Source organism: Pan troglodytes, chromosome 1, assembly GCF_028858775.2.
Source record: "Pan troglodytes isolate AG18354 chromosome 1, NHGRI_mPanTro3-v2.0_pri, whole genome shotgun sequence".
Lineage (NCBI taxonomy): Eukaryota > Metazoa > Chordata > Mammalia > Primates > Hominidae > Pan > Pan troglodytes.
In genome coordinates, this window is record NC_072398.2 from 191275347 (window position 1) to 191331459 (window position 56113).

Sequence of the window (56113 nt, forward strand, 5' to 3'; positions counted from 1 at the left end):
CAAACTTCTGACCTCAGGTGATCCACCTGCCTCGGCCTCCCAAAGTGCTGGGATTACAGGCGCGAGGCACTGCTCCCAGCCTGGCATGTTTTTAGTAGAGATAGGGTTTTACCATGTTGGCTAGGCTAGTCTCAAACTCCTGACCTCAGGTGATCCACCTGTCTTGGCTTCCCAAAGTGCTGGGATTACAGGCATGAGCCACCGCTCCCGGCCAATACTAATTTTATTATCCCTATTTTACAGATAAAGAGACAGAGACACAGAGAGGTAAAGTAATGTGCCTGTAGTCACACAGCTGGTAAGTGACAACTGTGGGATGCAAACCTAGGCAACCTGGCTGTAAGTCTGTGCACTTAACCCATTATACATATGGCTTCTCCAATAGAATAAGAGGGAATAGATTCAGGACAGGCAAAACCACAAGGTCCCCTGCAGTTATCATGCAAGGAGTTATAGGGAACTTCCACTCTCTCTGTAGTTGTTGTCTTTTTTCTTCTTTCTTCCTTCTTTTCTTTCTCTTCTCTTCTCTTCTCCTTCTTCTTTTCCTTCTCCTTCTTCCAAATAATAGAGAGACTTCTTAAAAAAAATCGTGCTTAGCCAATAGCATAAAAGGAAGGAACCCAACTCTGGTGATCTCACTCTCTCCCAGCCACAAAGAAGACGGTGAACTATCTAAGACCTAGGGGAATTCCAGCTGTCACGAGGCTGCACTAGCCAAGGCAGAGAAAACCCAGGGAATCAGGAAGGCACTATCCATCATAAAGGCACTGTTCAGGACCAAGGAGGAGTGGAATGCTAGCACTTAGATGAAACAACTTGAAGTGGCCACTGTCTGCAGACCTCTGTCCTCACCCAAACCCTGCTGGGCTCACTCCCCTCTGTGCCCCTTTGTGGGGCCTCCTGCACAGCCACCCTGTCCTTCAGTGCAGCTTGATTTTGCCTCCTCATTCTGCAGAGCCTGCTCCTTCAACAATGTGGAACAGGTGTTTGCCAAGACTCCAAGCCTGAGAACAGTAAGGCCATGACAAAGGCCCAAAACTTAAGCCACATTCCTCTGGCTCATAATAGTGGAAATCCCAACTCAATTCTGGATGCTACCCCTTCTCAGGAACACAAGTCAGCCAGTGGTTAAGAGTGTGGGCTCTGAAGTCAGACCTAGGTGGGAATCCCAGTTCTTTGACTAATGAGCTGTGTTACAATGGACAAGTTGTCTAACCTTTCTGAGGCTCCATCCTGTGCCATGAAATGAAGTAATGAAACAAGGGCTGAAATTCAGTCCCTATGCACTGTACAGCTAAACTGGTTATTAAAACATAAAAGTACTTCCAAATTGATTGGTAAACAGCCATAGCCTTTGACTCCTTACTATGCTTGCTTCTCCCTGCCTGCCTCACTGATCCAATAACCTAAGTGTTAACTCTTGGCAGAACAGAGAGCTACTAAGACCTTGATCTAGCACTAAGGCCAGTATCCGTTCTGATTGATAACGCTTATGCCTGAATGGAGTGTTAGATATTTTTAATATCATCCCTAGTAGTGGTCATCTTCTGGATTAAGTAAGATGATGCAGATAAAGGACTTGGCAGATAGTCTGGTAGACAGTGAGGCAATTCAGTCAATGTCAGCTGTTATTGCTTTAAACATCAAACTGAAGGGAACAGAGGCAGGGTCCAATATCAGGGCCTCAAAGTTGAGTATGATGAACAGGTGAAGCTGGGTTATGACTGGCAGTTCAGGAATAGTCACATGGCCCCAAGATGATTCATGGGTGAGGCTGCATAGGTAGTCATGCCTGGAGGATAGGATGGCCAGGAGAAGCCACACTCTGGCCCCCTTGCAGTTCAGGAGGGCTGCTTCTTTGTGTGTGTGTGTGTGTGTGTGTGTGTGTGTGTGTGTGTGTGTATCACTCTGTTGCCCAGGCTGGAGTGCAGTGGCGTGATCTCAGCTCACCGCAACCTCTGCTTCCTGGGTTCAAGCGATTCTCCTGCCTCAGCCTCCTTATTTTTGTATTTTTGTATTTTGTATTTTTAGTGGAGGCAGGGTTTTGCCATGTTGGCCAGGCTGGTCTCAAACTCCTGACCTCAAGTGATCCACCCGCCTCAGCCTCCCAAAGTGCTAGGATTACAGGCATAAATCCTGGGTGTGAGCCATCACACCCAGCCCAGGAGGGCTTCTTGTTTTCACTACTTCTAGTTTACTGTACTGCTGGAATCCCATATCTTGTTCACCTGAGACAGAAGGGCTGCCCAGGAGGCTGGATTTTGCCTTTCTAATACCTTGGGGAATCAGAAACAAATATTCCAATCTAAGGTCCTTACCCTTAAGGACTTGAAGGACCATAAGAAGAGGCAGTATTGTGTACTGATTAGAAGTGTGGGCTCTGAGGCTAGACTGCTGGGGTTCAAATCCCAGCACTGGAGCTCTCTTTACTAGCAATGTGAACTTGGGTCAGTCACTTAACCGCTCTGTGCCTCGATTTCCTCATCTGTTAAGTAGGAGTAATAATAGAACCTGCCTCACAGAGCTCTTATGGGGAATAAATTGAGTAACTTATTCCCAATTTATATTATATGGTAACATATAATATGCTAGAATAGCACATGACACAAAGTAAGCTCTCGATACACATTAGCTATTGTTAAGGGGCTCAGGACTCTTAAGTGGAGCAGTCAGATTCATGTCCACATACTTCTGTCCAAGGGACAGTCTTTCTTCACCCACCTGGTTGAAAATTTCCCCCTGCTCCTCTGGACCTCTTGAGCCAGCTCCCACATTTCACAGACTGGGAGGCCCAGAATGAGAAGGGTTTTGCCCATGGTCGTAAATGGAATCATTGGCAAAAATGAGACTCAATGTTAGCAATATGAACTTGGGTCAGTCAATGTTAGGGTTTCAGATACCACTTCTAGTAACCTGTGCTGCCTCTCCCCACTTCTTCACGCCTTGGATTATGGTTAACTGTGAGCAAGGGGGGTTCTCGCTCATCTCTGGGTCCCCAAGACCCAGAGCTGAGAAGGTATCAGAGAAGTGAAAGAGTTAGAGCTTCAAACACCTGTCTTTCATGAGTCACCAACCCATAGTGCCAAGGACGCGCCTTCTCCTACAGCTGCAGGTTCCTTGGAGCCCTCAGCCCCCTGCTAAGGCCGCAGAGAGAAGGCATAGCCCGCAGCCGCGAGAATGGTAGAGCAAAACCGTTTCAAGGGGCAACGGGACAGGTCCTAAAGAAAAGGGACGTCCACGGGTTCCTCCCCCAGCGAGCCTGGCCCAGGCATTTCTGGGACCAGCTCCAGAAGCCTCGCCCCCACTCGCGGCAGGTCTGACCCCATCCTCCAACGCCCCGCCCAGCCCACCTCTACCTTCGCCGCGCGGGCAGAAGCCCCGCCTCTCACCGCTGCTCTTCAGCGTCCGCGCTCCGATTAGGCCAATCCCCAGCCGTCCGCCCCGACTTTCGACAGATCCTTAGAAGTCCCTGCCCCGCACGTGGCCCAGCCCTGGGATGTCTTGCTCCCCTTTTGCCCCCAGTTTGGCTTAAAAGGGTTCCTTCCCACAGCCTTGTGTCAGGAGCTCTCAGACGCCAGTGCAGCCCAGGCGGCCGGCCCGGGCTGTGGGGAGACCCCCAAGTGCGGGGAGGAGGTGTTGCCGGGGCCCTGAAAGCTTCCAGACCCGCTCAGTGTAAACCGCCTCGGGTTTGTGTCAACATCCGAGGCCGGAGACTGGCGGCGGCTGGGGACCGGCTCCGTCTACGGGACGGGAAAACGGGAGGGTGGGGAATGGAGGATCCATGGCTAGGCATAGGGGTCCTTCGGGGGAGAACGCGAGAGGCCTCTTGGGGGTCCATGAGAAAGGAGGAGGGCCCGTCTGGGGAGGGACCGGAATGAAGGGCCAGAGGGGTGGCTGGAGGGAACCCACGACTAGCGCGGGGCTAGGTAGAGGCTGGGACTTCGCCACCCATACCGCGCTCTCCGCGCGCAACCAGCACCCTCCTCTCTGCCCCACGGCGTGAGGGGAGTGGATGCGTGGGGAGGGGGGACGCAGAGATGTGGACTGCTGACCAGCCACCTCCTTCCTCTCCCACCCAGCTCCTCCCCAGCTCCTCTTTGGCCCCTCCCAATTTCGGGTGGGATATGGGTGTGTGTGGGGGGGTCTCATCTTGTGACTCATCCCCTCTTCCGCCCCCACCCATGCTGGGGCCCAGGAAAGGAAGCTTAGAGATTCGGCTGTGGTTCTCCCGTTTCCATAGCAACGGTGAGGTTGTTTTTGAGAATCCACTTTCATCGTCGACCCTTTCCACCCCAGACTTGTAAGCCGGGGGCTGAGCCTCAGGGCAGGGGTGCAGATGGGGGTGCAGCCCTCCCGCTTCCCGGCGACTCCGGGAAGGTCAGCGCGGGCAGGCGGGGCGCGCTCCTGCTGCCGGGCCTCTCCGGCCACCCGGTCCCCACCTGAAACCCCGCCTGCCACTCCGCTCCAGAGGAGCCAATAGCCGTGCAACCTGCCCGGGATGGGGCGGGGCTTATGCAAATAGTGTCGCCTTCGGGAGGCACATAGTGATACAAGAGCTGGAAGGCGGCTCCGGCGCAGACCTCGGAGAGCACAGCTGCCGGCCCGCGAGCCAGCCTCGGTTCCCGCGGCCCGCCGAGGCTCGGAGCCATCCAGCGACCCGGCGACCGGCCTCAGGTAATGCGAGTGGGACCGGGTCCTCAAGGCAACAAACCCACCGGGCGGAGGCCCTGGCCCCCTCCCCCTCCACTCTCCCTTCCCATCCTCATGTCCTGCCCTGATTCACCTCCCTGACCCGTGGTTCCGCCTTAGGCGGCAGCAACTGAAGAGCCCACCCCTGGGCAGGAGACCCCCACCTCAGTCCAGGCCCATGGGTGCAGAGAAGGAGGCAGAGCCGCCTACTTATCCCCAGCTCAGGTGAGAACAACCATTGCTATGGCCCCCAACATACACGCGCGCACACACACATACACACACAGATGCACACACACACATCTGGGGGTGTGGTGGCGCTGGTGCTAGCTGGAGGCGCTGGTCACCCTCCCTCCTGTTTGGATATGGGTTGTCTGCCCAGCACCATGGCAAACTCCCACCTCCACGGATAGCCCCTAGCCACTTCTCATCAGGGAGCCCCTGCCCCCAAAGACAGCCTCCCCCTCCACAGAGCGCTCCCTCCTCGTTGTCCCCAGACGTTGTCCCCAGACACTGTCCCCACATCCCACCCCTCAAGCTGACAGAGCCCACAGCATACCTGAGGGGGGGACAATCCCCCTTCCCCAGTTTTTCTCCTCACAGTCTCGACAGCCCTCCCCAGTGGTCCCCAGTGCTAGGCAGAGGCCCCATATTTGGCATCTCTCATCCTGGCGGGAGGATGAACCAAAGACACCACCCCCAGCAGACCACCCATACCGTCAGTCCAGTTGCTGCCAAGGCCCCAACCTCCATACCTCCTCCCTCCCCCCTCACAGCCAGGCACCAAATCCTCTCATTCTGCCTGTCAAATGTCTTTCTAATTTGTATGACTATTTGCTCCCTCTCTCCCACCTTCCTGCTGCTCCGTGGGGACCTTGCCAAAGTGCCATGTGGGCTGTATTGCTCTTGGCCCTAAAGTGAACTATACCTGGAGGGCAGATGAGCTGGGTTCAAATCTTGTACAGCCAAAGTTTGACTTTGGCAAAGTCACTCCCCTCTCTGATCCTTCATGAAAATGGGGAGAGGTATAACAGAGAGGGTAGACTGGGTGAGATGAACTTGAACAGCCTTCTGGCACTGAGACACTCTGGTTCTATGGCTGATTATGGAAAAACAGGATCCTGAACCAAGAGGACATTAAAGAGAGGAGACCTGAGGGGGGCGGGGTTGGTTTAGAACTCACTGAAGACACATTCCTTCTTAACCAGCCTAGGTACAGGCTACCTCCTCCCACACATTCTCTAGGCCCCTTCTATTAGGAGTCCCTCCTAGACCACCAGCCCATCCTGACATGGACAGCTCCAAATTGTAGGTGGCCAGCTGGGATTACTCTTTGTTTGTCATCCCCTGCCTCTCATTAAGAAGGAGAGGGAAAAGACCTGGTTGCTGCTGCTATTGCTGCTGCTTGGGGAAGAGCAAAGGGAGGAGAGGAAAGAGAGAAAATCTCCTGACCAGGGAGCTATTGTCACCATGGCAACCACCTCAGCACCAGCTCCTCTGAAGCTGGGTGAGGGTGTGGGATTATTGCCTCCTTCAGTCCCTCCCATTCAAAGCCTCAGCCACCTCTCCATTCAAAGCCCACAGCCCTTAGCCCTCTTGAAGAAACCTCTGGGCACACTGGGACAATGGTTTTGTGTATGGGACAGTCCCAGCTCCTTCATAGCTGGAGGACAGCCCTCAAGAGGTAAGCAGAGGAGCCTGCCCATGTTCAGCAGGGCCACAGCTCCAGCAGAGCATGTCCCCAGCTGGGTTCTGGCCTTCACTTTGCTGCTGATGGGCTATAGTTGACCTGGGGTGAACCCTTCCTTCCCCTAGGTCTGGGTTCCATTGTCTCTGAAGTGGGTGTGATAGCAGGAGAACACAGATAAACAAAACAGCCTGACACAGATCCAGGGAGGAAGAAGGGGGTTCTGCTCCTCTTACGTAATCCACCAAGAGACATTCATTGAACATCACTGTGTCCTAGGCATTGCCACTGCGTCTCCACAGGGCAGTTCTGTGCAGGCACAGAAGGCAGGGTGGGAACCAGGGTAGGGGAGCTATAAGAGAGAAAAACCCCTGCTCTTATGGGTCCCAGACTCAGTGAGGACTAAGCACTCACTGGGAGAAGTGAGTGCATAGGGAAAAGCACTTTTATTTTCCCCATGGGAAAAATAAACTTTTCTCACGCTTCAACCTGCTCAAAAGTGGACTGGGGCATATTGGAGGGGATCAACTCCTTGCCATTGAGCAAAAAGGTCTGGAGGATTTTTTTTCTGACTCAGGCAGGGGTTTAATGCAAAGACCTGTCTCAAATCAGACTGCATCCTGGAATTCTACAGCACCAGGTGAGGGTCAGAGGGCTATGAAGTCTACACGCCTGTGGGGGACTGACTCATGCCCAAAGTGCTGAGCTTGGGCTGCTGACTCTCCACTGTCCAGACTGGAAAAGGCTGATCATAAGGAAGCAGGCTTCAACCAGGCCCTGAAGACTGATTATAGTCCAGGAGAGAAGAAAGGATATTAGGGGAGAGGAAAATAGCTTAGCAAAGAGGTGAGGCGTGTCTGGCTGTGAGAAGGCTGGCTTGAGAGGAGTATGCGGTGGTGAGTGAGCAATGAGAGCTGAGGCGAGATAGGTGGGCACTTTGAGACCAGATTCTAGAGGATTCTAGAGTTTCAGGGGGCCCATGGGCATGGCTACTTCTAGTCTATATTGTAACTTTCGGGGGGAAAAAGCCATTCCCTCCTAACAGAGGAATCAAAAGAAAGGCACTTCCTGCCAGGCAGGGAAGCCCCATGGGCATGAGCATAGCTTGATTTCAGCCCCCTCGGCTGTGTCCCTGGCTATGGACATAATGAAGGTACCAAGAGCATTTCAAAATAAGAGACAACAGGACTTGATGGCAAGTTAGACCTAGGGCAAAGGGAAGGGAAAAAATGAAGGTAACTAAGATTGTGTTCCCCACACCCCGGGGATGAGGGAGAGAAGGAAGGGGCAACAGAGACAGTCTGACCATCTCTGGTTGGGAGCGAGTCTGGCTGTAGACTTGCTGTCTCAGAGGTGCTGGTGGACACCCCTAGGGTGGCTATCTCCTGGGTGTCAGAGATTGTGGCCCCAGATGGTTCCACTGCGGCCAAAAGGGAGATCAGAGCTCTGATTTTCCCAGAGGGCAGATGTGGGTGGAGAAGGTCTGTGCTGAACAAGAGTAGCCATGATTTGGAGACGGTGGCCCAGGCAGGTAGCACGGATTCAGCCTGAGTGCTCATCTGGGCCCTCCCACTGACCTGCTGTGTAACCCTGAGCCAGTTTTCTCCTATCTCTCAATTTCCATTTTCACTGAAATAAGGGGATGATCTTAAAGGGCACGGCCAGTTTTGACCTTCTTTTCTTAATTTTTTATTTACTTTTTTTTTTTTGAGACAGGGTCTTGCTCTGTTGCCCAGGCTTGAGTGCAGTGGCTCAATCACGGCTCACTGCAGCCTCAACCTCCTGGGCTCAAGTGATCCTCCCACCTCAGCCTCTGAGCAGCTGGGACTACAGGCACATGCTACCATGTCTGGCTAATTTTTAAATTTTATATAGAAACAGGGTTTCATTATCTTGCCCAGGCTCAGCTTTGACCTTCTGATGATCTAGAGGGAATGAGGAGAAATAAAGGAGGAGGCATAGTCTGGGTCTGAGACCCAATAAAAGCAGGGAACAGGAAGGACCCTAGGAGACAGAGAATTGTGGAGAAGGCAGCACAGAGCAGGGAGGAGAAAAGGGGTATAAGGTGAGAGCCACACAGACACTGTGACACACACAGAGAGACGTGTGCACTCTGACAGATTTGCAGCCTCAGACATTGACATGCTCCCACACACAGACCCAGCCCCTCATGCTGACTCTCAGGCACATCCTACGGAAGACAGCTGGAGAGGCTGTGCCTCCCCCCATCAGACATCTCTGCCTGACTTCTCCAGCTTCCTTGACTATACCCTGAGGCTTGAGAGTCCTTTGGATTTGGGAGAGGGGTGAGGCCTGCCTCCTTTTGCCTATGGGTGTTCCAGAGGCATCCTTGCTCTGGCCTCAGTGTAGCCATTTTCCGCCCAGCCTCAGGTTCCTGAAGATGGCATGCTCCCCCTCCCTGGCTTTTCCTGAGGGCATACAATTCCTCATCCTCTGGGAGTGGGGAAGGATGTTGCTACCTGCACTGCTCCTTGGTCTTCCTTATGGCCCAGTGGAGGAATCTGAGGCCCAGAGAGGATATGTAACTAGCCTGAGGTCAGCCCAGCAAAGGGGAGTGGGAAGGAATGGACCAACCTCAGATTTGCTGTTTAGTGTTTTCCCAGTTGTAAGAATTAGAAGCCCACTGGCAGACATCGGGCTATGGGAGTGGAATTCCTTCTGCCAGCCCAAGGGCTTCCTTTTCCAGAGTATCTTGAGGACAGGCTACCTGGGGTGGGAGCCTGACCCTCTTCCAAAGAGACTCTAGGCAGGTCAGAGGCACCTCCCAAGCCATGTCCTGGGAAACCCAGACTCTGCAGGGACATTCCTCCCAGGGAGGTCAGAGAGGAGGGTCCACTCTGCCTTCAAGGTCTGGCCACACTTCCTGAGGAGGGCCTGTACCTCTTCAAACACTTCCCCTGGCACAGCCCACTTACGGCCTCACATTCCCACTGGGGAATAACTCTTGATCCTTCCCAAACCTGCTTCTCAGCAACAACACTTCTATCCACTGAGGCTCAAATCTGAGCCTCTGCCTCAACTCCTCTGTTCCTCTTACTCCCACATCCAATCAACTGCAAAGTCCTGCCAGTGCCCTTCTTAACGTCTCAGCCCATCCACGTCTCTCCACGACCCTTACTCTGGCAGCATTGTCTCTCACCTGAACTGTGTAGCAGGCCCCTCCCTGCTCTACCTACCTGCCCCCACCAAAGGTCATCTTGCATGCTGTGGCCAAAGGAAAAATTCTTTTTTTTCTTTTTTGAGACAGGGCCTTTCTTTATCGCCCAGGCTGTAGTACAGTGGTGCCATCTCAGCTCACTGCAACCCCTGCCTCCCAGGCTCAAGTGATCCTCCCATCTTAGCCTCCCAAGTAGCTGGGACTACAGGCATGCACCACCACACTCAGTGAATTTTTTTTTTTTTTTTTTTTTTTTTGAGACGGAGTCTCACTCTGTCGCCCAGGCTGGAGTGCAGTGGCGCGATCTCGGCTCACCGCAAGCTCCGCCTCTGGGGTTGATGCCATTCTCCTGCCTCAGCCTCCCAAGTAGCTGGGACTACTGGCGCCCCCCACCATGCCTGGCTAATTTTTTGTATTTTTAGTAGAGATGGGGTTTCACTGTGTTAGCCAGGATGGTCTTGATCTCCTGACCTCGTGATCCACCTGCCTCAGCCTCTCAAAGTGCTGGGATTACAGGCGTGAGCCACTGCGCCTGGCCAATATTTTTTTTTTTTTTTTGAGGTGGAGTCTCACTGTGTCACCCAGGTTGGAGTGCAGTGGCGCGATCTCAGCTCACTGCATGCTCTGCCTCCTGGGTTGACGCCATTCTCCTGCCTCAGCCTCCCGAGTAGCTGGGACTACAGGCACCTGCCACGACGCCCAGCTAATTTTTTTGTATTTGTAGTACAGACAGGGTTTCACCGTGTTAGCCAGGATGGTCTTGATCACCTGACTTCGTGATCCACCCACCTTGGCCTCCCAAAGTGCTGGGATTACAGGTGTGAGCCACCGTGCCCGGCCGCGCCCAGCCAAATTTTTAAATTTTTTGTAGAGACTAGGTGTCACTGTATTGCCTAGGCTGGTCTCAAACTCCTGGCCTCAAGCTGTCCTCTCATCTCAGCCTCCCAAGGTACTGGGATTATAGGCATGAAATACGGTGCCCAGCCTGGAAAAATTTTAAAACACGTACCTTTTCTTGGGTCCCCAGTGACTCGTTCAAGACTGGGTATATCATAAGCATTCTGTAAATATTGTGGAATGAATGCAATCTTCCCAGCCCTTGTTTTAAAAAATCCCAGGAGCGTCTGTTCCCTCCAATTTCTTGGCATGGATTGGAGGCCCTTTGTAACCAACCATCTGCCTCTTTGACCCAGTTACAAGTTATTGAAGGTTGGCTCATGTCTGCTTCATCTCCATCACTGGCACAGGGCCTAGCACACAGTCAGTCTCAATAAATGCTCAGGGAATGAATGGATTAATGAAAAGCCAAATGTCAGTAGAGGATTTCTATTTGTACGGAGGAAAGAGGGAGAGAAGCTCCCTGCTGGGGTGGCCCAAGAAAGCCTTGAGGAAGAAATTGGGAGACAGTGCCAAGGGGACACACAAGGAACCTACCTTGGGTCCCTTCTCAGGACAGAAGTCTGCCAAGGAGGGTGGGGGCTGACTTCAGAAAGCCCTAAATGGCAAGGAGAGGAGTCAAGGCCTTAGTCTGTGGGCACGGGAGCCATGAAAGGTGTGAGCAGGAGGGGAGAGGATGAAGACTGTGGAGTGCTGCACGGTCAGTGAGGAGGAGAGCTGAGACCTGGAAGGCGGGAGACCCCCGGGGCTAGGAGAAGAAACCTACCTGAATGCAGGTGTTGTGAGGGGAGAGGAGGCCCCATTATGGGGGAGTGTCATGAGGGGAAGGAACCTGCAACCCCACCCTGTGTGTGGCAGGGGAGGGGGCAGCTGTGGCTGAGGCAGGGCCTTTCCCCGGACCCAGTCGGAAGAATCCCTCTGTCCCACAGGCCCCGCCATGGGGAAGACCAACAGCAAGCTGGCCCCCGAGGTGCTGGAGGACCTTGTTCAGAACACTGAGTTCAGCGAGCAGGAGCTGAAGCAGTGGTACAAGGGCTTCCTGAAGGACTGCCCCAGCGGCATCCTCAACCTGGAGGAGTTTCAGCAGCTCTACATCAAGGTGGGCGGCCGGCACCTGGTGTGAGGGAGCCAAGTACCCGGGTTGGGGGAGGTGAGGAACCGGGGGTGAGGGAGGCAGGGCACCCTGGGATGAGAAGAGGCGAGGCACCCGGGGTGGGAGGGGAGGCGAGGCACCCGGGGTGCGGGGGAGGTGAGGCACCCGGGGTGGCGGAGGCAAGGCACCCGGGGTGGGAGGAGGCGAGGCACCCGGGGTGCAGGGGAGGTTCCCTGAGATGGGGGCGGGCTGGGCGGGGCTGTCGCTGCGCCCCAACCCACCGCACCCCCCTCAGTTCTTCCCCTACGGCGACGCCTCCAAGTTCGCGCAGCACGCTTTCCGCACCTTCGACAAGAACGGCGACGGCACCATCGACTTCCGGGAGTTCATCTGCGCCCTGTCGGTCACCTCCCGCGGCAGCTTCGAGCAGAAGCTCAACTGGGCCTTTGAGATGTACGACCTGGACGGCGACGGGCGCATCACGCGCCTGGAGATGCTGGAGATCATCGAGGTGCGGGGCCGCGCGGGCGCTGCTGTTCCCGAGGCCAGCGCTTCGCCATCCCCGCCCCTGCCTCCGCGCTGCTCTCGGGCTTCGGGGCCTCCCCGCTGCTCCCCAGCCTGAGATCCCGCCTCCTACCACCCCGCTACAGGCCCAGGCTAAATGCTTTACCCGACACTCGACGGGGCGGAGGGGGTGGTTACTGTCCCAAACCCCATTTGGCAGAGGAGGAAACGGCCGGGTTCCTGATTCCAATCCAGGGAGTCTGACCTCATAGCTGATGTTTTCAACTCATTCTGTCAACAGGCAGGGATTGAGCGCCTGCCAGTTCTTGCTTTCATGGGGCATTCCTTCTAGTGAGAAATTTTTTAAAAAAATTAATGAATGAAGACATGCGGGGTCAGGCCGTAGGTGCTATGAGGAAGATACACTAAGCAAGTGCAGGGAGAGCGCGTGATGGAGAAGTTACTTTATATAAGATGGAAAGTTAGCAGCAGCCTGAATGGGGTGAGGCCTTTACTGCAAGATGCCTGGGGGAAAGCGTTCCATGCTGAGGGGCAATTAAGGCAGGTCGGCCTTTCTCTGCAGAGTTCAAGGAGGGGCCAGGAGGCCCGGTGGTGGGAGAGCCATGAGAGGGAGAGAGTGATAGGAAGGTGGTCATACGGGGAGCCAGGAGCCCCATCAGTAAGGTCTCCACGGAGTTGGGCTTCTGGCATGTTTCATCCACATAAATATTATTTAGTCTAAATAAAAAATTAGTTGAGGGCTGGGCGTGGTGGCTCACGCCTGTAATCCTAGCACTTTGGGAGGCTGAGGCCGGTGGATTACCTGAGGTAATGAGTTCGAGACCAACCCGGTCAACATGGTGAAACCCCGTCTCTACTAAAAATACAAAAATTAGCGGGACGTGTTGGTGCATGCCTGTAATCCCAGCTACTCAGGAGGCTGAAGCAGGAAAATCACTTGAACCCAGGAGGCAGAGGTTGCAGTAAGCCGAGATCGCGCCATTGCACTCCAGCCTGGGCAACAAGATCGAAACTCTGTTTCAAAAAAAAAAAGAGTTGCTCATTAAATATCCAGTCTTAATGACCACATATACCTTCCAGTATCCTCACCAACCCCCAGTGTTCTCCCTGCCAGATCCCTTTCCTTCACCCGCTGCTTCTCGGGGCCCCTTGTGGGTGTTCACACCTCCCTCCTTCTCAGGGCCCCTTGTGGGTGTTCACACCTCCCTCCTCCTTCCCTCACCAGGCAATCTACAAGATGGTGGGCACCGTGATCATGATGCGCATGAACCAGGACGGGCTCACGCCCCAGCAGCGTGTGGACAAGATCTTCAAGAAGATGGACCAGGATAAGGACGACCAGATTACATTGGAGGAGTTCAAGGAGGCAGCCAAGAGTGACCCATCCATTGTGTTGCTGCTGCAGTGTGACATGCAGAAGTAGAAGCTGGTGAGGGGCAGGGTCCCTGGCCAGAAGGGGCATGGCCACCTCCCAACCTGATGACCTCTCTGGCTGGCCTCCCAGGAGGAGGGACACTCCAGCCCCCCTCTCTGGCCCACCCAGTCCTCTGCCCAAGCCCTTCCTCCCCTCCATCAAGATCTTTGAGGGACCACCTCACCCTGCAAAAGAGACAGGTCCTCCAGTACCCTGTCTTCTAGCCCCACCTCCCACTTGGCACAGAACCAATGTCCATTGGGCATAGGGGAGTTGGCTTTTGCCCCAGGAGGTGAGGTTAAGGAGTTGGGGGCCTGGGGTTCTGGTTCGGAATTCTCTTGATCCTGGGATTATGCTTTATAGGATGTGGTCCCACAGGCCTGTCACAGGGCCAAATTGGGTCTGTCCATTCCTGAGGCTCCAGATCCCATAAAGGTGGTCTCTTCCCCATCCCTTCTACTCTACCTGGCCCTTCCAGCCCCAGCCTTTGGAGCGTTCATTCAGTCCTTTCTTCAGCTAATGATTACTGAGCACCTGTTTGGTGCTAAGGATATGGTCATTTACAAGACACATCTTGTGCCCTCTGGAAGCTCATAGGGTTGTGAGGCAAACTTCCAGCCGTCAGGGTCTCAGCTAAGCAGAAGGTGCTGGAAGGCTGGTTAGTCTGGGAGGAGCTATTTCATCTTCCAGCTCAGCTCCACACAAAGCTGCAGAAGGACGAAATGAAAAGCATTTGGAAGTTTAGGAGCCAGGTGAGTGAAAGTTTTAAGAAAAATGAAATTTATGTAATACTTATTTTTTTAGTACCCTTTAAAGGAGCTACAGTCATTTTATTATTTCAGGAGGTTAAAATATACTCTATATTACTTGGTTTCTTATAAAATGATTAAATGAATAGAGAAAATATTAATTTTCAAGGGGAAAAAACCTGAGAAAAATGGGAGAAAAGACCATGAAATTTACCAGATAACACTTTTTAAGACTAAGTCCTGAGCTGCCACTCTCAGCAGTTTTTGCTGCTTCAGCTCTTCCTTTTTATTACCTTTTTCAATTCAACAAGCAACTTTCTGCTACATACTTACTCCGGTTGGGTGCTGACTTCAGGGACAGGAAAAAACAAGGTTTGCAAAGAGTGAAACTAGTGTATATTCCGTATCTTGGTAGTTCGTTTCTGGATTGGGTTTAGTTTCAGAACTGGACTTGTTCCTTCACTGCCACAGAATCAGAAAGAGCTAGAAGAAAAGGCTCACCTGGCCACTGTTTAGGCACCCAGACATAATTTATGGACGAAATGCCTAAAAATGTGCCAGGCATGCTCTGTTTGAAAGGCTTTTTCTAACCCCAAATCTTAGATCTGCCAGGTAGTTCATCATCTTCCAAGTGTGCTGGTTCTGCTTTCCAATGCCTGCTTCCCAATTTTGGATCCATGAGCTATACAGCTGCATGCTTTGACTGCCGGAAAAATTAATCTTGCTTCTTCATCAGGTCTTTCTCCTGTACTTGTGATCAGAAATTACCTTTGACATGCAGTGACAGTTGATTTCCTCTTGAACTGCCGGTGAAAACAGTCTAGTACACAGGTGCTGTCAGCCCAGGGTGGGAGCAGGAAATGATTGCTGAGCCCGGGGCAGGGGAATTGCACCTGCAGGAAAGAGATGCAGCATGCTCCTCACTCCTGAGTGCCCACCTGTCCTGCTTCTCTGCAGGTGAAAACTCTGGGGGATGCTGATCAATAGAGCTTGGTCCCAAGCTCTACTGGGCCCTTGGAGGTAGCAAGGCCACTGGGTTGCTATCCTCTTGCTGGGGATAGCAACCACTGGTTTGCAACCACTGGGTTGCTATCCTTTTGCTATCCTCTTGCTCATGACCAGCCATATGGTGAGGCTGGGGAGTTCACATCCTCAGGCAGGAACTAGCAGTTGTTTATCCAGCAATGCCTCAAGGATGTTGCATTGCTCCCAGGAGCTGGCTATTAGGTATGTCTTGTGCGGTCAGTCAGCATCACAGACACATAGATGCTCACCAGCCTGGCTTAGCTGGGACCTAAATCTTCTGGTGAAAAGCTTTTCACTAAGTGAGGTTCCTTCCCTGCAAATGCTGAATCTAGCCTAATTCTCAACCACACAGAATTTCATGGCTTTCAAAGGCTTGCCACGTGCCCCATCTCATTCTATACTCACATCCCATGGAGGTGAGGATTTTCATTTCTTTTCTCTAGACTTGGAAGCTGAGATTCAGAGAGAAAGCGTCCCTTGTGCAAGATCACATAGTCAGGAGGTGACACAGGGCTAAGACTTGAACCAAGGCTCTAAGAGGATTTCTTCTTTTCAGAGTCTCTTCCCTGTCCATTTCTGTGACTAAGCTGTGCAGAGGTTGACAGCAGGGCAAGTTACATTGATATTCATCCTTTATAGGCTTCCTGCTAAAAAGCTTCTGAGATTGTGGTCTTCCAAAAAAAATAGGAGCTTGGTTGAAGTCCCCACATTTTCAAGCACTCAGTGTTCTGCCTCTGGCAGCTGTGCTAACAGCTCAGTGCTGTCCTGGGAGGCCTCTGACTCAGAACCCTCGAAGCATCCTGCATTGTCTTTACCCACCATCATCTTCACTAAGAGAAACATGCCTACCCATGAAGGTGTGTTTGATTACTCCAGGCTTCTGGACACACATACCCATGGGTGATTTTTGCTCCTCAGGCCCAATATTCTCAGACAGCCCAGCAGTGTGAACACACAATGCCAGGCCAGGAACTGGGACCACCATCTTGCTGATGGAAGGAACAACAGGTGGCCCAGGACGTGCTCCTGCATACTCCTGGGTGTCCCAGGGACTGTGTGCTCAGGAGCACTGTGGTGGAGCACTGGCCCTGCCTTGAGAAGAGACACAGGTCTCCCGTCCCTGCACCAGCTGAGAGAGACTTGCCACAAAGCACAAGGCTGGCAGAGATTTATGTATGACTTGCACAGACACAAAAATATACAGACAATCAAAACATTGATATATTCAAACTCTCCTTTGAAATTCCAATCTTATTGCAACAACTCTGTGAATTGCAAGGTCCCAGAATCTGCCTTCTCACATACTCTACCCTCATTCATCCTTTTGGGCTAATTGATGAGCATCTTATTTCTTATCTCTAAAAATTATCAGCAAAGGCTACTTCAGATGGCCACTTTAGTCCTTTCAGCTGTAGTCAGGATTATTTAACTTACCTGTATATCAAAAGTGAAGAAAAAGTTAGTTCATAAGTAAAGGCACTAAATCCTTTCCTGACAATGGCAGAGTCTCTAGAGGTAGAAATTTGCCTTGCTGCAGAGAGAGAAGGAATGGCGTGGGATGGGGGAAAGAAAAGAAAGAGAAGAAGAGAAGAAGCGGGGGTCTCCAGGCAGGGTAGTAAGCTGACACTGTAAATATTTTTTACACAAAAATGTATTGAAGCAACAAATATTTCCTGAAGATCCACCCTGGGTGAGGCTTTGAGCTGACTTTAGAGATCACTGTGGGGTCAAGAATGTCTTACATGTTTTATTCATCATTCTTGAAAAAAGAAATAATTCAAACCTTGGAATTAAAAAGTCTCAGAAAAATATGGGATTTTCTTTCTGGAATTTTCGAGGTTTTCTTTTTACCTTTGCCAGAGTGTGGGGGCAGGACTGGGCCTGCCAGGGTGTATAGCCCTTCCTGCTTGGTGGAGGCCAGTCAGGCCCAGGGCCTTCTAAGCAGCAGTAGAAAGGAGGCTTGGGAAAGAGGGGGTCTGGGTAGCAGGGGAAGGAGGCCAGTTCCAGTGTAGCCCCCTATCCCCTCCAGATGTGCTGCTTCTGGCTGTGCACTCAGTGACTGCCCTCACTGCTCAACCCTGTGCTGTGTGGTGTGTTTCTTTCCCCACTGACAGTGAATAAAAGGTGCAACTGTGCTGAGGGCTCCTGCTCTTCCCTACACTGGGACAGGATTGGGGTGAGGAGAAAGGGACAGAAGAGGCCTGGGGAGGCTCACTCAGTGAAGGGCCAAGGTCCTTGTTCTAGCAAGGACTCTGGGAACATGGCATGAGACTCACTTGAGCTAGTTCAAAGAAATGGGGGAGCAGATTATAAGGGACTCTGAAGATGGAAAATCAAGAATGACTGAACCTCAGGCCGGGCGCAGTGGCTCACACCTGTAATCCCAGTACTTTGGGAGGCCAAGGCAGGCAGATCACAAGGTCGAGATCGAGACCATCCTGGCCAACATACTAATAATACAAAAATTAGCTGAGCACGGTGGTGCATGCCTATAGTCCCAGCTATTCGGGAGGCTGAGGCAGGAAAATTGCTTGAACCCAGGAGGCTGAGGTTGCAGTGAGCAGCGGAGGTTGCAGTGAGCCGAGATCGCACCACTGCACTCTAGCCTGGTGACAGAGCAAGACTCCATCTCAAAAAAAATAAAAAAATAAAAATAAAAATAAAATAAAAACTGGCTGAACCTCAAGAGAACTGGAACTGGCAACTGGGCCTCTTCCTTACCATCTCTGGGTCTTGCAGGCTCTTGTTCCCTGGGCAGTATTTGCATCCATGCTCTTTTCCTGGGCTTCTCTTCAGACTTCTTTGGTTTTGTTGCACACAGTGGCTGAATCTCCAACTCGGTATCAAGACTCACCAGTGACTGACAACTCCCCTCTGTGCCTCTTAGTTTCAATTCACAAGCAAAAGGATCTGATTGGTTTGGCTTAGCTTTTGGCGGGATCCCTTAGGTCAGGTGTCCTCCCTTGGCCCAACCATCTGTAGCCTGACTGGACACTGATATGTGGGACCTGTGAGCAATTCCCTCAGAAGGAAGCTAATGGCAGCAGACGTTGGGACTTAGTTTCCCCCTCTGCCCAGTGAAAGGCCTCTTAAGAGCCCAAATGAGAGGACAGTGGCCAGCGGAAAGAAAGGCCAAGAGCCAGGGTTACAATTCGTCCATATGGCGCCCTTTGTATGACTTAGGAAAAGGCACCCCTCTGAGTGGAAGCAGCCCCATAAGTACGCAGCTGGGCAGTGGATAGCGCCTTTGGGCTAATTAGGAAAATATCTCCCTTCCTCCAGGTGAATACAGCCCTGTCATATTAGGGTGCACAGCTTCACAAGAGGAGCACAGGCTGCATTTCAGCCTGCCTCTCCTGCTGGTCACGGGTCATTGCATAGTGCGTAACCTGTTCCACCTTGACCTGAAATATGGTCAAGGGTTGGGGTGGGAGTTGGTGGTGAAGTGTTCCTCTCAGAACGTCCCCTGACAGTCCAAGAAGCACTGTTCCCTGCAGAGAGTTGGGGACAGTGGTGGCTGGAGCTGCCTGCCTTCTCCTGAAATGCTCAATTGCTTCTACAAGGGTTGCGTCAAGGACACTTGGAGGTGGCCAGCTCCCTTGGCAGGAAGTAATTAGGACAGAGGAAGGAGGCTGACCTGGCCTCGGGGCAACCATGAACCTAACTAAGGAGGTGACTCAGAAGCCTGAGAACTTGGGGCTGCTATTCCCAGCTGAGGCCACGCTGGGGGATGGGAAGTCCTGTCCCCTGTCTACTTTGGGCACACAGGTCCTGGGTTGCCTTCTCCCAAAAACTACCCACTCAGGCCCTCATAATCTCTAACCCAGCCAAATTAGTCCACCTCCTACTTTCAGCCTTGCCCTCTGCCCCATCTAGCTGCCACTAAGAAGCCACAGTGACCTTCCTAAAGCACAAATCTAACCATGTCAGCTCTTCAAAGGCTCCCCTTGCCCCTCTGTATGATTTGCTCCTTAAATATCCCTCCAGGTCCTGCATGATCGGGCACCAGCCGATCTCAGAAGGTTTTTTTCTTCCTCTCACTTTTCATGCTGCACCCTGCACTAAGCCATCCTGAATGGCCCCCATTTCCTAAGGGGTCTCTTATGCTTTTGTGTTGTGCACAAGCCATTGCTCCTCCCTGGGTCACCCATTCCCCTGTCTCAATTATCTCCTCCTCTATGAAACCCTCCCAACTCTCCAACGATTGGCCCTTCACGTGTACACAGTCCCTCACAATCAACAAACACTTCCCATGTGATCTGCTGTTGGCTGAGCCAAGCACACATTTAAGTATTTTTTTTCTTTTTATTTTTCTTTCCTTTTTTTTTTTTTTTTTTTTTTGAGACAGAGTTTCGCTCTTGTTGCCCAGGCTGGAGTGCAGTGGCATGATCTCAGCCCACCTCAACCTCCGCCTCCCGGGTTCAAGCAATTCTCCTGCCTCAGCCTCCCGAGTAGCTGGGATTACAGGCATGCGCCACCATGCCCGGCTAATTTTGTATTTTTAGTAGAGATGGGGTTTCTCCATGTTGGTCAGGCTGGTCGCGAACTGCCGACCTGAGGTGATCCACCCGCCTCGGTCTCCCAAAATTCTGGGATTACAGGCGTGAGCCACCGTGCCCGGCCATGTCATTTTTTTTTTTTTTTTTAAAGACAAGGAAACAAAGGCCCAGAAAATGGTAAAGCTGGGACTTGATTTCAGGTCTCCTAACATCAAGGCCACTGCTTGTTGTGCCTTCTCAGCCACGGGAGTGAATCCAAGTCAGAATGTGAAAAGAGATTAAAAAAAAAACCGGATGGGCACGGTGGGTCACACCTGTAATCCCAGCACTTTGGGAGGCCGAGGCGGGTGGATCATGAGGTCAGGAGATCGAGACCATCCTGGCTAATACGGTGAAACCCCATCTCTACTAAAAATACAAAAAAATTAGCCAGGCATGGTGGCGGGCACCTGTAGTCCCAGCTACTCGGGAGGCTGAGGCAGGAGAATGGCGTGAACCTGGGAGGCAGAGCTTGCAGTGAGCCGAGATCGTGCCACTGCACTCCAGCCTGGGCAACAGTGCAAGACTCTGTCTCAAAACAAAAACAAAAACAAAAACAAAAAACCCATGAGCTCTGAGCTTCAGAGGAGGAAGCGTCTTACCTGATTGGGGAGAGGTGAGGAATAGGTAAAGAGCAAAGGGCAGCTATGGCTTCATGGAGGAGGTGGCATCTGCCCCAGGTCTTACTAAACATTAGCCAACAGGGCCAGGCATGCTGGAGCAGGGCTCTCCAAGGGAAAAGCCAGGTGTGGGGCTCCTGGAGTCATGCCCTACAGGGTCTGTTCCCAGCTTATTCATCTGAAGAAGTGCTGGACCTGGAGGCAAAGTCCTGGCTGGAGTCCAGAAACCCTGAGCCAGGGAAGCCCTGCACCCAGCCAGCTATTAGCAAGTGACAGGCAAGCCAGAGAGCATGGCCAGAAGCCTGGAAGGGTGGAAAGAACAGTTAAGGATCAAGTTCTCTAATCCTTCCAAAGAAGGATCTGGGGGAAGTTCTTTTTTTTTTTTTTTTTTTTTTTTAAGACAGAGTCTCGCTCTGTCACCCAGGCTGGCACGCAGTGGCACGATGATCTCGGCTCACTGCAACCTCTGCCTCCCGGGTTCAGGCAATTCTCCTGCCTCAGCCTCCTGAGTAGCTGGGATTACAGGCGCACCCCACCACACCCAGTTTTAATTTTTGTATTTTTAGTAGAGATGGAGTTTCACCATGTTGGTCAGGCTGGTCTTGAACTCCTGACCTCGTGATCCACCCACCTTGGCCTCCCAAAGTGCTGGGATTACAGGCGTGAGCCACCGCACCCGGCCCGGGGAAAGTTCTTAAAGGGACTGAACCAGGAGTCTGGGCAGGATTCCTTGATGGCAAGGAACAGTGCCTACTCATGGCAGGGTGAGTAAAGGGGAATGGATTAGTTGGGACTTTTGGTTGCAAGTGAACGAAATCCAACTCACACAAGCTTAAGCAAAAAGGGAGGCTTATTGGCTCATGTAATTGGGAAGTTCAGGCATGGCTGGGTCCAGAAACTCAGTTGCATCCTCTCTCCCTCCCTCCTTCTGCTTCTCTCTCTGTGGCACCATTGTCCTTCCAGATGTGCTTCTTCCATGTTCTTTCACCTGCCAAATGGGTTCCCAGCTCACATTGCCCCAAATTAACTACCTCAGAGAAAAAGAGCCAAATCTCCCAGAAGCCCTAAATAAGAGTGAAGAGTGTCTCAGCTGGGGTCACATGCTCATCCTTGTGTCCAGGGACACAGGGCTCCACCATTGGTCAGGTCTCAGTTACAGGTCTCTGTACCAGGTCTGGTACTTCTTGACCAGAAAACCAGGGAGGCAGGGCTTTTTATTAGAAAGAGAGGCCAGGAAAAGTGGCCACTCAAGCAAAACCACAATCCACCAAATTTCCTTTTGGGGGCGTTTGTTGAAACAATGTGGAGAATCTCATGAAAGTGTAGAGATGGGCACCAGAGCCAGGCCTTAGCTAGAACTTGGGAAACTGTCAGGAGCAGAGGTGGCTCCATCTCAGGGCAGCATGGTTTCTCTCATGTGCTGCTCTCTGCACATCCTTTCCCATCTTGATCTGCTGCTCATCTCATTCTGCTCAGAGAGTCTCCACCTGCACTGAGCTTTACTTTGCATATAACTGCAGTCTGCTGAGGCTCACCCAGGTCTCTTCGGAGCCAACTGTATTTCACAGCATCCTCAGCTTCTATTCCAATGGTTGACTGCCCAGCCCATTTCCCAATTCCAAATTCCTGAGAAAGACAAATCTGCTTGGCCCAGGTCATCTTTTCAAGCCAATCACACAGATTAAAGGCCGCTGGACAGCATGGGGGTGGCTCACTTTTGTGTGAAGTGCCCACCTCCATCCAAGTAACCACTCTATATATTCTTCCTGAGTTACTTCATCATTCTTCTCCATGAGGCACCTGAGAATAACTGACCTCATTCCTAGAGTTTCAATTATTTATTGCAGTGTAACAAGCTACCCCAAAACTTGGTGCCTGAAACAACAATTTATTATTTTTGATGATTCTGTGAGTTGGCTGGGCTCAGCTGGAAGGTTTTACTGCTTCAGGTTGTGTTGGCTGGCGTCACCCACATAGCTGCACTCCACTGGGAGCTGAGCTGGGGCTGGGACAGCCAGGATGGCCTCATTCACATGTCTGTCAATTGTGCCTATAGTCACCTGGGCTGTCGCTAGCTTCTTATCCTCCAGGTCCTATCTGTCTCACTACGTGGCCTTTCCAGCAGGATAGTCCAGACTTATTTACATAGTAGCTGGCTCCCAAGAGGGCAAAAATGGAATCTGCAAGGCCTCTTAAGACGTAAGCTTGGAAACCACAGAGCACCACTTCTACTCCATTCAATTGGTCAAAGCAAGTCACAGGGCCAGCTCAGACTGGACTCCACCTCTGAATGGGAGGAATGTCAAAGTCACATTGCCAAAGGACAGGCAGGATGGAAGAGGTTTTTGGGCCATCTCTGGAAACAATCTTCTAGAAGTAAGTCTAAACACACTTCCCCCAATCCTAACATTTTATTATGATTTTTCCCTTCCTCCCACACAAGGGTTGGTTTATTCCTCCCAGGACCTGGTGGAGGCTGAGGGGATCACTCCATTCTGTAGCCCCCTCACCTCCCCAGTCAGAGGCCCTCCTAGCTAAGCCAGTGTTTTCTCCTGCTTCTCCCACCCACCCATGCACACCTCTGAGAGAGGCTACTTGTCTGCTTCCTGGCCTGTACCTTGGGATGGGTGACATTTGTGTCTGCACCCTGAGACTAGTACAGAGCTCTGCATCAAGAGGGACAACACCCTGGAATTCCAGGATGGTAGTTCCGAGGCCCCTCTTCTGCCCTCCCTCTATCCAGCCCCTTCATGGCCTATAACAAATCACCCCAAGCTGGGCAGGTGGGGGCCTGGGAATGCGCGCCCCCTGCTGACCACCAAAGGGCCAGCAAGAATTCGGGTTCAGAGTCCCTGGGAGTCTCTCTGGCCTGGGTCCCCACCCCAGGCCAAGGTCTCGACCTGAGACCACCCGAGCCTGGTCTCAGCATGGACTTCAAGGGCCCCTCCTAGGTGGTGTGGAGGAGCTGCCGGGTTGGGCCCTTCACTGAGCTCCCGCTGGGAGCAGGCTTCTGCTAGTGATAGGAGCCATCCATGCATCACCTCCTGCCCGTCTGCCGGATGGACTGGCTTCGGAGGGAAGGGGACATCGTCAGGATCCCAGGGTCCTAGCTCCTAAAGGAAAGATGGGCAGCTAGCTTTTGGGAGGGGAGCGGCTAGCTTTTCATTTTCTCCTTTGGGGATCACTATCCTGGGGAAAAAAAAAAAAAAAGTTGTCAGGCCTCTCCTGTCTCCGCGCCCTGCAGCGCCTGCGAAGAACATCATTTTCGCAATCCCCAATCCGCTGCAGCCCACAAACCCAGAGAGCCAGAGAGCCCCCCTCACCACCCAACCGGCTGCTGGCGTGGGTCGGTCGGGGAAGGAGAGCCCAGCTATCCCTCATACCGTACAGCAGTAGCAGCAGCAGCGGCAGCGACACACGGGCGACCGAGAGTGCCAGTGTGACCTCCCCCCGCCCGGCGGGCGGGGAGCCCAGCTCACACGCACAGCCTCCTCGCCGCTGCCCGCCCCCTTCCCTCGCCGGGACTCGCCTCCCTCCTGCAGCCCAGCCCCAGCCAGCTCCGCGTCTACGCCGCCGCCTGCTCTGGCCGGGCCGGGTCAGAGCCGGAGCATGGAACCCGGGCAGCCCCGGGAGCCCCAGGAGCCCCGCGAGCCCGGGCCAGGAGCGGAGACCGCTGCGGCCCCGGTCTGGGAGGAAGCCAAGATTTTCTACGACAACCTCGCGCCCAAGAAGAAACCCAAATCGGTAAAAGCAATGCACGGGTATGCGGGGGACGGGGGAAGGGTTACCCCGGAGGAGGGGTCATAAGTCTCTTGGGAAGGGACCCGTGGCGCCCCTCTGGGAGGGGACGCAGCTCCTCAGCCCCGGAATGCGCCCTGCAGCTGGCGCGGGCTCGGGTTTATTTTGGGAGCTCTGCTCTGGTGTATTTTTTTTTACCGGGACTCGGGTTCCACGCCAGGCTCCCCCTCCCCCATGCTGTCATCAGGGCCCAGCTAGAGGCCCGCAGCCCCAGCCCCTCCCCACTCGGGCCGCCGGGGAGCGCGGATTGCACTTGTTGGCGAAGCCGGTCCGCAGCGCTTCCAGAAGCGCCCCAGGCGCGGGTAACCAGACTTTGGGAACCCGGTTCCTGGCTGTGCGCTCCGGTCTCCGCCATCTGGGCATCGGGCTCCGGACCTGAGACTCTGCGTTTGGGGTCTGGCTCTGGGTCCTGGGCCCTGGGCTGGGGGCAGTGCGCTCCCCGCGTCCTAAGGAAAGGGAGCTGCTCTCTCCAGGCACTGGGATCCACACTCTGCGCTGGGGGGCGATCGGCGCCCCTGGCCGCAGGCTCCCAGCGCTGGACTCTGCCCCCCAGCTCGGGTTCTGCTCCCCTTGCAGTGGGCATTAACATCCCCACGACCCTGTGGTGGTGTCAACCGTCTGGGACCTCACAGAGGAGCTCTCTCCTCTCTGCCATCAAACAAGTTGATGATGCCCTGGTCTGCCCCTGGACCTTGCTGTCTCCAACTTCCCAGATCTCAGAGCTTGAGGAGAAAACCGAGAATAGAGGTTGGCCCACAGCGGTCCTCCAAAGAGCTCCAGCTTGATCTTAAAGCAACTTGCTGCTTCCCTCCAAGAACCCTTCCCCAACAGGTCCACCCTATCAGCAATCATTCAATTAGCACCTCCAAGCTCTGCTCAAGAGTGGGGATTGAAGAATTAAATAACCTGAGTCCCTGCCTCAGGAGCTCACTGCACAATGATGGAGGCTCCAGAGATGAGAGCCTAGGGGAGTTGGGGGGGAGTAGAGTAGTGACATCACACTGGGGAAAGCTTTGTAGAAGTGGCACGTATCCTAATCTTAAAGCCTGAGTAGGTGGAGTTTCCCAGAGAGAGGGAAACAGGACAGGCAAAAGTCATGCAGATGTCTCTGAAGCTCAGGACTGTGTTCCTGAATAAGTACTGAATGAAGAATGCAGGATTGTTGGAAGAAGAGCTGGAGGGATGTGGAAGAGCCCACAGAGGGCCTTGGGGATCATGTTAAGGAGTCTGGACCTTACTCAAGGGGGTCAGGGATTTCCAAACTAGCTTCCCCAAGCCCCATGTTTCAGGGAGTCTGCACACATGTGAATCCAATTTATTTTCTTTCTTCTTCGGACTATGTTTTAAACAATTAAAAATGTGTAATAAAACCCAACTGACTCTAATGTATTAGGTGGACATTTTAGCAGCTTGAAGGCCACTAGCTTGTGCTGCAGATTTTTTTAAAGCAAACCTCAGAATAAGGCTTCCCCTGTGATCTGTTCCATCAAAGAGCGTCTTGAGATTGTAAGGCCTGTAGTTTAAAACAAAACAAAACAAAAAACCTTTTAGCATTTCCAACCACTTATTGGTCTGAATCAGCACTTTCTCAATACTGTACAAATACAAACACAGCAACAACTTGGCTGGATGCTGAAGCTTAAGTCTGCACTGGCATTCTAGCCGCTAGTTTCAAATTTGTTGTCATGCAAACAACTGTGTTTTCATTGGTTGACTTTATAATAAATAAATAAATAAATAAACATAATGCATTTGAATCTGTAAAATAAATATACACCAATTATATATGTTATATCTGGTACCATATGGTATGAGATATATGGTAATATCTGGCTTACATATTGAATTCAAAGTTTATTTGAATTCATTTAAATAAAAGGTCAACCTACATTTAAGCAAACATATGAATACCATTATGGAGCTATTACAGGATTTTTCATCAGGGGATTAACTGGGTCCCATTTTTATTTTAGAAAGATCACTCTGGGATGGATTGGAAAGGGTGAGTCCGGCAGCAAACCCACCAGTGAGAAGGCTGGTGCCTCTCTGAAGAGGAAGCTGGATGAATGTCAATGCTGTGGCCTGAGTGATGCAGAAGAAGGGATGGAGACTGGGGACTGGGGCAGTGAAAGCATCAGTGCTCAAAATCCATTTCCTCCCCAGGCACCAAGGAACCGGAGAGCTCAGGCCCAGTTGTCAGTCATGACCCCTGGATCAGCCCCTGACTCTCATGGTTCTCTGGGAGGCAAGAAGCCTGGAGGCTTCCCAGCTCCTATTCCTTCCTGCAGAAGCCCCTCTTCCCACAGGCTATTTTGGGGGCTCTAGGCCTCATGGGCCCCATCATGGCCTGGCCTGGGCTAATTCTCATTCCCAGGGGCCTGAGTAAAATATTTAACGCCTGAAGGCCTGTTGGAGGCCCTCACCTCATGGGGTCAGAGCACTTCTTCAATCCAAAACTCTCCTGTCCCTCTCTCTTTCAGCAGCCCTTCCCTCTCTAAGTCCTACTAGGAATAACAGCTTTTTGCCTATGTTTCTATCTTGGACCCAATAGGCAGAATTACGTTAGCCTAAATGGGAGCTCCTCAGGCAGTCCAGGTGGGGGTGGGCTGCACTCTGTTATTCTTCCATTCCCATCCCATAGCCGGAGCCATCAGCCTGACCCTGAAAGGCAGAGAGAGCTGCCAGCACCCTGGTTTCCTGGAGCTCCGAGCTCCCAGAGTGAGCCCTTGAGTCACTCTGACCCAATTCCCAGTCTGAGATCAGGGCTTCTTTCTGCTCTCTGGAGGAACTGTTCCTAGATGCCCCTGCCAACACATGGCCACCTCTGCGGCCAGGCCCAGGAGGGTCTCTGTGTCCACAACTTGTCCCTATCTCTGGCCAGCCCATTTCCCCTGCTCCTTCAGCTCCACCTGGAGCCTGGACAGGTCATTCATCAGTCCCAGCTGGGATCCATATTTCTTACACAGCCATGGCCTCTGGGATCTTAGACTCCACCTCACTCGTACTGTGTCACAGCAGTCTAAGTGGGGATGCAGAGTCCTGCCCTTGGGACCCCCATTCTGATGGGAAACAGAGACCTGCCGTTAGAAACCTCAGTTTGTGGGCACGCCCTGATCATTTCTCCCAAATCTGGAAAGTGAAGGCTGGGGGAGATGTTTCCAGGGAAGGCGGAAGTAGCAAGGGATAGAATCTTCTGGGAACTGTTGAGGAGAGGAATAGCAAGGGGACTGCAGTGTGGATAGAGGCCAGGCTAGAGGCCGGAGACTTGAGATGTCATCTTGCTCTGCCTTGACCTAGAGTAATACTCTGCCCCTTTCTGGGCCTGTTTCCCTATCTGGAAAAGAGAGAAGCAGAGGACTCTTGGGGCCAATGCAACCAGGACGTTTTTCTTGCAACAACCAGGGGCGGGATGGATTGGGGTCTGTCTGGGTAGCTCAGCCAGAGGGAGCCCAGGACTTGGCAGTCTGGCAGGGACTGTGGGACAGAAAGTGAGGAGCGAGACCTTAGCTGGCTGCCAGGGTTGGAGTGGCAGGCTTGGGAACCTGCCTAATGGGGCTGGGAGGGCAGCTGACTCTCTGTCCTTAGAAGGGTGATGGCCCTGTCCCTGGGGCAGTAAGCCCAGTGGGTGGAGCAAGCTCAGCTCCTGTTCCAAAGGCCTCCAGGCTTCCAGGGTTTATGAGAGCGGGTCTCCCCACTCCACCACCAACCCCACCCTTAGGACACACATGGTGGTAGTCAGCAACTGAGAAAGGTATTTGGGTTGAACCTCCAAGAAGAAGCACCTGTCCTGCCACTGCCTTATGCAGACCTTGCTGGCCACATACTCCGTCTTGGTTGGGGTTAAAAGTCAAATGCAAACTGAGGTCTACCACATGACCTTGGGAAACTCTTTTGTCTTCCACTCCTATTATAAGGTTCTAAAGCTGCATTAACCACTAGCTACGTATAGCTGTTTAAGTTCATTTAAATGAAGTAAAATCTAAAATTCAGCTCCTCAGTCTCATTAGTCACATTTCAAATTGTTCCACAGCCACAGGGAGAGCACAGATTATGGAATATTTCCATTATCATAGAAAGTTCCATTGGACAGTGCTCTTTTAAAAGATGGCATTGGCCTCTGTCTTGGGGTTGGATCATGAGCTCCATGGGGACAGGGATCACACTTGTGTTGTTTCCTGCCATGTCCACCATGGTGTCTCTCAGATGGTAACCACTCAATGTTGTCAACTGATTGGAGCCCAGGACTGACCCCAGGAAAAAGAAATGGGGTTGAGTACATGACCCACGGGTGATCAGGAGAGGCGAGAATGCAAGGTGCATTTATGAGCCTTGACCTCAATTTGAGCCCCTAATTTTTAATTTGTAAAGTGGGAATCATGACCCCAGGACTGCCCAGGACACAGAGATGTGGTGGGATTCTCTGGGTATCTGTAAATCCCTTGGGCACTCATATTCTGATCCTCCCTAGGGACTATAAAGGTCCAGCTGCTGTCTGGGGTGGCGGGTACCTATAGTCCCAGCTACTTGGGAGGCTGAGGCAGGACAATTGCTCGAACCTGAGAGGTGGTGGTTGCAGTGAGCCGAGATCACACCACTGCACTCCAGCCTGGGCAACAAGAGTGAAACTCCATCTCAGAAAAAAAAAAAAAAAAAGAGGGGGAAAGTATGCCCTGATGTGAGAAAGCCCAGATGGGGCAAAGCTGGGGGATTGGAAGAGGGGAATGGAAAGAGAAGTAGGGGTCTGTTGTGAAGGGCTTTCTATTTCCACACTAGAGGCTGCCAGCCATATTCTGAGAATAGTGTGCACCACTAAAGAGGGGGGCTGTGGTCAGATCTGAACTTTAGAAAAATCCCCTGACAGCAGCATGAATGACAGATTAGAGAATGTGACAGATGATGATGGCCTGAACGAAAGAAGTGGGTGGATTCTAGTAGAGTTGACTCATTTCGGTAATCGATTGATGAGGAAGGGAGTTGAGGCTGACTTCCCAGCTTCTGCTTCAGTAATGAGTGGATAGTGGTTCTAAGCCTTGCTATGAGTTACAGGGAGAAAGGATCAGGTTTGGGAGGGGAGAAGGTGATGGGAATTCAGTCTTGGGAATGTTAACTTTGAGAGGCTGTTAGTCAACTGGGGCAGTTAGATGGATGTATGAATCTGGAGCTCAGGAGACAGATCTGGGTTGGAGATACATTTTTTATATAAATTGTCATATTTATGGGCATCATTTCTTCCTAAGGGCATGCAGCTCTTATTTTACAATGGAAACCAACTGAGATCATCTCCAGCATCAGTCACACGTTGGCCACATACATTGGCTTCATTTTTTTCTTGTGTCCAGATGCCTGACTAGATTGCAAACTCCCAAGGGCATGGCCCTCCCTCCATCAGATCGTGCTTCCAGCAAGGGAGCCAGCACCTCTCTCAACCCCCATCTGGGTCCGTCATAGATGGGGTCCTGACCTAAGTCCACATCTGCTCAAGGCTGGGCCTCTTTAGGTAGAGACTGGGTCTGGGTCTTCTCCATGTCCTCACTACCCAGGGAGATTCACACATGTGAGCCTGCCTCAGGGGCAGTCATCTGAGTGACAACCCCTTCTCCCATACCTCTGCAGCCCAAGCCTCAGAATGCAGTCACCATCGCTGTGTCCTCCCGAGCCTTGTTTCGCATGGACGAGGAGCAGCGGATCTACACGGAGCAGGGCGTGGAGGAGTACGTGCGCTACCAGCTGGAACATGAGAACGAACCCTTCAGTCCCGGGCCAGCCTTCCCTTTCGTGAAGGTGAGGGAGCAGTTCCACCACTAGCTCATATAGCGCCTTCGTGGGGATTAGAAAAAAGCACTCCCATGAGTATCTAAGTAAGGAAAAAGGGCCCCTCTGGGCAGATGTAACCACACAGGTACACAGCTTGGCTAGGTGACAGAGTCTTTTGGGAAGAAAATTCATCCACCCTCTGGACAAATGCAGCCCCACGCCTGGTAACCAGCTTGGTGAGTGGAATGCGGGCTGGATTTCAGCCCCGACTCTCTCTAGCGAGGTACCCCTGTGCGGTAAGCAACTTGCATTAGGAGAAGGTAGTTCATGCGCACTTACCTCATCCCAAGCATGGCTCCTCACCTCCCCTCATTGGATCCTTGGCCACCAACTTCAGGTATCAATCCTTGGGGGTCTAAGCTGGGGGGTGCCCTCTGCTTTCCAGGCTCTGGAGGCCGTGAACAGGCGGCTGCGGGAGCTGTACCCTGATAGTGAGGACGTCTTCGACATCGTCCTCATGACTAACAACCATGCTCAAGTGGGTGTCCGCCTCATCAACAGTATCAACCACTACGGTGAGCATGAGCATGAGGATGGGGGGTTTGCCCTGGGACACCCCTACCAGACCCCCCAGGGATGGGGCCACACCTCTGCAGGATGGAGTTGTACTGACCAGAACCCCAAGCCCAGTGTGTGCTGGTAAATTTGCTCTTTAAACAAACAAACAAAACCCTGACTTGTAGTGTTGCTAGTTTTCAGGGTGTAAATATTTCCACCAGGACTGGTTTCAAGCTGTCAGTGGTTGAACAACACAAATGGCTCACAAAATTTCTGAATGTTTAACTGTGGGCTCTTGCAAGCCAGTCCAAGCCAGCTCCAGCACACCCCACTCTCCGTGTGATTAGATGAGACAGTTACTGCCTCCCTGCCTCAGTTTCTCTAACTGTGATGGGGCTAACAGGCCTCACAAGGCTGCTGGGAGAATCAGGTGCAGCTGTCAGAGTGAAAGCGCTTTGTGTCTTATTCTAAACTCAAGGTTAAAAATAATAGCCCCTCCAGAGCTAGCTTAAGCCCAGGAGAATTTCTTATTAGGTTACAGGGGTGTCTTTCAGAGGGCAGGAAATAAAATTGGGCCTACAAAGACCTGAATCCAAGTACTAGAAATCTCTCCTGGCTCTTCTTTTCTTCAGGCCACATGAACTTTTATTTGTGCTTCTCTAGCAAGTTTGCTCTTTTTTTTTCCTCTCTCCCCTGAAATTGGATTTCTCTGCTTTTCCTAAATAAAAACCGTATTCAAGATAAGTGGGCCAGGCACGGTGGCTCACTCCTGTAATCCCAGCACTTTGGGAGGCCAGGGTGGGTGGAACACTTGAGGTCAGGAGTTCAAAACCAGCCTAACATGGTAAAACCCTGTCTCTACTAAAAATACAAAAATTCGCCTGGTGTGGTGGTGCACACCTGTAATCCCAGCTATTCGGGAGGCTGAGGTATGAGAATCACTTGAACCTGGGAGGCAGAGGTTGCAATGAGCCGAGATCACCCCACTGCACTCCAGCCTGGTGACAGAGTGAGATGGAAAGGAGAGGAGAGGAGAGGGGTGGGGAGGGGAAGGGGAGAGGGAAGGGGAAGGGGGAGGGGAGGGGAAGGGGAGGGGGAGGGGAGGGGGAGGGGAGGGGGAGGGGAGGGGGAGGGGAGGGGGGAGGGGGAGGGGAGGGGGAGGGGGAGGGGAGGGGGAAGGGGGAGGGGAGGAGAGGAGAGGAGAGGAGAGGAGAGGAGAGGAGAGGAGAGGAGAGGAAAGAGAAATCCACTCTGGGGAGAGAGAGAGACAGAAAAATAATACACCTGGCCAGGCACGGTGGCTCACGCCTGTGATCCCAGCACTTTGGGAGGCCGAGGCGGGGGATCACGAGGTCAGGAGATCGGATGGCTAACACGGTGAAACCGCGTCTCTACTAAAAATACAAAAAAATTTAGCCGGGCATGGTGGTGGGGCCTGTGGTCCCAGCAACTCGGGAGGCTGAGGCAGGAGAATGACGTGAACCCGGGAGGCGGAGCTTGCAGTGAGCTGAGATCACACCACTGCACTCCAGCCTGGGCGACAGAGCAAGACTCTGTCTCAAAAAGAAAAAAAAGAAAGAAAGAAAAAGAAAAAGAATACACCTATATTTATAGGTTTACCAGGCCTGGTTTTTAGCAATCAAGAGAGTCTAGTTGGCATTTTTAAATCCTAATTCCAAATTCTTGGGAGCAGGGTTGATAGTAAAAATATTTAACCACCTGTGTGACATACGCACTGCGTAATCAGGACAGACTCTCCCTATAGTGCTGAAGCAGGGCCCTGAAGGACCCCTGCCATACCAGGCATTACCGCCTTGTGTTGTGGACTCTGGAGAGGACAGAGGTCCTGGGTAAGGGGCTGCGAGAGTGACGGGTAACTTAATGGGCTCAGAGCAGCAGCTGTTTATCAACCAACAAATACTTTACAACCTTTGCAGTCATGGGGACCAGCGGATTGGCAGCCTAGGTAATCAGATTGGCCCAGCTTGGGTCAGGTGTCTGCTCTTATCCAATCAGCTATGGCCAGGAGGCGGGGTCACACAGGCATGTAGCACTGTGATTCCTTGACAAGAGGATGTCCCTGTGAACTGGGCAATTGCTCTAGAGATGTGATCGTCCTCATTTCATGAAGGATGGAGGGGCTCAGGGGGGAACACTGGCCTAAAATTACACAGAGACACGCTGTGCTGCCGTACCACACCCAGAACTAGGATGGCATCCACTGGGCACAGAGAGACTTCCCTGAAGCCCAGGGTTGACCCTGGCCTCACCTGGGTCCTCTACCTCCTTCCCAGACCTGTTCATCGAGAGGTTCTGCATGACAGGTGGGAACAGCCCGATCTGCTACCTCAAGGCCTATCACACCAACCTCTACTTGTCAGCCGATGCAGAAAAAGTGCGAGAAGCCATTGATGAGGGTAAGTCTAAGTGAGGAGGGAGAATATGGGGAGTGCAGCAAAGGGGTCCCTGAGGTGGGAGGCCTGGTCCTAAAGTTCCAAGCAGGTGCTGGGAGTTGCCATGGTAACTAGAAGGCAAGGCTGCGCAATACTTTCCTTAATTCTTATAATCTGTCCTATCAATTCTGAAAGCAAGGCCCTACCCATTCCATCTTCCTACCTCTGGCCCTACTGTATCATGGATGCTTTTACTTCTCAGCATCACCCAGCCTTCTGTTTCCATGGAAACCCTCTCTACAGCCCAGAAAGCTACTTTCTTCTATGATTCCTCCAAGTCAGAAGGAGTTCTGATTCCTGTAGGACCATAGGCAGCCTCTGCCCTGCCCTGGGCCAATGGGAAGGAGGATTCATATCTAGTCCAGCCTGAAAGCCTGAGTGGTGGGGTCTGGGGAATGGCCAGCATCTCCAGCAGCTGGGCTGGCCAGTGCTTAGGGGAGTTTAGGAGACCCAGATGCAAGTACTGACAAAGAGAATGTCCCTCTATGTGTGTCTTTCGAGGGGCAGTTTTGGGTGGTATCCATAGTCTCAGTCCTCCCAACGAGGTGCGTATCCTATTGCACATGAGATAAACAGGCCCATAGAGGAGCAAGGACTGGCCAGGTACCTGAGAGGGTTCCTTAGGCTGAACACTAGTGGCAAGTTTATCAACCAACAATATATTCACTTTTCTCTTCCTCTTTCCTGTTGTCTCCTGCCTGGAAGCCTGGCCTCTCTCCCCCTGATAACTCACCCTCCTGAGCTGCTTGGGAGCTCCTAGAGGCTTTCTTTAACCAGGAAAGAGGAGCCATTTCCCTAGACAGATGTCACACCCTCTGGTTGGGGCCTTGGCACTGGCATGTAGGTGTGCCTCTGTGTGTTTGTAACTTGACCTCAGGCTAGGGAGCAGGAGAATGGTCCACGGGGTGGCCCTGCTGAGGGTAGGGGTGGTTCTGAGTCATCTTGATTCCAGTGCTGGCAGAGCTGAGAAGGTACCTGGCTTGATGCCTGGCACTGGCCCTGCTTGTAGTATCCTCAGGCTAGTCAAGTTGTGTGCAGGTAGCACTGCTCACTCCTCCCAAAGCTCACCTAAGCCCAGCCTCTGTGATCCTCAGTTCTCAAAGATTTGGGCTGAAGTGGTCTTTGAAGAGATGGAGACTAGGGAATTAGCTCGGCCAGTTGCCCAGGTCTCCAGCCTCCCAGCACTGGCTCTCTGCCATCTAGTGCAGCTCTAGCCTGGAGCCTGAACCGCTGAGAGGCATCCTTGGAACCCTGGAGGAGCCCAGGGTTGCAGAGTCTGTGCACACAACTAGCCATCACTTGTGCTGTCTCCCAGGGCCACTTAGGTTGTTTTTTGGAACCCTGAACAGCCAGCCACCAGCAGGGCATACCTGGGTGTCATTGTGGCTGTAGACTGAGGGTGCACGTACTCACCTCACCCAATTGCAGCCTGTGGTCTCAGCCCCAGAGCTGAGAGGCCCTTAATTTTACAGTGGTCCAGAGAAGGTGAGTGACTTGCTAGAACCAATGGTGAGGGAGAGACTGAGGCCAACCCAGAGTTGGGGCTCCTTCCCAGCCCCACTGTCGGTCTACATCAGGGGCTGTGAGACACCCCTGGCACGAAGGTAGTGGCCGATGGGACTCATGTTTGGCTGGTCCACAGCAGCATGATCTTACTAGGTGTTAAAGTATTGAAATTCCTTCACCCTGGTTGGTAAATATTTCCTGCCCTGAGTCCTGAGTGCCCTCCTGCCCCCTGGGACTCCTCCCAGACTTTTCCACAAAGCAATAACCAACAGGGTAACCTGGCAAGGCAAGGGCCCTAGAGATCTGCTTCAGAGCCACTGCTACTGCCCTCTTCTTGGCCAGGATCCATGCACTACCAGTTTTTACAAGTTTTAAATATTAGTTTTCATCAGCCTTGCCCTGAGTCCTGTATGAGGCAGGTGGGGCAAGGATAGCCTAAGATAGCCCACTCCAGCCCTACTGCCCAGCCTGAAGGCAGACAATGCTTGCCTCTCTCTGCCTAGGGATCGCAGCTGCCACCATCTTCAGCCCCAGCAGGGATGTGGTTGTGTCCCAGAGTCAGCTGCGCGTGGCATTCGATGGGGACGCCGTGCTCTTCTCGGACGAGTCGGAGCGCATCGTCAAGGCCCACGGGCTGGACCGATTCTTCGAGCATGAGAAGGCCCACGAGAACAAACCTCTGGCTCAGGTGCTCTCCATAGACCCAGAACCCCTGAGAGGAACAAGGCAGCTCCCCAGACCTGCCCTTGGCCTGCACTCCCAGCCTGGAAGCAAACAAACCCCAGGCTCAGCCCAGATTCCAGCCTGGTCCCCTCGACCCTCTCACTTGACCACTGGCCCCCCATCAATGAGCTTCCACCTGCTTTGTTGAGCCCATATCCCCTCACTGAAGTCCCAACCCTCCTTTGAAGCCTCCATTCTCTATCTAAACCTCTCTCTAAGCCCATACCCACTCTGCAGCTCAAATCCCCATTTCTGAGGTCTCCTTTCCCTCCCTGACGTCCCCATTCTCTATGTCCCCACCTCTTCTCTGAAGTCCCTGCCCTGCTCTGAAGGCCTCATCCTGTCTCTCTGAAGCTCCCATTCTCTCTCTGGAACCCTCACTTCCTCCCTGAGATCCCCTGCCCCTCTGAGACCATGCCCACCCTCTTAAGAAGCCTGTTTCCCTCACTGGAAACAGTAGGAAGGGAATTGCTGGACTGGGGCGCTTCATTGGGGTAGGGAGATCCAGCTGGGTGTGACATCTGGGGCAGACCATTTGCTTTGGGACATCTCCTGCCATCCATCCCTTGGCTGGGGGCACAGGGACCCTCACTCACCCTCAAACTGCTCAGTGTCTCTCAGAACAGAATATACCCTAGAGCTTGGTGGAAATTCCCTGGAGTTGGGGCTGTTGGGATTCTCCAGCTCTGCTGGGAGCTCTTATTTGAGCTTTTAACAAAAACCCGGGTGCTCAATAATCTCAGAGCCCCTCTCTCCAAGAGCTCAGCAGGCTTCCGCTGTGGCTCCTAAATATTCAGTTCATGTCTGTTCTTGCGAGTTGCCTCTGAAATCCTTGGGAATCCAGGGCAGGAGAGTTTTCCTACTAAGTGGTAAGCAGAGGCCCAGGAGACCACTGCTTATTCCAGTTTACCTAGCAAGCAAGAGGTCTCCAAGACGAGGAGCCCACTTTTGTTTATTTCTAGCTGCTTTGGAAATAAGCAGTTTTCTTCATTGTTGTCTGTTTTTTTATTCTCACATCCTCAGGAAGCTTCATTGTTCTGGGCACTGTAGAGAATAAATTTTCCTTGACCCTAGAGTGCTTGAGGATGACACCCTGAGCCACCTGGGTGCCAGATGGGCACGGTTGATACTCAACACTTACACATTGGTCCATCTTCTCCAGCTGTTTATAGCTGGAGTCCATTCTGATTGGAGGGTGCCCATACCATAGTTACTAAATGGTTTTAATATCCCCCCTGTTGATGGGCTTCGAAGGCCACACTTACAGACCTTTAGGACAGACATCTGTATACCTTGATGGGCATATGGATGGATGATACATATCAACAGTTGCCCTGATAGTTATCCTGACCCAGCACCAATATACAATAACATAGATCCCCTGACTAGAGCCGCACTGGTGCACACAGTAGCCTAAGCAGGAATAAGCAGAACTAACTGAAAGATTTAGGGATCCTGAAGTTTTCCACACCAAACAAGACACTAGTGCTTTAGGGAGAGCAGGGGGCAAATATTTAGGAGGTGGTAAAGCTAACAATGTTCCCCTTGCCTTCTCATAGGGCCCCTTAAAGGGCTTTCTGGAGGCACTGGGTAGGTTGCAGAAGAAGTTCTACTCCAAAGGCCTGCGGCTAGAGTGCCCAATTCGTACCTACTTGGTGACAGCACGCAGTGCAGCCAGTTCCGGGGCCCGGGCTCTCAAGACCCTGCGCAGCTGGGGCCTGGAGACAGATGAAGCCTTGTTCCTTGCTGGAGCGCCCAAGGGCCCTCTCCTCGAGAAGATCCGCCCACACATCTTCTTTGATGACCAGATGTTCCATGTGGCTGGGGCTCAGGAGATGGGCACTGTGGCCGCCCATGTGCCTTATGGTGTGGCACAGACACCCCGGCGGACTGCACCTGCAAAGCAGGCCCCATCTGCACAGTAGCTGAACCACCGGCTTTACTGATCCACATTGCTCCAGGCTCCCTGATACACTTCGACACCTCCTCTGGTAGATCCCTCTAGTTTCTCACTGTTCTGTCCTTCTGCCTGTCTGCCCTCATCCCTATGAGTGATGTACTTGTAGGAAATTATGCAGATGGGACTGGCATTCTCAACATCCCTCCTTTGGGGCAAATTCTGTGCCATGATCCTGAGTAGGACAGTAGGACTGTGCAGAGTAGCTGGATTTCAGGGGGGAAGTTAATGGGTCTGAGAGGGGGAGGGTCAGAGAAGCCAGGATTTCTCAAAAGTGACTTAGGATGAAAACTAGCTTAATGTGGTGTAAAGAACACTGCTATGGGAGAGAGTGGATCTGGCTTCTAAGCTCTGTCCTGGTATTAACTGCATGACTTTGAGTAATCCCTTCCCTTCATGGCCCCCAGTTTCCCCATCTTTTGGGCGGTTTTCAAGCTCCCTTTTAGCCAAAGAAGCTTGGTTCTTTAAGATCGCCCTCTTAGAAGGAAGCATTCTGTGTCAGTGCTGCTGCTGGTATGTATGGCACCTTTGTGCAAATTACAAAAGGACACTGTCTAGGTGAATGAAGAACAAAAAGACATCCCTTCCTCTGGCCTGACCCAGTCCCATAGTGGGGTACACAGCTTAGTTAGCAGGATAGAGGCTGGATTTCAGCCCCCATGTGTCCCCTCAGCTCAGAGGCCTTTGTCAAATGGACAAAATGCAAAATCGCCCCCAGCAACTCTATCTGTAATTTTACACATTTTGAAACCACTGGACAAGATGACCCATCTGCTCCTGTGATTCTCTAACCTGAATGGTCATCAGGGCTCAGCCCAGGAAGCAAGGGGAGTGAATTCGACACGCATACAAACTCTCCTCCAGCCAGCAGGGGGCACTGCAGGCTCTTCCCGGGGAGAAGCATTAGTAGCTGCCTGCTCAGTGTTTCCTTTGCTCTTGCTTTGAGCCGAAGTTCAGTTGCTCTTGCCTGCCAAGACCCTCACTTCCACCACCCTCACTCCCCCAGTTATTGCATCCAGCTGGGCAGCTCTGCTGGTGGGGAACGGGACAGAGCATGGGTGTCTACTGTTGTGGCCTCAATTCTAGGGGAAGAAAGTGCAGTGGCTGAGGTAGGCGGTTGTCCAGGCTGAGCCCCAGGGTGAGGTGCTGCCTGGGGTGAAGTGGGAAGTGTCAGGAGGTCTGGTGTGAGACAGAAGGTACTGGGACAGTGATGCTTGGAGAGGAAGGAGCTGAAATGTGCACTAGCAAAATTCTCCAGCTATGGGATTGTGAGTGGAAAGCCAGTCAGAGCTGCCTTTGGAGGTAATGAGCTCTCCATCAGTGGATGCTGAGCAAGGGCTTCCAGGATGAGATAACCTCCCCATGAAATGCATCAGCAGATCCTCCACATTTGCAGGAGCCCCTGCGGCCCCTTCTTCACCACTTTCAGAGGAGAACTCTCACCGCTTGATGAGTCAGCCTCCTCCTTTGCTGAGCATCCCTGGCTCTCTCCGGAGGGAGGGTGGAAGCACCAATGGCTGGTCCCCAGGGAGACAGAAGGGGTGAGCAGACATCTGTGTGTGGACTGATTGCCAGGCTTCTAGGAGGAATCCTAGTCATGAGCAAGCACTTTGTAAAGAAAACCAAAAGTATCATGAGAGGGGCAGAAGCCTGGAGGTGTGGTGGCAGGAAATAGGGGAAGAGAACACCCTGGGGTTTTTTATCTTTGTCCTTCTGGGGACTCAGCTCAGGGTCTGAATGGGCACAGGTTCTGTGCAGTGTGGGGCAGGGTAAGAGATGCAGAAAGATATTCCAGGAAGGAGAACAAAGTGAGAAGGCAGAGGCGGTTCTCAAATGAGCAACGATTTGGACCAGAAGAGAAAGGCTGGGCTGGGCCTTTGCTGTCATTGTCAGAGGTCTCCATGAGGCTGGTCCCAGGGAGGAAGGGTACGGCTGTGTGGAGTGACTGGGACAGACACCCACAGTGACTGCTTTATCAGGGGACACTGGCATTATTGCCCCTGGAAGGGCATATGATAATGTCTTTGCACGAGGTCATTTCCACTGCACAGCCAGGATCCTTCTGGCTAACAGAGGAGGCCTTGGGGCAGAAGACCCGGGTTGTGTCTACTTCCAGAGCTCCAAGCCTGGACAGAGGTACTGTGAGGGCCAAGAACAACCTCAAGGAAACAAAAAAGAAGTGAAGGAGGGAGCTCAGCCCTGAGTCTCCTTTATTCTTGGCTGAACTGCAGAAAGGCCCTCTCCTTCTCACTCCCAGGGGTCAGAATCACCCCCGTGGAAGAGCCTCCAAGGCTCACAGAACCAGCGACTGCAAGAAGCCTACAAGGCCGGGCACAGCCCAGGCTCACAGCATGGCAACAGGCTGACTGACCAGGGTGGACCTGTGCACTGGGGATGACACCAGATGTCACCTAATTAAGAAAAACTGCAGGGATTCTGGGACCTGTGTGGTCTTGCCCCCAGGGCCTGGTGATGAACACCACTGATGATTCCATGTCTCTCAGGAAGCAGGAAAATATGATGCTGGAAGCAGAAAGATAAGGTGCAGTAAAAGCCATGGATTTCACTGGAGCCATCATTAATAGACACAGACAGCCCTGGGCAATGGAGAAACACTAAGAGTCTAAATTCTATTATTGAAATCACAAATGAGCATCTCAGGCCTGGAAAAAAGCTTTCAGTCACTGGAATAAAAAGCCAGAAATCTGAGGGGCAGTCTTAGGCAGCAGTTACACGGGCCTTCTGATTGTCTTAGAGGTGAGGAGGTGCCCAGGGATGAGGAACATTGAGTGTTGTTCACCAGTAAATTAAAAAGCCAGGTGAACACCAAAGTCCCAGGCCTAACCAGGGAATGCAGCACTGAGGTGGAGCAGCCACGGCTTCTGAAACACTGGACCCCTTTAGCTGAGAGCACCACTTCCCCAACAAGCCCTGCAGAACACTGGTTCCAGGAGATGCCTGCCAGCAAAATCCCAGAGCCAATGGGACTGCTGCTTAGCAGAAAAATGGAAGCCCTGTTACTAAGCACTGAGACTGCTCAGCCAGTTGCAAAACATCCCCCTCTCCTATCTGAGCCCAATCAGAGTAGTGGGGATATATCAGAATGTGCCAGAAAAAAACAGAAACTACCAAGAAGTTCAAAGCCAAGATGGATTTGGCATTATAATGACACTCAATTGGTGTGCACCAGTACAGCCAAACTGATGACTAAAACTTGAAATACCTCCATAGCAGTTGGTAGATAATGCTGCGCTGAGTCCCCTGAATGTCTCTTCGTGGCCTCAGCTGACCTTTCCACTGTGAGCGCTCCATTTTCCCACAATGCAGCCTCTAGGAGGCTGCAGCGGCACTATGGCCAGTGTCTACTCTGTTTTGTGGTGTCCTGGCCATGCTGGTTTAGGGAGGTAAAGTAACTTGTCCAAAGCCATAGAGCTAGTAAGTGGCAGTGCTGGGACTCAAACTCATGTCCATCTGATTCTAGGACCCAGGTTTTCAACCATTTTGTCATACTGCTCATACATATGCATGGAGATAGCCAGAGAAGCTCCATTCTGAGGTCTTCACTAAAGGAGTTTACTTACCTGACAGTTAACATGTTGATTTCCTGCATGGTGAAATGCTGGAATACATTTGAGTGGGTGCTTTTATTATAGCTTCCTAAACAGCTACAAATAATTTAAATTAGAGCCAAACATTTGTGAACCCCTGGAAGCACTTCCAAACAATCCCAAGTTCTGAGAAACCCAGTGTGAAGGCCCCTGTTTTGGGCTAATGCAGAGTTTGGCAAACTCTGGGCCCACGGGCCAAATCTGACCCATCACCTGTTTTTGTAAAGAAACTTTGACTGGGGCCAGGCACAGTGGCTCATGCCTGTAATCCCAGCACTTTGGGAGGCCAAGGCGGGTGGATCACAAGGTCAGGAGATCGAGACCATCCTGCCCAACATGATGAAACCCCGTCTCTACTAAAAATACAAAAATTAGCTGGGCGTGGTGGTGCACGCCTGTAGTCCCAGCTACTCGGGAGGCTGAGGCAGGAAGATCACTTGAACCCGGGAGGCGGAGGTTGCAGTGAACCGAGATCACGCCACTGCACTCCAGCCTGGCATCAGGGTGAGACTCCGTCTCAAAGAAAAAAAAAAAAGATAAAAGAAACTTTGATTAGAACATAGCCATGCCCATTTGTTTACATATGTTTATGGCTGATTTCACACTGCAACAGCAGAGTTGAATTGTTGCAACAGAGGCTGCAAGCCAAAAATATTTATTATCTGGCCCTTTACAGAAAAATGTGCGGACCCCTGGGCCAAGGCAGACAGCCTGGCTGATGCCTCAGTGGGATGAGCCAGGTCACATCCACCTATGCATCTGTGGGCGGAGGCTGGCTCCACTGCCAAAGGGAAGGGACATGGGGCTCCATGCCCATCTGAAGATTCCAAGTTTTGACTATTTTCAAGCGACCCATGGCTCATAGTAATTTGCAGTTTTGTTGATGCACTGATTTGACTTGAATGTGCTCTCCCAAGCTGATGAGTGAGAGGGCAGGAGCAGGGCCCTTGGCTGGGGATGAGCCCAGCTGGCTGTCCAGCATGGCTTTGTATTCCCAACTCATTTCCTCATGGGGCCTCTTAGGCAATGATCAGCCTAGTAGGTGGATGCGCATTAGCTAAACATGAGTTTTGGATAGATTGAAGTGCCCAGTGTTGATTTCAGCAGCTCCGAGCCAACAAGGTCATCCATGTACTTTCTGTGAAAGCAAGAACAAGTCCGTCGTGAAGAGGGTCCCGTGAGGACTTTAGCCGGTTCAGAAGTTACTGATCAAGTGAGAGAGAAAACTCCTGTAACAGCTGGAATGGCAGTTTCTTGTGGCATGAAGGCACGTGAGCAATAAACACAAATACCCCTCATAATGGAATTGTGGATCAGGAGAATTCTAGGACTCTGCAAATTTAGAGATTTACCAGGCTTCCAGGATCCACTGCAAGAACAGATAGTATGGAAGACGCCCCATCTACAGCCATCATTGCTGTCGCTATGCCATCATGATACTCTTCTCCACCAAGCCCAGACTGGGTCTCAGAATCTTTCTCTATCCAGCATTCCAGGCAGCCACTACCAGCGGGCTGGAGCTGGTGTGAAAGATGAAACCTATTTTGCCATCCCTATTGGTGTTCGGTTTTGCTATCCAAGAGGCATGCAAGGCCCAGAATGTTCATCCTCTGAGGATATGACGCATGATGTCAGAGCCTCACCTGACTTGGGTAGAACACAAGGAGGTGGATGAATGGCATCATGTGGCTGGCGGCTTCCCAGATCATGGGTTTTATCTAGTCTTAAAGCAAAACACAAAACCACCTCCTTTCTGCCAGTAGGTGGCACTGCAGGCCGGCACGCAGCTGCTGGCAGTAGTCAAGTGATTCTACCCACTGATTTACTTTTCTCTCCCTCTGACTTAGTGCTGTGCTGGACTCTCCCCACGGTTAGCTCTAGCCAGCCAAAAAGGACTTCAGGTGCTCTGGAAATGTTTGCTAAACATGCCCGAGTGACGAGCTGATTGCTCTTGCCGGCAATTACTGTGATTGTGTGTATGGATGCACACATATTAAGTTTGTGCAACAGGATAAAAATCGTACACGTACGTGTATTTATGTGGGTGTGTGTAATGGGCCAGATATCTCAGCCAATGACTCTGTGTGTGTGTGTGTACTCACTATGTGTACAGATGGTTATCTCTGTTAACTGAGTGTCCTGGGACCCACATACTGATGGCCAGCCCTAGGATAGTTGTACCCATTTCCATCATAACATGGGCATTTGCGTATGTGCAGCTTGGGGGCCACCGAGACCAGCCCCCAACCTCTGGCCAAGAAAGTCTTGGCTCCTAACCCTCTGCCTCCTACCCCTACTCCTGAGCCTTGGGAAGGAAGTGGTAGAATCTGTGTAAGGGCAATCCTTTTGACTATACCTGCCTCATCATCTCCATTTGTTTCTTCCCTCCCCCTAACAGTGCCAAGGCCAACATGTCCAGTTGGGCAGATTGTGCACTGCAAAAATCTAGAGGGCGCCATTGGTATTGTGACATGGGTAGTACCTATTAGACACCTGCACAACCTGCCAACTGTATACAGATGCCCTGGTCATCTCATGGCCATGGCTAGGAAAGTTGCCTTCCTTCCCCCCTACCAGCCCTGCCCAACCTAGACAAAGATTCTTGCCTCTGCTTGAGTGTTCTAATGTGGCCCAGAAGTGACTTACCATTGACCTTAATTGGGAAGTATCTCCCTGATGGGCCATCCCCTAGAGGCCTTTGGAATTCCATTTATAAAAGTGAAATGTGGCTGGGAACTTTTCAGCTACTCATCTTTGCAAAGTGAAAGCCTCTGTAAGGCAAACCAAAGCTGTGAAGACTGGGGTCACTGACTCCCACACTCCTGGCCTGTGGGTGAATATATGCCTTCATGGCCATCTGCCACGGAATTAGGGTAAAGGCCTCAAGGCTAGTCTTGTAGCTAACTGCCACCAAGAAGCCACCAAGAAAATCACTGAGGTCACCCTAGACTGGATGCCTGGGCCAGGGTCACAAACCCCAATGCCTACAGGGGCGAGGCAGGAAACATAAATGAGTGGAGAGGATTAAGCCAGTTCTTCACTGAGAATGGAGAACACTGTGGTCTGCCACGGTTGCTGCCACATGGGAATGTGGCCTGAGGTTGCCGGATAGTCCACCCCATTTTTGAAGAGAAGCTGGGAATCTGGACTTTTAAATGTTGGCAACTATTTTGAATTTAGAAAACACCATCTGGGCCAAATAAAACATATTCTGTAGGCGAGATCCGGCCCTTGAATCTCCAGTTTGCATCCGCTGGCCCAGGCCCAGAGACTTGGGTTTTTAAGACCCAAGTCACTGAGAGTCTGAGGATATTACACTCAGATTCTCAGTGATGGATCTTTAAGAGACCTCAGAGATGACCTAGCTCAGCCTTTGTGTGTTCAAAACTGCGTATGTACAAACTTCTTCTTCTTTTTTTTTTTTTTTGAGACAGAGTCTTGCTCTGTCACTCAGGCTGGAGTGCAGTGGCACAATCTTGGCTCACTGCAACCTCCGCCTCCTGGGGTCAAGCAATTCTCCTGCCTCAGCTTCCAGAGTAGCTGGGATTACAGGCGCCCGCCACCATGCCCAGCTAATTTTTTGTATTTTTAGTAGAGATGGGGTTTCACCATATTGGCCAGGCTGGTCTCGAACTCCTGACCTCAGGTGATCCGCCAGCCTCTGCCTCCCAAAGTGCTGGGATTACAGGCGTGAGCCACCACACTCGGCCTACGAACTTCTTTATTAATGTAATAGCGCACATATACTTAACTTCTGGTTTCTACTTAAGAGCATCTCAATAACCTCCGATATAGAATACGATGAAAAATGAAACCTGCGTGCATAATGTGCTTGTATCTACCTGTCAGAAGCCCTTTGCTTTGATAGCATTTGCTGCCTCAGTCTTCCTCATCACCCAACCTCTCTGGGTTGCTTGTTATGATAAACCTAAGTGCCTCCATAAATGGTTAGAGCATGTGTTTCTTCATCTTTGTGACTTCCCTTGTCTGGGAATAAGACTGCTTGTACTTCTCCCAGCTTTGCCCTCTTTGGCCTGCTAGTAGCACACCCCATCGATCCAGACCTGTCTGGCTCTTTGTAACATTTACCTGGTCACATGATAAAGGGTGCTGAGTGCTTGCCAGTGTGGGTCCCTGTCACTTCTCATGCATGTCCTATATCTTAATTTTACCACATGTGCTTCTGCTTCTTAAAAGCCATTCAAATAAATTGAGAGGTTTTTAATTAACTTACGTTGTCTTGTTTTTTCCCCACAATTGTATTCATAAACTGGCATATGGCCCCTCATGAAATGCTAATGGTGATGTAGGTAATGAAGAGGCCTGGGACCCGATTCATCCACTAGTGCTGGGATCTTTCTGTAGAATCTGTCCCAGCACATGAAGACCACCCTGAGAGGAGATTCCGCAATGGACAGCAGCCTGAGAGCATCAGAAGGCAAGCTTCCCCCAACAGGGCTCCTCACATGGACTCGGTGTTCCCATCTGGAACTACCAAGGGTGGGGATGGAGTGGGAGGAAGAGAAGATGAGAAAGGATGTGAGATGAAGGAAGAAGGGGATAACTCAGACTCCAGCCCTCACATCATTCTTCTTCCTGCACCCCAGGGTCTTCCTACACCCCAGGGTCTTCCTGCACCTCAAAGTGTCTGCAGAGCAGGAATCCAAGAGTGGCTTTTCTGGGTGGTTCTTACTCAGAGCCTCTCATGAGGTTGTAGTCAAGCTGCCAGGTGGAGCTGCAGTCAATGGAAGGCTTGCCTAGGGCTGGAGGAGCTGCCTCCAAGATGGCTCACTCACATGGCTGTTGGCAGGTGACCAGAGTTCCTCACCACAATGTTACCTGAGTGTCCTCATGACATGGCTGTTGGCTTCCCTGAGAGTGAGTAATCCAAGAGAGCAAGGCAAAAGCCACACCATCTTTTATGACCTAGCCTTGGAAGTGACATGTCATCACTTCTAGCATATTCCATTGGTCACACAGACAAACCCTGATACAAGGTGAGAGGGGACTACGCAAGGAGGTGAATATCAGGAAGTGGAGATGATTAGGGGCCATCTTGGAGGTTGGCTACCACATATTATTATACCTCCATCAGTCTGGTATACCAGGGGCCCCCAAGGTTATGTTAACCGTTCTTCTACCCTGTGGCAAGACTAGACTTGAATGTGTCTCCTGGATTCTCCAACCTGAAGTCCCCTTGCTTTCCCACCTGTCCCCACCCAGTCACCAGGAATGGAGAGAAATATGATTCTTCATCTACTTCCTTCCCACACCTCCTGTCCAACATTCCTTCAGGGGCCTTGGAGTCACCTACTTGGGGACATCATTGAAACTGTGTTGAGATGTCTTAGTCTCATGGTAAAATTTTTATAATGTCCATAAGGCCAGTGGTCCCAGAGCTGTTTGCCCTGTTTTATAACCAGTGGCCTATGTCCAAGGTGAGGGAAAGGCAGGGGTGGGGGAAGGGTGGCATCCTAACACCCCCTCCTTCCTAGGCCTTGGATATCAGCCCCAGCCTCTGGTGCCATAAATGAATCCTCTACTTTCTGACATGGTCTTGGACTGGATTTGGGAATAAAAACCCCATGATGTGATACAGATGTGACTGTGGCTCGGAGCTGGAACCAAAAAAAAAGGAGTAACCAGATAAAGAAATCACAGACATAATTCTTTCTCCTCCCGTGTGCACTCCCTTTTCAACTTGCAAAGCTCATCCATGACCTAAGGCCTATGTGTTCTGTTTTTTTTTTCTTGTGCTTACTAGTAGCCAGTTTTATTTTCCAATAGGTCACTTAAAGAAACATTACTTTTGGCCGGGCGCGGTGGCTCACACCTGTAATCCCAGCACTTTGGGAGGCTGAGGCCGGTGAATCACGAGGTCAGGAGATTGAGACCATCCTGGCCAACATGATGAAACCCCGTCTCTACTAAAAATACAAAAATTAGCTGGGCATGGTGGCATGTGCTTCCACCCTCAAGATCTCATAATCTCCCAAAGGCCCGACCTCCTAATATCATCACGTTGGTGATAAGGTTTCAGCATATTAATTTTGGAGAGGTATATTCAGACCATAGCAATTTGAATCTTCATTCTTTTTTTTAAATTTAATTTAATTTAATTTAATTTTAAGTTCTGGGATACATGTGCAGAACAGGCAGGGTTTTGGGGGGTTTTTTTTGTTTTTGTTTTGTTTTGTTTTGTTTTTGAGATGGAGTCTCGCTCTGCCACCCAGGCTGGAGTGCAGTGTCGCAATCTCGGCTCGCTGCAACCTCCGCCTCCTGGGTTCAAGTGATTCTCTTGCCTCAGCCTCCCAAGTAGCTGGGATTACAGGCATGCACCACCACACCCAGCTAATTTTGTATTTTTAGTAGAGACAGGGTTTCACTATGTTGGTCAGGCTGATCTTGAACTCCTGACCTCAGGTGATCCAACTGTCTCGGTCTCCCAAAGTGTTGGGATTGCAGGCGTGAGCCACCGCGCCTGGCCTAGGTTTGTTACATAGGTAAAGGAGTGCCATGGTGGTTTGCTGCACCTACCCACCCATGAATCTTCATTCTTTCATTCCTCTGGCAAAGTTCCCCTTAGAAGCCCTATGAAGCTCCAAGTGGTATAAAGCTCACCCCAGTGTGAGAATAATACAGCCACAGCCCAAGGATATGAACTTGCTACTTGCTTGCTGGGTGACCTTGCAAAACATGTGTCCTCTGTGGCTGCCAGGAGAGTGCATAACTCACATCTCCTTAGAGAGAACCTGCTACAAGGAGCATGATTACCCAACAGCCTGCAGCAGCTGCCCCTCTGGGTCTGCTGCAGCTTTCATGGGGCAGATAGCATGCTTTTCCTAGCCTGCTCCCAGTGGTGACTGGGCATGTTGGGGAAGCTAACACCAGGCTATTTCTGTCCTACGTGGGACCCCATCTTTACTCTGGGCCCAATGAGGACTTTCTCAGAGCTGCGTTGCAGTCCAAGGCTCTTCCTAACCAAGCCATCTCCCTTCTCACTCTCCTTCACAGATGTCAGACCTGCATCATGGTCAAAAGGCTCTTTCTGCTTCCTCCTGCTCCCTCTCTTTTACCCTTATAAGCAATTTATCTAGTAAATGTTCTGCATCTCCAATTGGCCTTAGCATCTGTCTCCTAGAAGGCCTGAACTGACACACCTTTTCTGAGCCATAGGACCCATGCTCCTCCATCTTCTCCCCCACCCCTAGGATAGCTTAGGGCTGTGCCTGACGGTGTTAAAATTCTCCATCATTGCTAAGTGGTGAAATAGAAGTGTGGGTTTCCTGTCAACATCAGAGGACATGGTGGATTCCAATTTCAGCTATACCCAGAGGTTAGGGACAGCTGCTTCCCAAGCCCTGGGTTCCCACCTCACCCAGGCTCTGCCTCAACCCCATGATCACTTCCCAGTCTCCATATCCTTCATCAAAGAGGGAGTTTGGGGGCAGAAAGGAGCCTAGGGTCTTGAACTGGGGATGAGAGCCCTGGGTTCTAATCCAGTCCCTGCTGCTGGCTTCCCTTGCCTAAGCTGCAGTTACTCCATCTGTACAGCAGGACTGTGGCTTGGCTGGCCTGGATGGAGGAAGGAGAACAATGGCTGCTTCTGGTTTAAGAAATGCTGTGGCAGCTGGTGAGGTCCAAGCTCCTTCCTCTGCCTGTTAAGTCCAGACTAAATGGTATAGGTGGGAAGCTCTGCCTGGAAGGATCAGGTTGGGGGCCAGGCCTAGAACCATGTCCTGATTGTGCCCTGACACCCACCAGCTGTGGGGTGTTGTGCCTGGGCTCCTGAGGTGGCCATCAGCCCCAGGAAGGGCAGCTCCCATTCAGCCACAGCTTCGTGAGATGCCACAATCAGGGGAGGTAAACAGTGGCAGAATAGGGAGGTCGGGCTGCCCTGGAGGTGTTCACAGGGAGCCACAGGAGTACAAGGAGGAAGGACTAGCTGCCAGGGGGAGGCAGGGAAGACTCCCAGAGAGGTATTTTTGTGCTGGGCTTTGTAGGATGAGTATGAGTTTTCCAGACAGAGAAAGGGAAAGGCTTTCAAGACAGAATACAAAGGCCCATCTAATACACATGAACCTGTGTTAGATGTTCCAGAAAACATGGAAAGTGGCAGGACTGGGGTAGGGGTCAGGGGAGTGATGGGAGAGTAAGCTGTCCACAGAGCAAAAAGGACTCCAAGGAGGATCTGGGTTCTACAACCTTTACTCTTACCCTAAGAGGTAGATGCTTGTCTTATTCCTGTTTTACAGATGAGGAAACTAAGGCCCAGAGAGATGGAAAGGGGCTCTGATGGGAATGCATTGGGCGGTATCAGGACCCAGTCAGGCCTGGGAGCTAGAGGCCAGGGCGTCCTCTTCGTACTGTGTGACCAATGGCAGGGACCAGGCCCTCCCCCAGCTCCCACCCCCACCCCCATGGCCATCTGACTTCAAGGAGCTCAGTCCCTCCCCTGCCACCATCCCCAGTGTCCTTGTCCTGCTGATATCACGCACACACGGAAGAGAAATATGCGAGATTCCAGAGAGGCCAGAGTGTGGGAACCAGGACAGATGCTGCTGGCCCTGCCCCCAGGCTGCCACGCCTCCAGAGCCTCTGGGTGCTGCCAAGGGGGCTCTGGAATGTGTCCGAAGCTTCTGGCTTCCTCCATGGTGGGCCACCCCCCAGGGCCTGGGAAAGCTAGGGAAGCTCTGAACACCCAGTCTGCCATTCTGCCCCTGTGTGGCTCCTGCGGGATTTGTACTGCCTGAACGTAGGGGTGGGAGTGTATAAGCTTCAAGACAGCAGGGCCAGCCCAGCTGCTTTGCTCTCAGGGGCCCAGATAAGTAGAGCATGAACTCTGCAGCCCAGGGACAGGGAAGGGGAACCAAACCAACATGTTTATCACCTTACTTAGAGAAGGAGCTTGGAAGTCTGTGTGTGTACATGCATGTGTGTGTTGTAGACAGACAGACACAGACAGATGGTCCCAGCCCCCACCCTCGCTAGCCCCAGGGGTAGCTTGTGCTCCGCCTGCTCTGCACATGTGGCTCCCAGCAGCTGCACATTCTGTCAGTGACCAGCTGTGGCAGCAGCTGTGGAGGTGGAAAGTGAGCGCAGATGGGTCCCAGAGGAGCGGGGGAGGAGGGCAAGGGGAGGACAGGAAGGGCCTGGGATGAGCAGGGGGTGGGGGGAGGAGGAGGCAAGGAAGCTCAGACTGTTCTCAGGATGGAACATGGAGCAGGAAAGTGATGATGGGGCTGCCTGACATCTGGGTGTGGCACAGAGAGCCTGCAGAGGTTCAGGACAGGCCCAGCACACCCCGGCTAGGTCTCGACATGTGGGTGGACCAACATGAGTGTAAGGAAAAAGACTGGGCAGTTGGATCTATGGGTCTGAACCTGAGAAAAAAAGTCTGTATTTGAGATATAAATTTGGGAATCATTGGCTCATAGAAAGAAAAGCCAGGGAGTAGGTGAACCAACTAGGGATAGAGTGGATGGAGACAGAGGCCAAACCCAAATGTAGCATTAGAGCACCCACTCTCAACACCAGGCATCACTCTCTGCATCTTACCTCATTTAACCCTCACAACAACCCTGTGGAGTGAGTGGCTTTGGTATCATCCCATTTTACAGATGAGAAAACCAAGGCACGGAAAGGCTACTCTTGTCCTGGCTCACTTTCTGTCTCACTGTGTGGCCCTGGGGATGTTTCTGTCCCTCTCTGGGTCTCAGTGTCCTTAGGCTCAGAGGGAAGACTGAGTGGCACCTGGGTGCTCCAGGTCCCTTCTTCCCCCTACTTCATCCTGGGCCATGGGCCAGGAAAGTCCTTGTATGTCTCTGCTGTTTTTCCAGGAACAAGGAAGCACCTCCTTCCCAGACAAGGTGGAGGCCTTCAGGAGCCCCTCAGTTCCCCTCCCCATCACTGGACACTCAGCCAATATTTACCAAACACCTACCTGTGCCAGACGCCGGTAGGCATCAGGGAGATCACAGTGAACAACCCAACATGGTTCCTGCTTTCACAGGGATAACAGCCCAGGCCTCAGACAGACATAAACTATTCCACAATTAATAACCACCAACCACCACCCTGGGCATCTCTGTGCCAATCATCCTCTCCTCTGAGACCCCCCAGATACCTCCACCATGCAGCAGTTAGAGGCTCAGTGTCTGCCACAGTGGTCTCTGGAATCCTGTTCCAGTGTATAGTCTATGTGCAAGCCAACCGTTCAGAGCCCAGGCCATATCAGTTTAGTGATCTGAATACCAGCCCCAAGAGCAGACGGGATTGACCTAGTGTGGGCTCAGTGATAGAGAAAGTATTGCTGCAACTGAAACCTGTCGCTGAAAATCTCCAGCTCGCTCAGCTCTGGGACAGACAGAAAGGAGCGGAGGGTAGAATAGAGGGCCCGTCTCGTCCTCCCTCCCTTTGGATTGAGGCTGCCTGCTACTCCTGGGCCTCTCACCCTTCTCCTTACTTCTGACTCCCTCTCCATCAGTGAGCAAATTCTTCCTGAGGCTCTGCTGGTCCCTGGAGTTGCATGGGGTGCCCTCTCTCATTGACCTGCCCCTCTTTTTTGTTTTTTTTTTTTCTAGAGATGGGGTCTCACTCTGTTGCCCAGGTTGGAGTGCATTGGTGCAATCAAGGCTCACTGTAGCCATGACCTCCTGGGCTCAGGTGATCCTCCCACCTCAACCTCCTGAGTAGCTGCTATTACAGGCATGAGCCACTGTGCCTGGCTGACGTGCCCCCTTTTTAAACCTGCTTCCGCAACCCTCTACCCCAGACACTTCCCAGTCCATGACATCCTGCCCTTGCCTCTGCCTCCCTTGCCTCTGTTCATTCATCCCAAGGCATCTGTGACCTCCTGATCACACTTCTTTCCTCTTAGAGCCCCTGGACTGGTGACCAAGCCCCTTTTCTCAGCTCCTGGTTGCCTTGGTCCCTGGTGCTCCATTCTCGCAGGATTCTCCTCCTTCTTCCCAGAGAATCTTTGGCTATTGTTTCCCAGGGTCCTAGCCTAGGTTCTCCTCCCTTCTGGATCTGCACTAGCTCCTTGGGACAGATATGTTATGTATCCCATGTCTTCAGCCACCAAATCTCTCCTCCAGCCCAGACCTCTCCCTGGGTTCTCCTCCTGGGTGTGCGCTAGGTCTCACAAACAGCATGGCCATAGTGAGCTCCTTCCCTTCTCCAGTGTTTCCCCTTGGTGCTTGTCACCTTCATCCATTCAGTCACCCAGACAGGAACCCAGTATCACTCGAATCCAGTCCTTATTGCCTGGCCTATTTTAAGAGTCTCCTGATTGGTCCACCCAGCTCTAATGCAGGTTGCAGTGGTTACCAGCATGAATTCTGGCGCCAGACTGCTTGGTTAAACTCCTATTTCTACCACTTAGTAGCTGTGTGATCTTGGGTAAGTTATTTAACCTCCCTGTATTTCAGGGTAACTTATGAAGAAAAGAGGTTTAATTGGCTCACGGTTCTGCAGGCTGTACAGGAAGCACAGTAGCATCTGCTTCTGGGGAGGCCTCAGGGAGCTTCCAGTCATGGTGGAAGGCAAAAGGGGAACAGGCACGTCACATGGCAAAAACAGGAACACGAGAGGAAGCAGGGGAGCTGCCACACACCTTTAAACCACCAGATCCATGAAAACTCACTATCATGAGAACAGTACCAAGGGGATGGGACTAAACCATTCATGAAAAATCCACCTCCCTCACCTCCCACCAGGCTCCACCACCAACATTGGGGATTACAATTCAACATGAGATTTGGATGGGGACACAGATCCAAACCATATCACCATTCTATTGATATTCCATGCTTGTTCCTACCTCAGGGCTTTCCACTTGCTGTTCCTTCTGCCTGGAATCCTCTTCCCCAGATCTTCTTAGATTCCCTCTCTCCATTCGGGTCTCTGCATAAGTGATTCATCCTCAGAGACGATCTCCTGACCCCTAAGTAAAATAGCCACCAATCCCCCAGTCACCCTATGTCTCCACCTCACTTTATCTTATTTCACAGCATCTATTAATATCACTGACATTACATTATATGTGTTGCTATATGTTTGTCGTCCTAAGCTCTGGCCCCTGCAATGTGAGAATGGCCCAATACAAATGGCAAGAAGGCTGTCGTGGGTGAGTGGACAAGGCAGAAAGTGGTTGGGGATGAAGCTGGAGAGATGGGCAGGGGCCTGAGCTTAGGAGATGGTACCTCCAGTGTGCCCTGAACTGCCCTGGCATGATTATTAGTATTGCCTCCTTTCACTCTCAAAGGTGCCCAGGTTATTACAGTTGTTCTGTGTATAGGGCATGGTAAGCAGTTGGCATTTTATTTCAAATAGGATGTGAAGCGTGTGGATGGTTTTGAGCAGGAAGTGACATGATCTGACTGGCATTTTAAAAGGATCATGACCAAGTCCTTGAAACACTCTTTTGGCTCCTGCCCACACCACCCCACACACACCCCACTCTCCTCCACTGCCCTTTCAGTCTTCTCTGGCAGCTCTTTCTCTTCTACAACCTTTAAATCTTGGAGTTTCTCCAGACTAGCGGTTCCCAACTGGGGGCGATTTCTCCCCCAAGGGACATTTGGTATTTTATCTGGAGATATTTCTGATGGTCACAACTGGGGCGGGTATAACTGGCATCCAGTGGATAGAGGCCAGGGAGGCTGCTTACCATTCTACAATCCACAGAACAGCCCTACACAATAAAGAATGACGTGACCCAAAATGCCAGTAGTCCTGAGGTTAAGAAACCCTGCACCAGATTAGCACCATCCAATAGGACTATCATGGGAGCCGAATATGCAGTTTAACATTTTCTAGTAGTCACATTTCTAAAAACCTAAAAATAAAACGAGGGAAGTTAACTTTACTAATATATTTTATTTAATCCAATATTTATACAATATTATCATTGCAACATGTAATCATAACAAAAAATATCAATGAGATAGTTCACACTTAAAAAAATTCTGGTGTGTATTTCATACTCACTGCACATATAGCAATTCAGACCAGCCACATTTCAAGTACTTAATAGCCATAGGGGGTTCGTGGCTATTATATTGATGGCATAGCTCTAGGCTCAGTACTGGATAATATATCACAATGTTTAAGAGCTGTATAATTGGCGGGGTGTAGTGGCTTACTCCTGTAATCTTAACACTTTGGGAGGCCAAGGTGGGAAGATTGCTTGGCCCCAGGAGTTGAAGACCAGCCTGGGCAACATAGTGAGATCTCATCTCTACCAAAAAAAAAATTTTTTTTTTTTTTGAGACGGAGTCTTGCTCTGTCGCCCAGGCTGGAGTGCAGTGGCGTGATCTTGGCTCACTGCAAGCTCCGCCTCCCGGGTTCACGCCATTCTCCTGACTCAGCCTCCCGAGTAGGTGGGACTACAGGTGCCCGCCACCACGCCTGGCTAATTTTTTGTACTTTTTAGTAGAGATGGGGTTTCACCGTGTTAGGCAGGATGGTCTCGATCTCCTGACCTTGTGATCCGCCTGCCTCAGCCTCCCAAAGTGCTGAGATTACAGGCATGAGCCACCACACCCGGCAAAATGTTGTTTGTTTAATTAGCTGAGCATGGTGGTGTGCCCCTATAATCCGAGCTATTCAGGAGGCTGAGGTGGGAGGATCACTTGAGCCAAGGAGTTCAAGGTTTCAGTGAGCTACGATGGCACCACTACACTCTAGCCTGGTGACAGAGTGAAACCTTGTCTTTATTTTAAAAAGAAGGGGGAGTACTGTATAAAGTAATAAAGCCTAATGTTTTGGCTCTGGAACTGAACTGCCTTGTTGAATTCCAGCCCTTCCATTTATTGCCTGTTGGCCTTAGGTGGAGTTAGTCTACCTCTCAGCCTTTGTTTCTCACTTGTAAAGTGGGGATTATAATATTACTACTTTATAGGGTTGTCAAGGATTAAATGAGTTAATATTTACAAAAGACTTAGAATAGTTTCAGGTTTTATAATAAGGGCTCACCAAATGTTAAGTATTTAGCTAGGCCCCTGCTCTGTCTCCATCCACGTTTTCTGAATGATCCCATCTGCTCCCATAGCTTTAAATGCCATCAATTACCTAATGACGTCCAAATTTAATATCCAGCTGAGACCTCTGTTCTGAACTCCATACCCTCTATTTAACTGTGCACTGTATTTTGATGATCCAAGACATCTCACATGAAACATCCACCACGGGGCCCTTGACCTTCCCCTGCAAATCTGCTCCTCTTCCAATCTTTGCTATCTCAGCCAATTACACAGGGCAGATATCTGGGAGGCTTCCTTGACTTCCGCCTTTCCAGGGAATGCATAGCACATTGTGCAACTTCTCTGTTGGTTGAGGTTTCCACTGACTGGCATGTGCCCACAGAAGTGATGTGAGTGCTGAGGGCATTTGGAATGAGAGTCCATAGTTGTGGCTGGGGCGACCACCAGGGCTTCCTGGTACTGATTGCTCACGACAGTTGCGCCTACCAGTATGTATTTGTAAGTCTGTCCGTGTGTATGTGTTTGCATACCTGGGCAAATGGTTGTGTCTGTGGATGTGTGTGGACGGGGGCACAGGAACATTCTTTCCCATCAAGTAATCAAGTGTCCCCCAGCAAGCAGGCCTTGCTGTGGGGATGGAAGTACAGTTATTCTCAGATGACCAACCCGATTCTCCCACTTGAAAGGGTGGCTTCCCTCAGGGCCTGACCTGGTGGCGGGTAAAAAGGAAAAGACCTCTCATATCTAACCCAGCACACCAAGACCTCCTCTATCTCCTCTTCCCTGCCCAAGAAGTCCACCTCCAGGATGCTCTCATGCAGCTTCCTTTGGAGCCCTAGGAGCTTCTCTGAGGTACTGGGTGCCTGAGGATGACCGGTGAATCTGAGAACTTCCCACAAGTCCCCCTAGGGACAGGGCAGCTAGAGCCCTCCCTGAGTGAACAGTTTGATGGGTTGCCAGAAGCAGAGGCCCCAGGAAGAGAGGCTGGAGGGTATCTTCCCTTTTCCTCTCCTTCTCCCACTTTGAGGCCCTGCCATAGCGTCTAGAAGGAGCCCTTTCCTGGCCTCCTGGCCGCCCAGGACAACTCGACGTCTGGTGAACTGGGAACTGATTCCCAGGGACAACCCACCACTGCCACCACGCCAGGCCTTTAGGGACCTCGGCCAGAGCCCAGCTTTCTCAGATGCGGTGGCCACAACTTCAGCCGTCCCTTTTGGGGGTGACTGCCACCTCTCAGAAATGTAAGTGTCTTCCCCTTGCCCCCACCACACTATTCCACTTGCTTTGGGCCCCTATGGAGTTGCTGCTGGGGAATTCTTGTTGAGGATCAGGCCACAACCACGACGACTAAC

The 56113-nt window shown here is 51.6% G+C and overlaps 2 protein-coding genes and 1 pseudogene across 4 annotated transcripts; all 3 read left to right on the plus strand.

The window, feature by feature from the left end:
• Window positions 1–4247: 4247 nt before the first annotated feature.
• On the plus strand, window positions 4248–17393 carry HPCAL4 (hippocalcin like 4). 3 transcript variants are annotated; one of them, XM_009454494.4, is made up of 5 exons: window positions 4248–4674; window positions 4810–4914; window positions 11381–11550; window positions 11840–12055; window positions 13295–17393. In XM_009454494.4, the coding sequence occupies exons 3-5, from the start codon at window positions 11389–11391 to the stop codon at window positions 13490–13492; spliced, it is 576 nt and encodes a 191-aa protein (XP_009452769.1). In that variant the 5' UTR covers window positions 4248–4674; window positions 4810–4914; window positions 11381–11388; the 3' UTR covers window positions 13493–17393. The 3 variants fall into 3 exon arrangements, with proteins under 3 accessions (XP_009452769.1, XP_001161893.2, XP_009452776.1); XM_001161893.7 differs by lacking the exon at window positions 4810–4914 and having other exon boundaries at window positions 4260–4674; XM_009454501.4 differs by lacking the exons at window positions 4810–4914; window positions 11840–12055 and having other exon boundaries at window positions 4547–4674.
• A 6427-nt stretch (window positions 17394–23820) lies between these two features.
• Window positions 23821–45002, plus strand: NT5C1A (5'-nucleotidase, cytosolic IA). The gene is made up of 6 exons (XM_524674.8): window positions 23821–24160; window positions 29828–29995; window positions 30414–30543; window positions 32821–32943; window positions 34989–35173; window positions 36768–45002. Exons 1-6 carry the CDS (start codon window positions 24026–24028, stop codon window positions 37131–37133), a joined length of 1107 nt encoding a protein of 368 aa, XP_524674.2. The 5' UTR covers window positions 23821–24025; the 3' UTR covers window positions 37134–45002.
• LOC134807881 (uncharacterized) lies at window positions 24169–24975 on the plus strand (annotated as a pseudogene).
• Window positions 45003–56113: the final 11111 nt, after the last annotated feature.

Excerpts from the sequence above, each read along its gene's own strand:
- HPCAL4 (XM_009454494.4), top strand. The coding sequence starts at position 11,389 with ATGGGGAAGACCAACAGCAAGCTGGCCCCCGAGGTGCTGGAGGACCTT. Across the intron at positions 11,551-11,839 it reads TTCAGCAGCTCTACATCAAG|TTCTTCCCCTACGGCGACGC; the intron begins GTGGGCGGCCGG and ends CACCCCCCTCAG. Across the intron at positions 12,056-13,294 it reads AGATGCTGGAGATCATCGAG|GCAATCTACAAGATGGTGGG; the intron begins GTGCGGGGCCGC and ends TTCCCTCACCAG.
- NT5C1A (XM_524674.8), top strand. The coding sequence starts at position 24,026 with ATGGAACCCGGGCAGCCCCGGGAGCCCCAGGAGCCCCGCGAGCCCGGG. Across the intron at positions 24,161-29,827 it reads CCAAGAAGAAACCCAAATCG|CCCAAGCCTCAGAATGCAGT; the intron begins GTAAAAGCAATG and ends ATACCTCTGCAG. Across the intron at positions 29,996-30,413 it reads CAGCCTTCCCTTTCGTGAAG|GCTCTGGAGGCCGTGAACAG; the intron begins GTGAGGGAGCAG and ends TCTGCTTTCCAG.